At 49.1% G+C, this 72,089-nt stretch overlaps 1 protein-coding gene and 3 pseudogenes across 1 annotated transcript; 3 read left to right on the top strand and 1 right to left on the bottom strand.

Moving 5' to 3' along the window:
• The first annotated feature begins 8,793 nt into the window (after positions 1-8,793).
• LOC136469309 (glutathione S-transferase T3-like) lies at positions 8,794-11,860 on the top strand (annotated as a pseudogene).
• A 1,550-nt stretch (positions 11,861-13,410) lies between these two features.
• Positions 13,411-15,408, top strand: LOC136469308 (uncharacterized; annotated as a pseudogene).
• A 21,518-nt stretch (positions 15,409-36,926) lies between these two features.
• Positions 36,927-38,343, bottom strand: LOC136472446 (uncharacterized). The gene is made up of 2 exons (XM_066470153.1): positions 37,662-38,343; positions 36,927-37,022 (listed from the first exon to the last, which is right to left on the bottom strand). Exon 1 carries the CDS (start codon positions 38,305-38,307, stop codon positions 37,840-37,842), a length of 468 nt encoding a protein of 155 aa, XP_066326250.1. The 5' UTR covers positions 38,308-38,343; the 3' UTR covers positions 36,927-37,022; positions 37,662-37,839.
• A 24,943-nt stretch (positions 38,344-63,286) lies between these two features.
• Positions 63,287-69,806, top strand: LOC136469307 (F-box/LRR-repeat protein At3g03360-like; annotated as a pseudogene).
• Positions 69,807-72,089: the final 2,283 nt, after the last annotated feature.

Here is a 72,089-nt window from a genome sequence, read left to right as displayed (position 1 = left end):
CCTAAAACAAAATCTCAACCCGAGATTTCATGTGCCTAGTGTGAGAAGGAGATAGGAAGTAGATTTCGATGCAGCAACTAACTATCTAAACCAGAGAGGAGGTGGGGGTAATCCTTCAATAGGTAACCCTCTTGTTCCCATGTGGCCTCATCCTCTGAATGGTTCTACCATTGCACTTTGTAAAATTTTACCACACTGTTCCTGGTTACTCTTTCTTTCTCATCTAGGATTTTTACAGGGTGCTCAACATAAGTCAAATCTAGCTGGAGAGGAAGTCCTTCAATTTCCATAGCTTCATCAGGAACCCGCAAACATTTCTTCAGTTGTAATACATGGAACACATTGTGTACCGCAGATAGAATATCAGGAAGCTGTAGACGGTGAGCAACTGGGCTACACTACTTCAAGACTTTGTAAGGACCCACATATCGGGGAGCTAGCTTGCCATGGATACCAAACTGATGCACCCCTCTCATAGGAGACACCTTGAGGTACACATAATCCCCAACTTCTAACTCTAAAGGCCTTCTTTGCTTGTCTGCATAGGCTTTCTATCTGTTCTAAGTGGCCTTCAAATGACTCTGAATACGGACAACTTGCTCCTAAGCCTCCTTAATGAATTCTGGCCCAAAGTATCCATGATCTCCCACTTCAACCCAATTGAGGGGTGTCCTACACTTTCTTTCATATAGAGCTTTAAATGGTGCCATGTGGATGCTTTCTTGATAGCTATTATTGTAGGAAAATTTAGCTAACTTTAGGCTTCCATCCCACTTCTCAGGAAAAGAAATTGCACAAGCTCTCAATATGTCTTCGAGCAATTGGTTCACCCTTTCGGTTTGGCCATCAGTCGGGGGGTGATAGGCTGAAATATGGAGGAGACTAGTTTCAAGGCACTCCTAGAGTTGCTCCTAGAAGTGAGAGACAAAAACTGATCTCCTATCGGAGATGATAGTGAGGGGAACTCCGTGTAGGGTCATAATCCGGTCTAGGTACAACTCGACATACTGTCTGGCAGAATATTTAGAATTCACTAGGAGGAAATGAGCGGACTTGGTGAGGGGATCCACAATGACCCAGATAGAGTTATACCCCTTGATTGTGCGGGGTAAACCCACAATGAAATGCATAGAAATATCTTCCCACTTCCAAACAGGAATGGGCAAGGGCTGCAGATATCCTGAGGTACGCATATGATCTACCTTAACTCTACCACATGTGTCGCACTCGGCGACGTGCCAGGTGATATCTTGCTTCATGTTGGACCACCAATACAAGTGGCGCAGATCATGATACATCTTGTTGCTGCCAGGGTGAATAGACAACTTTGAATGATGGGCTTCATTCAAAATCTTCCTCTTTAGCTCTTCATTGGATAGAACCGCCAGTCTATCCTTGTATCTCACCACTCCATGCTCATCAACACTAAAGTGAGGGCCACGCCCTTCGGTAATCAATTTTCTGATGTGGGGAATTTCTTCAGGATCTTCCCTTTGCTTCCAAATAATCTACTCCAGCAATTTTGAGGTCAATGCAATGTGAGCCAATACCTCTGCATGGTTGAGAGACAAAGTTGTTTCCTCAACCTGATGTGACTTCTGGCTCAAAGCATCAGCCACTACATTGGCCTTTCCACGGTGATAATGAACCTCCAGGTTATAATCCTTTATCAATTCTAACCATCTCCTTTACCTCATCTTCAGTTCAGACTGAGTGAAAATATACTTGAGGCTCTTATGATCAGTGAAGATATGCACTTTGTTGCCCAACAGATAGTGCCTCCAAATCTTCAGAGCGTGGACCACAGCAGCCAGCTCTAAGTCATGAGTGGGGTAATTCACCTCGTGCTTTTTCAGTTGGCGCGAAGCATAAGCTATCACATGCCCATCTTGCATAAGCACACACCCCAGACCCATCTTCGAGGCATCACAATATACATCAAAGGATTTATCAATGTTCGGTTGGGCCAACACAGGAGCAGTGGTCAGAAATGTCTTCAGAGCTTGGAAGGCCTCTTCATAGGCTAGACTCCAATCAAACTTAACTTCTTTCTAGAGTAGCTTGGTCATTGGCTGGGCTATCTTGGAGAAATTCGGGATGAAACGCCAATAGTACCTAGCTAGACCAAGAAACTGATGAATCTGATGCACAGACTTGGGAGACTTCCAATCCAATACATCTTGCACCTTGCTGGGATCCACTAAAACACCGTTAGATGTCAACACATGCCCTAGAAACTGCACTCGATCTAACCAAAATTCACACTTACTGAATTTGGCATACAACTTGTGCTCCCTTAGTCGAGCCAGTGCTATCCAAAGGTGTTGGGCATGCTCTTCATCATTCCTAGAATATATCAGGATATCGTCGATGAACACTACCACAAACTTGTCCAGCTCCGGCATAAAAACTGAATTCATTAGGTACATGAAGAAGGCAGAAGCATTGGAGAGATCAAAAAACATCACTAGGTACTCATACAACCCATACCTAGTAGAAAAAGATGTCTTTGGTATATCATGTGGTCTGATCTTGATCTAGTGATAGCCTGATCAGAGGTCAATCTTCGAGAATACCTTGGCACCAGCTAATTGGTCGAACAAAGTATCTATGTGGGGCAAAGGATACTTGTTCTTAACTATTACCGCATAAAAGGGCGGTAATCCACACACATTTGCAGAGTACCATCCTTCTTTACAAAAATAGCTGGGCAACCCCACGGTGAAGAACTAGGACGGATGAAACCTTTTTCCATCAACTCTTTCAACTGCTTCTTCATTTCTGCCAATTCCCTTAGAGCCATGCGGTACGGGCGTCTAGAGATAGGAGCAGTACTAGGCTCTAGCTCAATGTTGAATTCTACCTCTCTATCCGGTGGCTACCCAGGAAGATCTTTGGGAAAACATCTGGGAACTCACACACTACAGGGATGGGGGTAAGATCAGGAGAGGCTTCAGTATGGGCAGCAACATGTAAGACTGGATCTGAGGGTACAAGCAGAGATATCATATCCTCAGAAGAAGGAAGCCGTAACTCGACACTTCTCTGCTTCATATCCAATACTACCCCATACACCTGCAACTAGTTCATTCTAAGAATAGCATCAATGCCTTTCCCCAGCATTACCATGAACTGTAGGCGGTAAGTGTGGGTGGCTAATACCAAGCTTACTGTGTCCGTTTGGGTATTGATGAACATTTGCGAACCCACAGTACGGATTCTATAGGCATATGGTATAGTCATAAGTGGTAAGTTGTGTCGATCCATAAATCCCATGCTCATAAAGAAATACGATGTACCAGAATCGAACAACACATAAGCTAGATGGGAATTGATGGTAAACATACCAGCCATCATAGCTAACTGTAATCTAACTGTACTAACAAGTAGATGGTAATTTTGTGAATCTAACAAAATTGGTTTCACTATTTTTGGACAACTACACAATTTACTACAATTTTTCAAAGTTCTGTTCGAAACTATATTGAATAAACCTTCAATAATTCACTGAAATAGGAAAACCACATCCCTTCTTGCGTGGCCCATTTCCAAACGGCTCAGCCCACCCCCGAACGCTCAGCACTCCGGTGCGGCCTAGCCCGCAATGCCCGCGCTCTCACCCGCGTAGCGCACCAGCACGGCCCAGTGCGGCACAACACACGCGCGCCAGCGGCCCACGGAAGGAAAACCTACGTGGGCGCTACATTAAGCAAAAGAGCCCTCGGGTTCCAAACAAATGGAACCGCAGTCCATGCTACTATTCCCATCTCTCACTGACTCAAGCATTTAACCCCCTGGTTTGCTTCAAATTTACAATGCGATGTCCTTGGCCGGACTTAATAGAGACCATGACCCTCCCGGCCTAACGCCGGCGAGCACGCACCTCCACGGCCCCGATTCATACCATCATGACACTCCTCAACCCAAGCGCATTCGATAGAGGTACTAAATAGCCTGGTTGGTGACACACAGAGGCATGGCCACACACCATGGCGGTGTTTGGCCGTGGTGGCGCCGATGCTAGTGAATAAACCTTGCCTAACGCCTCCACCGCTACTCCTTAACCATCTACAAACCGTGTTAAACAATGTAGAAGTCCTAATTGAGTCGCTACTACATTCAAGCGCGTCGGCCACGGAAATGCATCTACCCACGTCCGTCGGGGACGGCCACGCGCCCTGGCGAACCTTGGCCCTAATTGAGTCAACTAGCTACCCTAGGAGTAAGAGGGCCTCACCAGACACATGACGGACGGATTGGGCGAAGGCATGAGGCTCGACAAGATGGTCGGCCACGAAAACAGGGTGACTCTGGTTCCCATCGAGCACGGCGATGGCGTCTCCGGTGACCCACGGCTCCACCGGTGAAACCACTGCACGAGCGTGATCACCAAGTCAACCATTACGCAAGGCACAACCAAATTGAAACGGCAAAGCACTACACGACGGCCTAGACGTGCGCCCGCTCTGGCAGCCATGGCGGACCGCCGGGAGGGGAACGCCCCGCCTCACCTCACTGTAGGCCGAACGAACGCCGGGACAAATTCACTCGAAAGATAACTATCCGAGCTCGTTGTGTGCACAGTTAATTTGAAAATGGTGGAGTGTGTGAGGCCAATTGCAGGGGCGACACCTACGGACTTATGGCGGCCGGCGATGGCAAAATTTCAAATAGGTGCCCCTCGCTTGTTCCACCGCCATAGTGCCCGGTTAGGCACGACGCCATCCTTCCACTTGACCACCACACATGCACAATACAAAGAAAAGGCCCAGCACATCAGTTAGGCTTTGGCGCGGCTCAGCCAGCCGACGACCTCCAAGGCGATGTGACGGGCACTCCTGGCGTGGCCTCGCACGCAAGCGTGAGAACACGGCAAGCAGGACGAGCCCACACGCGCGCACAGCCGATGTCAATAGGAGCAGTAACTAGATGGCAGCACTGGACGGCACACAATGCGAGTGACGTGATGCGACGCGAGCAGCAGCCTCGGGCAGATGCACTGGAGGTGGGCAGAGCATCTAGGCATGGTCGGGCCCAGCGCGCACGCGTGCCAGGTGCCAGAGCAAGGTAGCAGGGGACCCTAGCTGGCAGCGTAGGGCCAACGCGCTATGTGTGCGCGCGCAGGCACGATGGCGACCGGTGCGGGAGCGTACGCGGCGTGCCAGGGTAGCAACACGGCGCGGCCAGTAGGGCGAGGACAATGGCAGGGACCGCCAGTGCGGCGGCCCGCACGTGGCGTGCTCGCACAAGCACGACATTGGCGATGCGGGCGGCACAACAGCGTGCTAGGTAGGCTAGCGCAGCAGTGCCAGGCCGAACAGGGCGGTGACCGCGCCCCAGGCGCTGGCATGACCCAATCCGTGGCATGCACGCTTTTTAAAGCCATTCAAAAACTCAAACCCAATGATTCAAGAGTCGAACCAGCTATTCTACACTCAAGAGGGTACCAAGGGCTAGCCAACCGTGCCAAAACATCTCACCACTTCCTAACCCGATCGCTCTACAAAAATTGTCGAACATGACTTCGTCGACCCATTTTCAAATTTACGCGAAATGACTAAACTTTGAACGGTTTCGCATCGAATCCTTTTTCCAAGCTACTTGATACGCTAGCTAGCGAACCTCGTCCTCGACCGCACATATTTCATCGTCGTCTATGAAGTTCGGGCTACCAATTTTACTATGCTCTGCGATGCATTTCGTAGTATTTCCGTCCAATAAAAATTCATTTAGAATATTAAACGATACAAAGCGACCTGAAGGGTAACATTGGTTTCTTGTTTTAGATGAACGTTTCAAGTGCCGTACATTGATTTATACTTTATGTTACACACATTTACACATAAGTATGATGCTCATGCAGTGTTTTAGCAAAAATTGTACAATGTAACACCGAGGGTGTTACAGTAACTATACGAAAGACCAGTCATAGTCAATTGGACCATATGTATTGATTGAAAATAGACGCCGAGTGCAAGGTAAAGAAAACTGTAATGATAGGAAATGGGCGCTCGTCTGTCCGGATGGATCGCTCCATGTGCTCGTATTTTTTAATTCATAGGCCACCTTGTTGATTTGTTTTAAGTGTCCGGACGCACTACTCCACGCGTCACGTCCCGCCCCGGTTGTGTTGTTGCTCCAGGCTGCATCGGCTGCTCGGTGGGTCCGGTTATATTTTAAGACAAATGTGCATAAAAATACCAGAACGTGAGACATGCATTTATACCAAAAGAGGACATAATCGACATGCATGCATAGCAATGCTGAATGACCAGCTAGAACAACGTATGGCCACCGTCTATACTTGCATGCATGTGCACAAAAATACCTATGGTCCAAAAATAATTATAGATCACACATATACGTGTGCTTCATTATATTACGAGTCAACTTTGCATGGTCAACATAAATATCAACCATTTTCAGATGAACCTTGATATGTTAGAGCCACATATAAAATATTTGTATGGCCAGCTTAATAATTTATTTTGCCTGATTAACCATAGTCAACATTGTGCCAAAATTTTATCATGCATTTGTTTTTAGCGGTAATGCTACGGAGCAGTCGTCCGTCCATTCGGACGGACCGCTCCGCGTGCCCTGCCCGCGTCGCTTGCTCCGCGTACCCCGCCAACCTGCACCGTTGCTCGCTCTGTCCCGTGCGGATTCACCTCGTCGTTGCACGTGCCTCACCTGTTGCGGCCTTCTCGCAGGGCCACCTCCACCGTGCAATTCGTCGTGCTCCCATCCATGTTGCACTAAAAGCGTATGTTGTAAACATATGTGCCAAGTGTTTCAGATGTATGTTGGAAGTGGTCCATATGGATGTTGCAAAAAAGTAGATCTAGATGTTGCCTATGTTGCAATGGCTATACACGTATGTTACAAGTATCAATTCAAAATATGTCAGCTACTTCAGACATATGTTGTAAGTATTTTATCTGAATGTTGCATATGTTGCAGTGGCTATACACATATGTTGCAAGCATATGTTCCAAATATTTCATCTACTTCAGACTTATGTTGCAAGAAGTGCTTCATGTTGAAGTGTTTAATGTGTAGCCGCAAGCGGTACTCGCAGGTGAAGGTAGTCCTTATGTGCACGATACGGATGTTGCAAAAGTAGATCTGGATGTTCATATGTTGCAATGGCTATACACATATGTTGCAAGTATCTATTCAGAATGTTTCATCTACTTCAGACGTATGTTGCAAGTGTTTTATTTGAATGTTGCATATGTTGCAGTGGCTATACACATATGTTGCAAGCGTATGTTTCAAATATTTCATCTGCTTTAAACGTATGTTGCAAGAAGTGCTTTCATGTTGAAAGTGTTTCATGAGTAGGCATAGGTGGTACCCGCAGGTGAAGGCGGTACCTATGTGCGCGATACGGATGTTGCAAAAGTAGATCTGTATGTTCATATGTTGCAATGATTATACACGTATGTTGCAAATATCTATTTAGAATGTTTCATCTACTTCAGGCACATTGCCCCTCTCCATTTATTTCATTGCATTTTCACTTTTAACGTTTATATCTTTTTTATTCATCACATTCCAATAAATAAATATAGAAAACAAAGAATAAAGAAAGACCTTTGAACCTTAATTTTTTCCTAAAAAATAAAAGTTTTCATCATCAAGTCATTGATTTTGTTTTGATTAAGAACAAAACCTATCTTATAAGAACTTGGTTGAACTGATGATCTAACTAATCCAATGTGAACTAATATCTTGAGGTGTTTGTGGTTATTTTGGTCTAAATAAATTTGTGTCTCGACTGTATGCATGCACCAGTACAACCCTTGACGAGTCCCATAACATGGAAATTAGAGAGAGGTCACTTGTTATAATTATCGATGGGCAGACCAGTACTTGATATAGCGACAACTAACTTCTTGTCGACTTGAACTAAAGATCCTCAACGAAAGTCACGAAACTTGATATTTAACGGTAAAACAAAGCATACATAGTATAAATATAAAATTGAAGTTATGATATATTTATAGATTCTAAATTTTAAAAGGATATACACACATAATTTATGTTCTTGTTTTCCATTTTAATTTGATAATTTATTTTCTTCCGTTGTAATACACGGACATATTTGCTAGTATATATACAAGTATGATATCTCCAACGAAAAGGGAAAAAAAAGAAGAATTTTGGGCCTAGTTCTTCCTCGTTTCTCCTTTTCATATCGGCCTCGTTCGCCTCATTCCTGGGCCGCGCGCTGTGCTGGGCATGGGCGGAGTTTATGGGCAGTGGGCTCACTCTTTTGGACTTCTCTCTTGCTTTGCGTTTGCGGGGAGCTTCCCAAATTTCCTCTCGTCTGTATCAGCATTCAGCAAGGTAGCTCCGCCTCCGCTCGGCGGCGCTGGCGCCAACGCGATTTCTTCCACATCTTGTAAGAGCAACTCCAGCCCACCTCCTAAACATGTCCCTATTCCAAATTTAGGGACTTGATCCAAAAAAATCCACTCCAATGCAGCTCCTACTTGGGCTCCCATTTTAGGAGAGCTGTCAAAATTTAGTTTCGGGTCCCCAGAAAACAGGCCCTCCTATTCCTCCCCCGAATCGTCTTCCCCGCCGCCGCTCGGGAGCCGCCGTGCTGCTCCTGCCGCGAGCCGCGAGCCTCCTCCCCTCCCGGACTCTACCTCGGCACGGCATCGCGAGCGCCCCCGTCCACCCCAGGAGCACCGCGCCGCGTGGAGCCTGTCGCGGGGCTGCAGCCACGCTCGCGCGTCGCGCGGGCATCGCGTGGGCTTGTGGCAGCGCGGGGAGCCGCAAATGGCGGCGCCGGGTTTCTTCGGAGGCGCGCTGCCTCCCCGTCCGGCTGCTGCCACGAAACGTCGTTCCTTCGTCGCTCCTCATCGCCAATCTGCCTCGATTCCCCTCACTGCCAACCTGCCTCGTCGACAAGAAGGCCCTTCTCCCGGCGGCGGCAGCGGCAGGATGCCTTCTCCCGGTAGTGGCGGCAGCGGCTTACCTCGCCGGTTCCCCAACGACCAGCCTCTACTCGGCCCTCGTGCGTTGACCTTCACGGAGCCTCACGCCGCCACCTGGGACGCCGGCAGCACCACAACATCACCAGCACACGTCTATGAGGTTGCCGGCGACGACTTCAGCCCCAACCATTGGACGCCTGACTACTCGGTGAGTTGTGCTAATTTCATTCCCAAGAGAGCCTTCTGAAGTTCTGATTCATTCCCAAGAGAGCTTGCGTCAATATTGATAGCCAATTTGTCTTGGGTATCTAATCTGAACACATAGTAGTTGACATATCAACAATCCAACAAGTCCTAGTTCAGCCTTTCTTTTCTAGGGTTAAACATAAACCCACCTGGTTTATAGCAGTAGCAGTTGTATATTCTTTTTGATTCAGATGCAAAGCTGTAGCTGCACTAGATTCAGATATGATAATCTTTACCTAAGAGCTGCCTCTACTGCATAATCTTGGATTTTCATTATGTCTGATCTTGGGGATCTGCACATTTGCAATGCTACAGAGGGTTCCAATTTAATACTCCACTGTCATAGGAGGAGTACTCTGGCACTAGAGTTCCATCATGGTGTTTAGGCATTTATTGTGAATTAAATAGTTGAGTTTACCTCTAGACACTAGATGTTGTGGCTTGTTGCTTGTATGCCATTGTGATGAGTTTCAGTATAAGTATCACAAGTTTGAACTTTGGGCTTCTGAAGTTTCTTTGCAATCTATTACATACTTGCCTTCATCATAGTCATGTGCAATTGTATGCCATTTTACTTGGTTCAGTTAAGGTAATTAGGGCATTCTTGTAAAACAGGTTGCTATACATAAAGGTAATTAGGGCATTCTTGTAAAACAGGTTGCTATACATAAAGGTAGTAGGGCTTGAACTGGTTAGCTAGTTCTCCCACAGACGCATCGTGGCGCACTGCAATACAGACGCGCTGCCCTGCCCTGCCCTGTGAATGATGCAAAGGCCAGCCGCAGACGCCGCAGCATGCACTTGGCCGGGGATCGATCGATCCATCCATCTCCTTTCTGCGGCGCGGCGAGCAAAAGCTTGAAGCCTTGGTTGATAAGGACATGGGAGCCCTTTCGCTCGCTGCTTTGCTTTGCCTTTGGTTCCGCTTGATCAGGACTCAGGAAGGCAAGGCCGGCCTGATCGCGTGTTCCTCTCTTCCTCCTTTCGATTCCTTCCGTCGCCTTTGTAGAGCCCAGCAGGATCGATCGATCCATCCATCTCCCTTTGACAATACTCGATCAGTATGAAATCTTAATCGATGAGCTGGTGTTACTTTAATTAATCTTTAATAATAGTATGACTTTGTTTATTTTATTATATAATCTGGCTCGCTTTCTACTCTTGTCTTTGACAACATGCATGTGCCTCGCTGTGACGATGTAATGTCAGGCACAAGTTTTATTGGTGCCGCTACACCGGGCCATCCTTGTGAGATCGCCTTTGTCATGTCTAAACAGGCTGCAGGGACACGCTGCAACTGCTTTAAGCAGGTCGGGCCACAGGCATAGCGGTGCACTGTAGTCGTAGCTTTCCAGCAGGTAGAGCGAACACGAACACACAGCACTAGTTCAGTTCTGTTCAGGCAGGCGTGTCGGCGGCGGACCATCGCCATGTCCCTGTGGTGGTCGATGGAGCTGAGCTGAACCTGAACCGTACCGCTGTGCTTTCACGGGCTAAACCAAACCTATCGCGTCTTTTCTTTTCTCCTAACGTAACAAGCCTTGCAGTTCTACGCTCTTAAGATTGTTCTAATAGCTGAATCTGAATCAACACTCATATTTCTGTATATTTCTTTGCAGCAACCAAGGGCTTCAAGTGCAGCAGGAAGTGGATATTTCACAAATATATTGACACAGGAAGTGGATGATGATTTGGAATTGTTGAGGCAGCAGGATGCCACTCCAAGTACTGGCGGCAAATCCAAGCGAGGCAGCAACTACACTAATCTTGAAGATATCCAACTTTGCAAATCTTGGATTCATATTAGCAATGACCCTATCATAGGGAATCAGCAGCCAGGAAAAACTTATTGGGAGAGGATCGCAAATGATTTCCACAGGAACAGGGACTTTGAGTCCGATAGGACTCCCAATTCACTCGAGCATCGCTTTGGGATCATACTAAAGGAGTGCATGAAATTCCAAGGCTACTACGAGGAGGTCGAGCGTCGTCATCCAAGCGGCATTCCATACCAAGAGCATGTAATTGATCTTGCACTTGGTTCATCCCATATCTTGTCATTGCTATATATCTAATCATGCACTTGATCTTTGCTGCAGCTGCTGGAAGCCCAAGCAAGGTATGCCAGAAAAGCGAATGGCAAAAATTGTCAATTCGAACATTGTTGGCTCACGTTGAGGCACACTCAGAAGTTCGAATCAACGCTTGAAGGCAACAAGAAGCCGGCCAAGTCCAGAGAGCTCAACTTCCCGGTAGGAAGTGAACAAGAGGACGATGAGTCAACCGCCCAAGGCCAAGAAAGCTCCTCAATCCCTTCTGCCAAGAAAGCCCGACCTTCGGGTAGAAAGCAATCCAAAGACAAGCTGAAAAAAAATGAAGGAGATGACGAGTACAAGGATATGATGCAAAATTTGTTGGTAATGAAGACCGAGGAACATATGATGAAGAAAGAAAGGTGGGAGAAGGATATGATGCTTGAGCAACGCAGGCTTCAGATGGAGGAGGAGCGGCTGCAGTAGGAGCAGGAACAAAAAATTATGTTTTGTGATTTGACCACCATGGACGATGATCAAAGGGCATACGTGAAGGCGAAGAGAGCGAAGATTGTGAAGGCGATGAGTGCTAGTGTAGGCGAGACAGCTAGTGGTGAGAGTGGAGTGTAGGTTTGGTGAGAGTGGAGTCACTTATATCTGGTAGTGGTAGTTTTCTTATGCTACTGTTATCATTATCAATGGCACTGCAATCAGTATTGTTCAGTATATGCTATGCTATATGTGTTATCACAGATGCTATATGCACTGCAATTAGGAAATGTTAGTTCCTTCAAAGATTTGGTTTCTGTTAGTGGGATTTGTTTCTGTTAGTGGGATTGAGCGAAGTCTGGTGTGTGCTGTTTTTACTTGGATGGTCAGTGTTGAATCAATGATTCTAGTTCACTTATAAATATTTCATGAATGTGTAATATGTTCAGCCATGCGCATGCATGTTAATTTCTCTATTTTCTATGTGAAATTCTGCTCTCGTGTTTTCTTTTTTAATTTCAAAGCAGGGTTTTTAGAATTACAGATGTTGGATTTTCTTTTCTGATATTTTCTTTCTTTGGTTATTTTTTTATTTTTCTGGACCTTTTTTATATTGATTTTTACTCACTCTTTTGTTAAGTATTTTATTTTTCTAGTAGTCTTTGAACTCAATAAGCTTAAGTTTGAATTTTTTTATTTCTCACATGCATACATAACATATTTGTAGTTCTGTACACATTTGATAATCCATCATGCATACCGTGACGATGCGCCAAGGCTCTGGAACATATGTTCTTTTTTTTTGCTTTCAGACGCTACTACTGTATCACTGATATATCCAAATATCTGATCAGAGCTTCAGGTAACTACTTTTTATGTACTTGAAATACTCATATTTGTGATATGTGGACATGTGCTACAGGCTGCCAAGTCAGTTTATAACTACCACTTCTTTAAGAAAATGAGCACGAGCACTGTTGTTTCATCCAGTGAAAGCAACAGACGTTAGATGTCCAGAAGCATAGCCATTTATTAGTTGCTACTTGCTACGGCAACAGAAATAACAGCTTCTCATCTCCACAGAATGCATTAGTCTTCGACACCAATTCCATCTCAGAAATAACAGCTTCTCATCAGTATGGCACTATCCAAGTGATACAGTCAGTATGGCACAAGACTTATGCAGCCACGTATGTGAATGAATGTACGTACATTACATTTACATGCAGGCACACAAGAACCAAAACTTGTACGGCCGCCAATGCGTACACAGGACGTATATATGTAGTACCACCCATATGGCCAGATATACACATACATACACAGTGGATGGCGATGGATCCTGTGTCCGTTCTCGGCTGCCCGGGCGCCCGGTACATCACATGGCAGGCAGGGGGCACGGCAGGGGCGTCTCATACGTGTAGCCGTGTCACTGTGCATATACACGTACACGTGCCCCGGCAACGCACGAGCGTATGTACGAGTACGTTTAGGGCGCAGGACGACGTACACTTCATATTTATTAGCAGCTCCATTGCATGAATTGCGGCGCACCGGTACGACACGTACAAACACCACACACACGGCAAGCAGCATGTGTGCAGGGTAGTGTAAAATATACGACGTATGGCATCAGGCCAGCAGAGGTGCAGCCGACGACGAGGGGCACGGCGCAGTAATCCATGCGTGGGATGGGGCAGCGTGTGCCTGAATGCGGTCAGATCACCTGGCTCTGCCTGCTGGTCCAGTGCACCCGGCCGTTTACTGCTACGGCGCTACCGGGCCAGCAGACACAGGGCATGCATGCAGTGAACCATTTAAGGTAAGGAGTTTTCTGTAAATGTACGTTGAATTTAAGGTTAAATATACGTTGAATTTAAGGTTAAATAAATGGGTATGGACCTACAGTGAACCATTTTAAAAGTTCATGAACCCAAAAACCCACTTTCAAAGTTGATAAACCTAAGTAAAATTAGAACGCAAGTTGATGGACCACCCATGTATTTAACTCGATATATAATTATTTAGCATATCCTTATGCTCATACTTTGTAGAATTGTAGTCCCGTGCATGTTTGTGCAGGACATCTGGCGCCATATACATTCCCTATTGCCACTGCGTGATGCTGCCCGTGGTGCTTGCTTGTCTCATGTGTCTCATGCTTTTCTAAATTCCTGGAGGCGTCAATCCCAATCTCACCTTAAATAGGCATATCCTGGGCTCAAATGCAAAAGCACCTCGAGAGAATTCCAGCTGCATAATTGACAACATCCTGAGGAACCACAAAGGCAGCCACATTAAGATACTCAAACTTCAGTTATATGGTATTTATGATTCCTACCAGTATTTGGACAGTTGGCTTCAGGTTGCTGTTACACCTGGGATTGAAGAACTCACCATTGAGCCATATCATAGTGGATATAGTATATTCAAATGAAGCAAAATATCCCATGCACAGTTTTATCTGATGGGGTCCGAAACTCAATCCGGTGTCTTCAACTTTCCTTCTGCGCCTTCCATCCCACAGCTGACCTTGGCCCGTTGAGAAACCTAAGTTCGTGCCTGGAGTCCGTGCATATTTTGGATGATGAGTTTGAGTGCTTTCTTTCGAACTCCCCTGCTTTAGGGCGGTTAGACATCTACAACTGCTTAGAGATAATGTGCATGATGATACCTTGCGTGCTGCTGCAGCTTAACTGCTTAACGGTTTCTGCTTGCTTCAATCTGCGAGTGCGAGCAAAGCTCGAAATCTATCCAGTTTTATTTTATATTCAGGATGGGACGTAAAAGTCTCACTCGGAGAAACATTGCAATTGAAGAACTTTCACATGCGCCGTCCAAACCTCATATGTTATGCCCGTGCCGAATTTCCATCCAATATGCCAAACCTCGAGTCTCTTTCCATCGGTTCGGATTCTGAGGTATACTTCTCCCAAAACTTAATTTGTAGATTAGGAATGTGTGCATATCACAGTAGTTATCATACCTTTGTATAATTAATCTGAGACATCTTTATGTTGCAGATGGTAGATACACCTATGCTGCCTAGCAAATTCCTCTTCCTCAAGCACCTGCTTATTTATCTGGGATGGGCCTCTTGCCCGGGTTATGATTATTTTTCTCTGGCTTCTTTCCTTGAAGCTTCTCCTTGTTTGGAGAATTTGTTGTTGAATGTAAGGCACCGTTCATTCCATCCTGAAAAGACATCTGATCACCCTTGGAGGACCATTCTTTAAGTGTATTTTCTGTCAAGGGGACCATTCTTTAAGTGTATTTTCTGTTGTCTCTTTCATCTTCAGGTATCCTAGGAAAAGATACAGCATGCATCGGTTTTTGACGGTTCATCGCAGTTGAGGCAGATTCCTGAACAGCACCATGGCAGCCTCAAGAGTGTGAAGTTCATAGGTTTCAATTCAGAGAAGAACTTGGTTGAGCTTACATGTTACATTCTCAAGAACGCCAAGTCACTTGGTTACCTTACACTGGATACCACTTATGGTGATCCGAAGTGTGATAACGCAATACTGACCGGTGGCAAGTGCGCTCCCATGAACAAAAGTTTTCTCATGGAAGCCCGTAGAGGGGTTGCGGCAATTAGAGCATATATTGAAGATAAAGTTCCATCTACTGTTAAGCTGACAGTGGTGGAGCACTGTACCCGGTGCTATGCTGATAACTTATCTGAATAGGTTAGATTTGGATGAACCATGTTTTTCTTTCTTGGATTGAAAGGCAGTTAGTGTATAGCAGATTCACAGTACCTGTTCCTATAGATGGATGAGCCATGCCCATATCCGGCTTGTTCGGCTTCTTTTTTCAGCCGGAACAGTGTTTTTCTCTCACAACATTTCAGCTGGAACAGTGTTTTTTAGCTAATTTCAGTTAAGATTCTTTGGTACATCTAGCACATACGTGTATTTTTTTTATTAATTAATTTGGAGATGAGCTGGGTTTTGTTTGTGGTGATAAGCTGGCATCCTACCTGGACTCAGACCGATGTTTGAATGTCCTGCTCCACTCTGCTCCTTCCGACCTGTGTATCGAGGATGGTGCGTGGGCCCAATGCATCAGAGTCCTCAACCCACGTCTATATATGTGTCTCCAAACCAAACAAAAAAAACTAAGACGATGGCAAACATGAGATAAGACGAATCTAACACTTGTCGGTTCAGTTTCAAAAGATGAAGCCAACCACAACAAACAGGATAGAACCAACCCATCCCATTTGTCTTCAAGGACGACACATGGCAAGTGTATTTTGTGCAGCAGCAACAGCCGTGAGTTTACTGCCACGTTTGCTGTACATCCGGCAGCTACGACCTACACACTACTAAAAAAAGCTCATAGTTTCATACTTTACTATAGAAAAACACGAGATCTGGATGCTACCTGTCCATGGAGTCAAATTTCTTAACGTCCATCTTGCCTTTGGCTCACTATGGGAAGGAAAATTCCACGGTTGCCTCCAATGCAAGACGGGTCCTGAATTGTCAATACTGATAGAGCAGTACACTCAACTACATATATCAAAATTTGGCATAGAGTAAGTGCAATCTCAAATCAAGTCGTATCTGTTGAGAAATCATTTTGCCGATTAGCACACACAACACACATAGAGCACAACAAATATACCAGAATTTAGGGGAATGGTGTACATCTACGATTACACGCTGGGCCTTCTCCCCATTCTCCTTATAGACGAGGAGGCTGCCCGATAAGAACTCATCTAGAGACTTTTGACTTCTCCCGTTGACTTTGACCATATGATTCGCCCACAAGAAACTTTTCACAACATTCAGGCTGTTCATTTCGACGTAAACGATCGTGGATTATTTACTGCTGGTTGGTTTGATGTGAGAAAAAAATAATATTTCAACTTATAATCCACGATCGTATATGAGCAAGCGAACTGATCGATTATCCACAATGATGTCAAGTACTGTGGCGGGCACGTCTATAACGTTGTCAGTTACGCGGCAGTTGCTTTTCTAAAGTAAAGCGGAGGAAACCTTTTACGCTAAAAAAAAGTTTTCCTATCTACGATCACGGGAGACCTCATATTTGGATAGACAAATGGTGTATCATTTATGTATTAATATAAGTCAAGATATGCACATAAACGGCATAAGCCTTTTATTAGAGGGAGTACAGTTGGCAAATATTTACACTAATTCCCTTATCTTAATATGCTAATAATAATATGGTTTGGTCACTTCGAAGGTGGTTGTCATGTTTAAAGAATAACAAGAATATTTTAGCAATAACAAGAAAATGTTGAGCACCAAATATTATTCTAAATTTGTTATTCGGTATGTCTAGCGTCCAGACGTCCGGACGGGGCTAGCGTCCGGACTCCAACACCTGATGCGCCTGCTTCACGTGGGGGCCCGTGCCGCTCCGTGCCCCGTGTCTCGCGCCCCGCACCACGGCCCTCGAGCGCTGTGTCCCGCGTCGCTCCGTGTCCCACGCCCTCACCGTGGTGCCCTGTCCACACCAGCGCGCATGCAGGCGGGCCCAGTAGCTGCTGCAGGTGCCTGCTATAAATGGCTCTCACTGCAACATGTGCAACACCAGATCTACTTTTACAACATTTAGATGAGACACTTGCAACATACATCTGAATCAATTGAAATACTTGCAGCATACGTGTCGGTTTTTGGACCGGTGGATCCTCAACCAACTAGTGAATTTGTACTGCGTGTTCCTAATCCCGGATGGTGATGCAAAGAGACACAAGGCTTATACTGGTTCAGACAATTGGTGCCCTACATCCAGTCTGAGAGATCGATCTTGTATTCCTTGCACCGAAGTGCTTGTAGTAGGGGGTTACAAGCTGGGTGAGAGAGGGACCTAGTCCCAGATCTCGCCATGGAGTGATGCGGGCTGCCTGAGACGTTGCTCTCAGGCGGCCGGGGAGTATGCGTGTTACAGGGTGTTGTTTTTATGAGTGCGTGTGTCCTCCTCTCCTAGAAATGGCCCAAGTCCTTTTCTTTTATAGTTGAAGGGAGGACCAGGGTAGTACGTGTGCTAACTATACGGCGTCGTGCGAACGGAGGCGGCATGTCCGAGCCCTGTAGCCTGTTCCTGTGGCGGCGTGGTCGTCGGAGTGATTCGTCCTTGAAGCGCTGGGGCGACGTGCTGGTCACATTCGATCCTGTGCGTCATGGGAGCTCCAGGGCTGCCTCGAAGCGGGCGCAGCGGTCAACGTGCGGTCGCTGTGGGTTGACCACGCGCGAGGCCGGGGCTCGGTTGGCGCCGAGGCCGAACCATGGTGGGGTCTCGGTAGACATGAATCTCGAGATGGCCGAGGCCCTAACGTAGGGTGCCGAGGCTCGGAGGGAGCGGTCGGTCTGGTACGCTGGTTCAGAGGCGATGATGACCCGGGCCAGACCTCCCATGCCGCGTTGTCTTCGGGGCGGGTGTTACGGGGCATAGTGTAATGCGGGCGCTGATCGTGGGTACAACGCCAGAATATAGTGGCCGGTAATCCCCGCCGCGCCCTGTCTCAGCCGATATGGCGCTGATGCGACTTCTTGTCCCGTCGGCCACTCCGTGGTGTCGAGCCGTCATCCGACTGAGATTGCGGGAGTGGTTGACGCATTAATAGGACGTGACATGCTGTCGGGAAGACTGGTCGAGGCGGGAGCGACGGGTTATTGACAAGCTAGCCTTGAGCGGTACGAAGAATAGCTGTCTCATTTGAGGCTGTACGCACGGGGCCTCGGGCGAGACGGAGATTGGGCTCCTTGCTGAGGCCTCCCACGAGAGGCCTCGCACGAGGCGGAGATTTCATCAGGGCGTCGAGACCTCCCGTGCGAGGCCTCGGGCGAGGCGGAGATTTCGCCAGGGCGTCGAGACCTCCCATGCGAGGCCTCGGGCGAGGCGGAGAGCCGATGGGCTCGGACGGGGCCGGTGATGAACCCATGGTTTACCTTCTGGCCTCGTTGTTGATTTTAAGTGACTCTTTTGGTGTACGCCCGGGGTACCCCATTTTATGGTACCCGACAGTAGCCCCCAAGCCTTAGGGGGAGTGCGTACACTCTCCCTGAGGGTTTGTCGAGACTTGGCTTGCAGCCGCTCCTGTAGGGATCGTGTTTTGCTTTTTGAGGTTTCGGTGGGTGCGCGCGAGCGCACCCGCCGGGTGTAGCCCCCGAGGCCCTAGAGGAGTGGATTTACTCCTCTAGGGGCTTTTTCGTGTTTGAGTGAGGAGTTTTTATCATATTTGCCGAGCCCACAAGTGCGAGTTCGGGTCGTGGGGTTTCGGCAAGGTCATAGGGAGAGCCCCCGAGCCTCTGCACGAAGCAAGAGGGCGATTAGGGGTGCCCCTGACTTTTTGTACGACCCTCACGCTTCCTTTTTGCTTGGAAGGAGGGGTGGAACGTGCCATGCTACCCTCGGTGGGCACGAGCGGTGGCACTTCCGGTGAGCTGTTATCGGGTAAGTCCGAGTGGAGGCTCGTGCCCCATTCACTAGGGGACGGCTAGTGGTCTAGAGACGCGCTCCATGAGTACCGAAGGGTTTCTCTAGTGGGTACCGAGGCCGTTCGCTGGGCCCCGGTGGCTCGGTGCCTCCCTACGATGGGATCCCATTCGGAGACCTCCCTGCCGGTCTCAGACATGACTTAGGATGCCCCGAGCAATCGTTTGCTCGGGCCTTGGCCATACGCGGGCTCGCCCATAGTCGTCCCTGACTCTATTGCCCTGGGGCAGCTGTCAAAGCCCTAGGAGGCCCAGCCTTCGAACCCCTAGACCGTAACGGGCTCGACGCCCTTTATTGTGTTTGTAACGAAATTTCTAGTGCGGGCTTAGATCGTTTGTCTTTGTTTTGGGTGCAGGAGGAGCCCCCAAGCCTCCGCCCGGAACGAGAGGTCAGTCAAGGGTCCCCCTGGCTTTTTTGTTCGACCCTCACATATCCTTTTCGTTCAGACGGAGGGGTTGTTTACCGAACCCATTCGGGTGTGAGCCTGGGCCGCTGGGTCTTGGTAAGGTTGCAGGAAGAGCCCACTAGCCTCTGCACGGAGCGAGAGGGCTGTCGGGGGTTCCCCTAGCTTTTTGTACGCCCCTCGCACGTGAGGGTTTGTTTGCTGAGGCCCCCTCGGGTGCGAGCCTAGGTCGTGGGGTCTCGGCATATCTGTAGGAAGGGCTCCCTAGCCTCTGCACGGAGTGAGAGGGCCGTCAGGAGCTCCCCTAGCTTTTTGTACGACCGTTGCGCTTCCTTTTCGCTTGGAAGGAGGGGTTGTTTTGCCGAGCCCCCTCGAGTGCGAGCCAGGGTCGCTAGGTCTCGGTAAGATTGCAGGAAGAGCCCCTTAACCTCTGTACGGAGCAAGAGGTCCGTCAGAGGTTCCCCTGGCTTTTTATATGACCCTCACGCTTCCTTTTTGATTGGAAGGAGGGGTGGAATGTGCCATGCTACCCTCGGTGGGCACGAGCGGTGGCACTTCCGGTGAGCTGTTATTGGGTAAGTCCGGGTGGAGGTCCGTGCCCCGTTCGCTAAGGGACGGCTAGCGGTCCAGAGATACACTCCAAGAGTACCGGAGGGTTTCTCTAGTGGGTGCCGAGGCCGTTCGTTGGGCCCCGGTGGCTCGGTGCCTCCCTACGGTGGGATCCCATTCAGAGACCTCCCCGCTGGTCTCAGATACGACTTAGGGCGTCCCAAGCGTTTCGCTTGCTTGGGCCTCGATCCCGTGTGGGCTCACCCGTGGTCGTCCCTAACTCTATTGCCCTAGGGCGGCTGTTGAAACCTTAGGGGCATAGCCTTCGAACCCCTGGACCATAATAGGCTCAGCACCCGATTCCTTCATCTGAAAGGAATAGGGCGGGGGGAATATCTTCCCCATTGGCTTAGCAACGGCTGGCGTGCCTTTTGAGGCGGTTTTCTGGGGAGACAGAACGATGCCTGCTGCCGTAGCGGTCAGGTGCAACGTGGTGTCAGCGGATGGGATGCAACTGTTCTTGCAATTAATGAGAAAAAGGTGGGCACGTGGGCGGTAAAATCGGATCGGGGTTAACCACGCCAGATCCGGGGGAAACTTCCCCGATTTCATCGCCCGTCCATTTCGCCTTTACCCTGTATAAATACGCAAAGAGCTTTGCCCCTCCTCACTTTACCTTGCCTGCGTTAGCTCTGCCCCCATCGAGCTGTCGCTAGAGCAGCGGATGCCGGGAAGAAGAAGGGAGAAGAGCGAGCCAGGGAGAGAGCGAGCGAGAGAGAGAGAAACTCACCGCCACATTCGATCCCTCCACCGCACTCATGGCCGGCGACATCGTTGTCATCGAGGCAGACCCTTGGGATCCATCTGACGTCACTGCGGAGATGCTTCAGTCGCTCGTCGACGGTGGACTCCTTCGTTCGGTGACGGACCCCAACAGGCCGAAGTGGATTGCTCCGTTGGGCGAGCCGGAGCCGAGGCCTCACGACGGTTATGTCGTGAGCTTTGTCTCCTTTCACGAGTGCAGCCTCAGCGTTCTGGCGGATCGGTTCATGCGGGCGCTCCCACACTACTATGGCGTGGAGCTCCACAACTTCAACCCCAACTCCATCGCACAGGCAGCCATCTTTGTCGCTGTCTGCGAGGGGTACTTGGGGATTGCTCCCCATTGGGAGTTGTGGCTCCATCTCTTCTGGGTGGGGCATACCACTAAGCCAACGGGCACGTCGGGCATGAGGAAAGCGGTGAGGGCCAGCGGCTGCACTCTCCAAGTGCGTCAGGACCGCCAGCACCTCTACATCCCGGCCCAGCTCGCGTCATCCAATCGTCGATGGTACACGAGCTAGTTCTATCTTCGCAACGACGATGGAGGACTTCCCCCCTACACTAGGCGGATTGTGGGGAGCTGCCCGGAGAGGTGGAAGTACGGCGTCCCGAGGGAGGATCAGCCCAAGCTGCAGCCGCTTCTGGAGGGGCTAGAGAGGCTGCGGGGCCATGGCCTTACCACGGCCGTGGTCGTGGCTGCCTTCCACCATTGGAGGGTGCTACCACTGATGGCTCGGCGGCGGTGCCTGTTCGAGATGAGGCCGGGTGAGCCAAATGAGGGCATCCGGATGTCCTCCTCCGCCCTTTCCAACGAGGAAATTCTTTGTCGGGTGGGGGAGACGGTGGAGGCGAAGCTGAGGGGCGGCAACCTGACCCCCATCACAATGCGCCCATCGCGGGGGTTCCTCTCGCTGGTAAGTTGTGCGCCGCTGCAGCCCCCGAGCCACCTCTGTTTCTCCTTACTTCTCGTCCCCTTATGCGCGTTCGTTATTCCTGCAGGGGATGAGGGATGTGCGCGCCTCTCTGTCGCCCATTCCCAAGGACGCGAGGCGGCGGGCGATCAACCGGGCACACGCCGAGGCGCAGAAAAAGCGGAAGGACACCGAGGTGGCGAAGCGCACGAAGAAGATCCTCACGTGCGAGGAACTGGATAAGCGCCGCCGGCAGCAAAGGAAGGATGGCCTCCTGTTGGAGGAATCCCCATCGCCGTCGCTATCGACGGAGGCCTCGGATGGGGATGACGAGGGCGAGATGGGGCAGGGTCCCCTGGACCATCTCCCTAACATAGGGGAGATGGTGCCCGGGGTGTCGGCCAGCAGCCCGGCGCTCCTAGAAGGAGGAGGGGGAGCAGACCCGGGGTCGGCAATTGCCCGCTCTAGGGCTGAGGCCGACACGCCCGAGGCGCGGGCATTGGGCAAATGCGCCGTCAGCCCGGTGGACTCAGCGGCAGCGGTGGAGCAGGTGGCGGCGGAGGCGACGCAATTGCCCCCGCAGAGGACCAAGGGGGCACCGGGGTCCGTTGAGGACCAACTGGCGCCGATGAACACGGAGGCCGTGCCTCTACCGCCGCCACTGCCTTTGTGGACAAGGGTCGCCATGCCAAAGAGGTTGCCGCCCCGCTCGAGGTAGGTGTATTTTTGGTGGGGTCATAGTGCTTTCCGTTCGTTCTTTTGTCTTGTGCTAACCCTATAAACGTTTTGTCCTTAGCCGGAAATGACATGCGGAGGTGCCTACCTTAGCGCCCCTTAAAGCGCTCAAGGTTAACCCCGGCTCCACCGCCCACTGGGTGGCGGAGGCGCAAGCCGCCCTACAACGTGGCGTGGCGTCGATGAGGGCTGACCCAAAGGAGCCGGCCACCCAAGGAGGGGCTGCCAAGGCGGCCCTGACACAGGAGGGGGAGGGAGCGCATCCGCCCCGCGATGGCGAGGCCCATGGGTCGGATGCGGCCGAGGTTCCTTTGGCCACCGGGATTGAGGTCCTCGAGGTTTCACATGCCAGGGCGACGGAGGCCACGGCGCCCAGGACCATCGAGGCCGCTGCGGCGGGCACCAAAGCCCTCACAACCACCGAGGCCACGATGGCGGAGGCCGAAGCCCCCGAGACCACCGAGGCCACGATGGCAGAGGCCGGAGCCCCCAAGACCACCAAGGCTGACATGATCGTGGCGAGGCTGCCGGCCTAGGAAGTGGAGATGAAGGCGGCGGAGGCCTCGATGGCACCCTTGGTTCAAGGCCTGCCGTTGTTGCGGGAAAGCGCCCGGGAGGTGGAGGTCCTTCCGATCTCCTCCGACAATACTTCCCAGGCATAGGAGATGGCCGGCGCCGAGGTGGCTGGTTTCGTGGAACAGCTGGCTCCAACCTCAGGCGAGGGAAGCTCTGCCCTCGCGCGAGTACGACCCGAGCCCCATGTGTGGGATCACCCGCGTGTCCTATGGCAGAGCCGGGATGACCCTAGGGCGGAGCCCCTGTTTGCCCTCGAGGATGCTGTTGAGGGCGGTCGCTGGGACACGTTCGAGCAGTACTGCCAGCTGGCGTAGCGGTCATTATGGACGGTGCTATCCATGGTGGCCAACGATCTGCCCGGAGTCGCCTAGGTTCGTGCTTTCTTTTCTCATGCGGTGGTCTTTTTTCGAGTTTTCTTTGTAGGGATTGACCCCTATTCTGTTTCCCCCAGGAGCTCGAGACCCGGTCTCTTGGGAAGTCGGTCTTTCTCTGGTGGGAGAGGGACGTCTGGGACCAGCTTCAGTGGTAGAAGGGCCTTCTTGCAGGCGCCAATGAGCTCCTGTCGGCATGGAGCGCAGAGGTGGAGGACCTCCGCCTTCGTTGCGCTGACATGAAGGTCGAGGCGGCCACGGCTCAGGAGCAGCTCGCCCCTTTGGCGGCGCGGGTCAAGGAGTTGGAGGAGGAGCTCACCCGCGTGGCCAATGATCGGGATGCCTTCAGGTCTCGAGCCGAAGAAGCTACGGCTTCGGGCAAGGCTCTTGCTAGGTAGCTAGGGGCGGAACAGAATGCGCACCAGCTAACAAAATGCGCTTTGGATGAGGCCTTGCAGTGGCTGAGGCCTCGCGAACTGAGGCTGTGGTTTGGAGGGGAAAGGCCGAGGGTGAGTCCTAGTTCCCTCGTTTTATTTTCTTTTCCTTATGTTCGCTCCCTAACTCCCTGGTGTGATGCAGAGCTAGGGAGTGAAGCTTCCAGGGTGGCCGAGGCTTCTCGAGTCGAGGCTCAGCGCCTGAAGGAGAAAGCCGAGGCCTTTTAGGTCAAGGCCTGACACTGGGAGCTTAAGGCCAAGGGTGAGTTCCGTAGGCTTCCATCCCTATTTAGCTTGTTTTTCCTCTCGTTCAACCCCATTCCATTTTCGGTGGTGCAGAGTCGGAAGCGGAGGTCACCCGGGCAGCCGAGGCTTCTGTCGCGGTGTAGACGGTGCTCGAGACTGAGATCAAGGAGCACGACACGCTAAAGGGTGCCGCCCGTGCCACCTGCGAGGCCCTGGTGGTCGAGGGGGTTCAGTCAAGGCATCTCCCTTGGGAGCCGTCTGATTGCACTGAGCGGTCAAGTGCGTGAGCGGCTCCGAGGAGCGCTGCATACGGGCGTCAAGCGCGCACTGGCCGTCATCGCCTCGCACTACGTCGGTGTTGACCTCCAAGCCATCAGCAATGGCTACGTCTTGCCCGATGATGATGATGAGGCCGACGAGGTGGTGACGAAGCTATTGGAGGAGGCGGAAGGCCCTGGCACAGCGCTGGCAACGTTGTTTGAAGAGGAGGTGGTCCCTCCCCCGCCGTCTGTCGATGCCGGAGGCCTAGAGCCGTCACCTGGGCCTGAGAGGCCATGCAAATAGAATAGGAATTAACTGTGTATCGTAACGTTTGTGGCCGTGGAGGCTTTTCTTTTTGAAGTACTCGTGTTTCTTTAATCGTTTGTCTTGTGTTTCTGTGCCTCTGTCCTCTTGTTGTCTCTGATCAGGTTTCTTCGCAAAAAACTTCCTTGGAGCCTAAGTCATCCCCTGGGCGAAAGGTGGTGAGGGAGCACCATAGCCCGGAGGCTTAGGCTGTCTCACGACTCTACCGGCCTTCTGGCCCTAAGACGGGCTTTCGGTCCTTGGGTTTTTCGCAACCGATTTGTCAGAGCATGCTAGAGGGTTTGGCGTAGGAATTTTTTCGAAAAATGACTAAAAAATAGTGTGTGGGACTTAGGGGGGAATCCCTCATCTAGCCCCCGAGGGAGATTCGGTTCTGCGAAGGCAGAGCCGAGTTTCCCTTACAGTGTCATCGTATTGCCGAGACCTATGATGGGCTCGGGAGGGTTCTCAAGAAATTAGAACAACTAAAGCACGCTTTTCAATTGTATTCCGAGAAACAATATATACAATGCTTGGATTTTTAAGGGTAAAAGCGACGTAGCAGTTCTATATTCCAAGCGTTGGTGAAGATTTCACCCTTTTTGTTGGCTAGCTTGTAGGTCCCAGGCTTTAGCACTTGGGCGATGATGTACGGTCCTTCCCATGGCGGGGTCAGCTTGTGGCGACCCTTGTTGCTCTACGCCAGCCTCAACACCAAGTCGCCTACCTTCAAGTCTCGGCTTCGGATGCGCCAGGCCTGATAGCGCCGTAGGGTTTGCTGGTATTTAGCCGAGTGCAGCAGCGTGACATCTCGAGCCTCCTCCAGTTGGTCGAGGGCATCCTCTCGGGTGGTGCGGTTGCTTCATTCGTTATAGGCCTGTAGCCTTGGGGAACCATATTCCAAGTCAGTGGGGAGGATGGCCTCGGCCCCATAGACTAGAAAGAAAGGCGTGAACCCCGTGGCTCAGCTTGGAGTGTTCCTCAGGCTCTAGATGACCGATGGGAGTTTGGTGAGCCATTTCTTGCCAAACTTCTTCAACCGGTTGTAAATTCTTGGCTTGAGGCCTTGTAGGATCATGCCGTTGGCACATTCTACTTGGCCATTGGTCCTTGGGTGTCCTACGGCCGACCAGGCCACACGGATGTGGTGGTCATCGCAGAACGTCAAGAATTTTTTGCTGGTGAACTATGTCGCGTTGTCGGTGATGATGGTGTTAGGGACCCCGAACCTATGGATAATGTTAGTGAAGAACAGCACTGCTTGCTCGGATTTGATTCAATTGATCGGACGAGCCTCGATCCTTTTGGAGAACTTATCGATTGCTACCAGTAGATGGGTGTAGCCCCCGGGGGCCTTTTGCAGAGGCCCGACCATGTTGAGCCCCCACACGGTGAACGGCCACGTAATGGGGATGGTTTGGAGGGCCAGGGCCGGGAGGTGCGTCTGCCGAGCATAGTACTAGCATCCTTCATAGGAGCGTACTAGCTTGATGGCGTTGGCAACCGTCGTCGGCCAGTAGAATCCTTGGCGGAAGCCGTTTCCGACGAGCGTCCGGGGCGCTGCATGGTGCCCGCAGGCCCCTGCGTGCAAGTCCCAAAGCAGGGCTCGGCCTACCTCGGTGGTGATGCATCGTTGGAGGACACCGGAGGGACTTCGTCTGTACAATTCACCATTGTAGAGGATGTAAGTCTTGGCTCGCCGCGCAAGCCGTCGGGCTTCGGTCCTATCACTAGGAAGCTCTCCCCGAGCAAGCCAATCAAGGAACGGGGTTCGCCAGTCCATGTCCTGGTCGGTCTGTGGAGGCTCGGTGTCGACTTCCATGACCTCGGGCTTGGTCGAGAGAGTCTCGGCAGTAGAGGGGGCGCTAAGCCCCGTGGTGGTTTTGGCCAGTGGGCCCTCTTTTGCTACCGAGGCATAGTCGATGGAAGGCTTGTGGAGGTCCCTGGCAAAGACGTTCGGGGGGACCAGAGCCCGTGCCGAGGCCATCTTTGCCAGTTCGTCCGCGGCCTCGTTGTATTTCCGCGCGATGTGGTTGAGCTCGAGACCGTTGAAGTTGTCCTCTAGGCGGCGTACCAGCTTGCAGTACACCTCCATTTTGGGGTTGAGGCAGTTTGACTCCATCATGACTTGATCGATGATGAGCTACGAGTCGCCCCGGATGTCGAGATGTCGTACTCCAAGTTCGATGGCGATCTGCAGGCTGTTGACGAGGGCCTCATATTTAGCTGCGTTGTTGGAGGCGGCAAAATGGAGCCGAACCATGTAGCGCATGTGTACTTCGAGGGGCGAGATGAAGAGCAGACCCGTGCCTGCCCCGGTCTTTGTCAGAGACCCATCGAAGTACATGGTCCAGCATTCTGTCTAGATTTGAGCAGGTGGCAATTGGGTGTCGGTCCACTCGGCCACAAAATTGGCCAAGACCTAAGACTTTATTGCTTTCCGAGGCGCAAAGGTCAGGGCTTCCCCCATGAGTTCGACGACCCACTTGGCTATCCTACCTGAAGCCTCCCGATTATGGATTATCTCTCCTAGGGGAAAAGATGACACCACGGTTACTGGGTGAGACTCGAAGTAGTGACGCAGCTTGCATCAAGCCAAGACTACGGCGTAGATCAACTTCTAGATGTGGGGGTATCGTGTTTTGGTCTCGGAGAGTACTTCGCTGATGGAGTAGACAAGTCGTTGGATGGGTAGAGCATGCCCCTGTTCCTACCTCTCTACTACTACGACAGCGCTGGCCACTTGGGTCATTGCGGCAACGTAGAGTAAGAGGGCCTCATCTCTGGCCAGCGGTACCAGGACGGGAGGATTGGTGAGTAGTGCTTTGAGCTTGGCGAGGGCTTCTTTGGCCTCGGGGGTCTAGGAAAAGCGTTCGGATTTTCTCAAGAGGCGGTATAGAGGCAAGCCTTTTTCGCCAAGGCGCGAGATGAAGCGGCTCAGGGCCGCAAGGCATCCCATGACCCTTTGCACTCCCTTGAGGTCTCTGATTGGTTCCATGCTGGTTACGGTCGAAACCTTCTCTGGGTTGGCTTCGATGTCGCGTTCCGAGACTATGAATCCCAAGAGCATGCCTCGAGGGACCCCGAACACACACTTCTCGGGATTGAGCTTGATGCCCTTCTCTCTAAGGCATTTGAAGGCTGTCTTTAAGTCATCGACGAGATCCTCGGCCTTTCTGGTCTTGACCATGATGTTGTCCACATAGTCCTCAATGGTTCACCCAATGTGGTCGCCAAAGACCTGGGTCATGCACCGCTGGTATGTGGCCCCTACGTTTCTGAGGCCGAAAGGCATAGTCACGTAGCAGTACATGCCGAATGGGGTGATGAAAGAAGTCGCAAGCTGGTCGGACTTTTTCATCTTGATTTGATGGTAACCAGAATACGCATCAAGGAAAGACAAGGTCTCGCACCCCGCAGTGGAGTCAACGATCTGATCGATTCACGATAATGGGAAGGGGACTTTTGGATAGGCTTTATTCAAACCGGTGTAGTCTACACACATCCTCCATTTCCCATTTTTCTTCTTAACTAACACGGGGTTAGCCAACCACTCTGGGTGGGACACTTCCTTGATGAACCTGGCCGCCAAGAGTTTCTGCACTTCCTCACCGATGGCCCTATGCTTTTCCTCGTCGAATCGGCATAGGCGTTGCTTCACCGGTCTAGAGCCGGCCCGGATGTCCAAGGCGTGCTCGGTGACCTCCCTCGGTATGCCCGGCATGTCCGAGGGACTCCATGCGAACATGTCACATTCGCATGGAGGAAGTCGACGAGCACGACCTCCTATTTGATGTCGAGGGTGGCGCTGATCCTCAGCGCCCGGTCGTCGGGGCAGGCGGGGTCGACTGGGACGAGCTTGATGGCCTCCGTGGGCTCGAACGCCCCTACGCGATGCTTGGAGTCAGGCGCCTTGCCACTGAGTTGGTCGAGGTTGGCGATGAGGGTCTCGGCCTCCGCGAGAGCCTCGGCGTACTCGATGCACTCGACGTCGCAGTCGTATGCATGTTCGTACGTGGACTTAATCGTGATGACACCACTAGGACCTGGCATCTTGAGCTTGAGGTAGGTATAGTTGGGGACTACCATGAACTTGGCGTAGCACGGCCGCCCTAGGATGGCGTGGTAGGTTCCCCTAAACCCGACCACCTCGAAGGTAAGGACCTCCTTGCGGTAGTTGGAGGGGGTGCCGAAGCAAACGGGAAGGTCGATGCGCCCGAGGGGTCGCGTGCATTTCCCTAGCACGATGTCGTGGAAAGGTGTGGCGTCGCCTCGGAGCCTTGATCGGTCGATCTCCAAGAGCTCCAGGGTGTTGGCGTAGAGGATATTGAGGCCGCTGCCACCGTCCATCAACACCTTGGTGAGTTGGGTGTTGCCGATGATCGGGTCGACAACAAGTGGGTACTGCCCGGGATTCAGAACATGGTTGGGGTGGTCATCTCGATCAAAGGTGATCGCCTCCCGAGACCAGTCGAGGTACCGGGGAGTGGCCACCTTGACCGAGAAGACCTCTCGGCATTCCCTCTTTCGCTGTCGTGTCATAAGGCACGCTGAGGGTCCGCCAAAGATCATGAAGGCGTTGTGCACCTCGGGAAACCCATCGTCCTTGTCATCGTCCCAGTCACCGGCGCCTTTCTGCTTGGCGTCGTCGTCAGGGAGTCCGAGCCTAGCTTAGTAACGCCGCAGCATGGAGCAATCCTCGAGGGCGTGCTTTACCGGGCCCTGGTGGTAAGGGCAGGGTTTCTTAAGCATGTCGTCGAAGGGCCTGGGGCCCCTGGGGCCTAGGGGATTCTTTTGTTCTGCGGCCGTGATCAGATCGGCCTCGAGGACGGCCTGCTTCCCCTGGCGACCCTTTTTCTTTCTTTTGGGGAGGTGGGGGACCGAGGCCTCGGGGGGCTCATCCCTCCGCTTCCCCTTGGCGTCGTTCTCGGGGAAGATGGCCCCTACAGCCTCTTCGCCTGAGGCGAAGTTGGTGGTGATGTCGAGGAGCGCGGCAGCCGAGCATGGCACATTTTGGCCTAACTCTCGGACCAAGTCTTGGCAGGTGGTGCCAGAGAGGAAAGCCTGGACGATCTCTGAATCGCCGACGCTGGGCAACTCGGTGCACTGTTTAGAGAAGCGCCGGATGAAGTCTCGGAGAGACTTGTCTGGTTTCTGGCGACAGATCTTAAGGTCCCAGGAGTTTCCAGGGCGCACGTATGTGCCCTGGAAATTCCTGACGAAGATCCTAACCAAGTCGCGCCAGTCGTGGATCTGAGAGGGAGGAAGGTGCTCGAGCCAGGCTCACACCGAGTCTGACAAGAGTAAGGGGAGGTTGCGGATGATGAGCAGGTCATCGTCCGCGCCGCCTAGCTAACAAGCCAGGCGGTAATCGGCAAGCCAGAGCTCGGGGTTGGTCTCGCCGCTATACTTTGTGAGGTTGGCTGGCTGGCGAAACTGGGCTAGAAACTGAGCCTTGCGGATGGCTCTACTAAAGACCCGATGGCTAGGTGGTTCAGGAGAAGGATTGCGGTCTTCCTCACTGTCATAACGGCCGCCCCGATGCGGATGGTAGCCTCGGGCAGGCCCCTCACTGTCGTGGCGCCGTCGTTGGCTGACCACCTCGTGGTCGCCCTGCGCCTCATGTCGGTTATCGAGGCGGCCGTGGACCCTCGGGCCCTATTGATTATCAGTGCCCGAGCGGGCTCAGGACGAACCGAGGCCTCCCTATCCTGCCGATGCGGTGCTGAGGGGAGGTCTGAGATGGCACCGCTCTGCCGGGAGGCAGAACTCTCGGCCTGCTGCACCGCGGCGGTCTCGAGGAGATCCCGGAGCTCGCCGCGAACTCGTCGCCCTTCTGTGGTGGAGGGCTCGGGCATCGTGCGCACTAGCATTGCCACAGCCGTGACATTCTGGTTAGCGCGATTGAAGATTGGGGGACAATCATCCCCTTCGTCGTCGTTGATGCGGTGGTGCATGTCGCAAGCCTGTCGTCGGGCTCCTCCGCTGTCACCGTGGCCCTGCTGCTCCTGCTCGAGAGTGTTTCGGAGCTATTGTAGAAGGAGTCGATCTTGCTCGACCTTGGCCTGAAGTTCGCGGAGCTGCTCCAGGTCTAGTCGTCGAAATTGTCCGAGGGCAAGGTTCTCGCTCCGTGCTGCCGGTGGGACAATGCGCGAGGGCGTGGCATCGCCCGTTCCCTGATGAAGCGGAGTACGGTTGCATGCCCCCTCATTCTCATCGCCCGTGCTTGGCATCCCAAGTCCGACGTGGAAGCACTCACGAGCGGGATCGTAAGTACCTTCGTCGTCAGAGTCGGAATAGCCAAAGCAATAGTCACTCGTGGCCAGGAAGCGACGCATGGCTTTGGGGTCACGAAGTCCAGAGAAATCTGCTCTGGCCCATGCCTCGTCCTCCTCTGAGGAGTCAGTGTGGGAGTGAGTCGAAGTCATGGTATCAAAGTCGAGGGCGAAGCATTGGTGGTGTCCTGAGGGCTCCGCGTGAATGGAAGCGTAGGCATAAGCGTAGGAGGCGGTGGCATTTCTCAACCCGAAGGGGTACGGAGATAGTGCTATCGCCGAATTCCACTTTGCCGGAGCCGGCGCCTTAGGGGGTGGCAGAGCAGGGCTCGGTGACGAGGTGCTGCCGCATGCCACCGGCGTCTCTCCCTTGTCTAGGCTCAGGCCAGACAGGTCCCCAACCAGAGGCCCTGTGCCGACAGCTGGGCACGGGATGTCGGCGGAGCACGACGTGTTGTCCTAGGTTCGCGTAGCATCGGGGTGACCCTGCTCGCGTCGTGCCCGGCGAGCGCGGCGAGAGCGGCCGCCCGGGCGCCGCCTGCGCCTGGGCTACCGGTGCGTGACGTTGTTGTCGGTAGGCGGGGCTCGGGGTGTGAGGAGTACCATGTCGTACTCGTGCCCTAGAGACATGAACTCTAGGCTCCCAAACTAGACCACCGTGCCGTGACGCAGTGGTCGTACGGGGTCTTCCATCCGGAACCTATTGGGATGACGAGGTTGACACGCAGAGGCCCCTACCTAGCGCGCCAACTGTCGGTGTTTTGGACCGGTGGATCCTCAACCAACTAGTGAATTTGTACTGCGTGTTCCCAATCCCGGATGATGATGCAAAGAGACATAAGGCTTATACTGGTTCAGGCAATCGATGCCCTACATCTAGTCTGAGAGATCAATCTTGTATTCCTTGCACCAAAGTGCTTGTAGTAGGGGGTTATAAGCTGGGTGAGAGAGGGAGCTAGTCCCAGATCTCGGCGTGGAGTGATGCGGGCTGCCTGAGACGTTGCTCTCAGGCGGCCGGGGAGTATGCATGTTATAGGGTGTTGTTTTTGTGAGTGCGTGTGTCCTCCTCTCCTAGAAATGGCCCAAGTCCTTTCTTTTTATAGTTGAAGGGAGGACCAGGGTAGTACGTGTGCTAACTATACGGCGTTGTGCGAACGGAGGCGGTGTGTCCGAGCCCTGTAGCCTATTCCTATGGCGGCATGGTCGTCGGAGTGGTTCGTCCTTGAAGCGCTAGGGCGACGTGCTGGTCACATTCGATCCTATACGTCATGGGAGCTCTAGGGCTGCCTCGAAGCGGGTGCGGCGGTCAGAGTGCGGTCGCTGTGGGTTGACCGCGCACGAGGCCGGGGCTCGGTTGGCGCCGAGGCCGAACCATGGTGGGGTCTCGGTAGACATGAATCTCGAGATGGCCGAGGCCCTAACATAGGGTGCCGAGGCTCAGAGGGAGCAGTTGGTCTGGTACGCTGGTTCGGAGGCGATGATGACCCGGGCCAGACCTCCCATGCCGTGTTGTCTTCGGGGCGGGTGTTATGGGGCATAGTGTAATGCGGGCGCTGATCGTGGGTACAGCGCTAGAATACAGTGGCCGGTAATCCCCGCCACGCCCTGTCTCAGCCGGTATGGCGCTGATGCGACTTCTTGTCCCATCGGCCACTCCGTGGTGTCGAGCCGTCGTCCGACTAAGATTGCGGGAGTGGTTGACGCATTAATAGGACGTGACATGCTGTCGGAAAGACTGGTCGAGGCGGGAGCGACGGGTTATTGACAAGTCAGCCTCGAGCGGTACGGAGAATAGCTGTCTCATTCGAGGCTGTACGCACGGGGCCTCGGGCGAGATGCAGATTGGGCTCCTTGCCGAGGCCTCCTGCGAGAGGCCTCGCGTGAGGCGGAGATTTCGTCAGGGCATCGAGACCTCCCATGCGAGGCCTCGGGCGAGGCAGAGATTTCGCCAGGGCGTCGAGACCTCCCATGCGAGGCCTCGGGTGAGGCGGAGAGCCGGTGGGCTCGGACGGGGCCGGTGATGAACCCATGGTTTACCTTCTGGCCTCGTTGTTGATTTTAAGTCACTCTTTTGGTGTACGCCCGGGGTACCCCGTTTTATGGTACCCGACAATACGTGTGAAAGACAAGGCAAAACACGTGTGTAGCCATTGCAAAACATATGCAACATGCCAATAAAAGACTTGCAACATGCAGATAAAACACTTGCAACATATCTATGAAACATATGCAATATCCGGATGAAACACTTCCAAACATATGCGTGAAACATATGCAACACCCAGATAAAAAACATGCAACATATGTCTGAAGCATCTGAAACATTTGGAACAATACACTTGCAACATACGTGTATATCCACTGCAACATATACAACATCCATATGAATTACTTACAACTTGCAACATAAAAACACTTGCTGCAACATAACACAAATGAAACATTTAGAACATACTCTTGCAACATGTGTAACATCCCGATCTACTTTTGCAACATCTGTATGAAGCACTTGCAACATACCTCTAAAACATCTGAAAACACCTGAAACATACGCTTACAACATGCGCTTTCAGCACAGCGCAACATCTGCTTGCTGCTCGGGAGAATGGAGTCTTGTCGGCGTGTGGAGTTCACCGGAGGCAGCGGCCCGATGGCGCTTAGAGGCAGCAGTTCAGCGACGACGGCCGCACGACATGGAAGGGAGACATCGGTCGCACGACATAGAAGGGAGGCATCGATCGTACAACGCAGAAGGGAGGCATCGGCCTCGCGACATGGCTAGGAGGCAGCGGCCGCATGACTAGGAGAGGGCAGCAGCATGTCATACCTATCAGGTCCGGTAGCCGAGCGCCGAGTGCGTGGTGCCAGGTAGGCCCAGTGGCCGAGCGTTGTGCCTCGGAAGTGACTCGCCTAGCTTTGTCGCGCACGAGCGGCTGTCGTCGGGGCTCGCCTGCCTCCGCGCCGCCGTGAGCTCGCCTCTACGTGGAGCACGTGCCGCGGAGCTCTCCTGCCTCCATGTCGTCGCTCGCGCGGCTCGCTGGCCTTGCGTCGTCGTGCACGAGCAGCGCAGGGGCTCGCCTGCCTCCGTGTCGACACGAGCTCGCCTCTATGTAGACCACATGCTGCTTGGGCTTTCTTGCCTCTGTGTCGCCACACTGCGGCTCACCGGCACACCACAGACCATCGGTGCTCGCTGCTCTGTGTTGGATGCGCACAAGGGAGCAGATTGTGGAGAGAGAAAAGATGGGCAAGGAAGTGAACGGATTGGATAGGAATGAGTGGATGGGCAGAGCGCTACGCTTGGAGGCAGCAGGTGAGCGGATATGAGCGATAGAAACGAGTGGATGGGAATCAGTGGATGAACAATTTTGAGAAATGAAGGAGCAGGAGGTTATTGGGCTGGCGATGCAGTCCATCAACGGAGCGTCCAGGTGGAAGGACGCTCCTAGCATTATCCTTTGTTATTGGGTAGGTATACTCACCGAGCAAAGATAATCACTATGAGAACTGTGCTATGGAGAATCATGCAATAGGCACAATTTATCAGTGCACTGCTGCTAATTAATCTGCAATGCGTCATGTTTAGGGCAACACAACGGTTAGAGCTAGTTAATAGGTCTAAGACAACTTCTCCAATAATACTAACTTTTAGTGCTTAGTTTTTAACATGAATAGCCCCACATGACATTCTCATATAATATTGAAATGTGTGCAAGAGCTTAGCTCTTGATTAAGAGCTAGCTTTTCTCTCTCTTTCTATTAAAGTGTGAAAACAAATGCTTAGAGTCAGCTTAAAAGTCAATTGTTGGAGTTGTGGTTAGGATAAAATCGATCTTCCCAAAAAAAAATCGCGGCTCTAATGAAGCCGCTCTGTCCCAAAGGGCAAAGACAGTAACTGCTGCCGTGAACCACGAGCTTGAAGTCTGACGTGTGAGTATGACTGTACGAGGGCATAACATCCGGCCCGTTCGTTTCGGCTGGATTGATTTATAAATTATGACTGAAAGTACGGTTGACTGGTTTAGTGTGAGAGGAAAACACTGTTGGCTAACTGATAAGACAAGCCACATACAAGCAGTTACATGCTACCGAACAGGCCGATCAAGCTGTTCGGCTGATAAGCCGGTTGAAGCTATTTTATTATGAGAGAAAAACATGGATCAGTTAAGCGAAGAAACTGTTTTGTTATGAGAGAAAAATACGGATAAATTCAAACGAGCAAGGCGATCATGTATCAGCGACAGCACGAGGACGAGGAGTTTTTTCTTTCCTTTCGGAAATCCATATTATTATCGCCGGCGTACAGTGTTTGCGTGCAATGCAACGCGGTGTGAAATGGTGAAGGAAGTTTTTTTTAAGTAAAACTGGAGGGGCTTGCGCCCCTACAACACAATAGAATATAATAAAAAAGGAGTTTACACGGTACAAACAGAAGGAGGAAAACAGAAAACAAGAAGAGAGAGCTAAGAGCAGTGAACAACAACAGAGAGCTTAAGTCAGGGAACGAAGAAGGAAAAAAAGGAAGAGCAGTACAAGCACTGGTGAAGGAAGTTGCTTTCAGCTTTCACGCTACCAGTAACCTTCGGTATAGCAGGCAGTAGCTATTAATTAGAGCGCCCAAACATACCAGGTTAATTATGTACACGTAACAAAAAAAAATCAAAATTTCATAACTATCACTAAAAGCTTATTGACATGTCATCAGTATCCAAACCAAGGGCCTATTCGTTTAAACTTATCAGCCGACTTATCAGTTAAAATTTACAACAACACAACAGCTTCAGATGACTTATCAGCTAACTTTAATACCAGCTCAACAAGCCCTTTACTCGTGACATCTTTGCCACTGCTGCTGTCAGATTCAGAGCGAACGGCAACTAGGCACAAAGTGAAAAGACGTTTTGTCATTGGTCAAAGGTGGTCAAGCCCTTTCGCTTGAGCTACTTTTCAGTTATAGAATAATATTTTTCTCGCAACATTTCAGTATAAATATCAGCATAAATTAAATTTCAGCATAAGCCTGCCACGTCCACTTCATCTCTGATCTCTCCCTCATCCTCTTCTGACTACTCTACCCTCCTCGTTGTGTGGCGCATGGCGAGCGCGGGCGTGTGATGAGGCGTGGGCGGCGCAACGCGCGCTGGCGCGAGGGACGGGGCGGCGCAGCGTGGGCTGGCTCCGATGTCATGTGGATGTGGGCGTGCATGTCACGTTAACAAAGACGCAGTAGTGGTACAGAACAGAGTTTTAATAGCATGGCAGGCACACGGTAGTGTTCAGGTCACACCTCACACAAAAGATATGCTAGTACTCAGAACACAAGCCATAACATAGCCCTCGGCCAAAACAAGTTGGTGTAGCTAAACCTCACCACAAATCAGAAGGTAGCAACACGCGAAGCACCAAAGGTAGGAGGAATATTTGATCACAAAAAAAGGCAGGAGGAATACGCAGGTACAGTGCTTTGTCCGCTGTGCCAACTCAAAATTACCCCAGATAAAATGACGCTTCGTGTCACGGTAAAACAAAAGGAAAGGTTCCGTGGCATGCTAAAAAAAATACAGAGCACGTAATAAGGTAAAAGAAAAAAAAAAGTTACGTGGCGTGGTAAAAAAAAAACAGAACGCGCAATGATTATAGCAGCCACACGCAAACTCCAGAATCAGGATGGTAGATGCATGAGTCACCGGTTACAGATCACAACTTCATAAAGAGAAAGGATGGTAGATGCAACAGTACACAAGAACACAACGACAAGAAGCTCATATAATAGATGTTGATCATTAACTGCAGATGCCATTACACCACTTGAAGTTCATCACGAGATCATTAACTGCAGATGCCATTACACCACTTGCAAAGTTTAGTTTCCAGGATGGCGATTGCACGAGACGACAACACCACCAAAAGGTCCTCTCGTTCGCAGCGATCTGCTGCTCTGCATCAGAAACGACTACTCCAGTAAAACTACTACTACCTCGCTGCTCTGCATCAGAAACGACGACAACGGGAGCGGCTACACGTTGTATAGAATGTTCGGAAATAAATTACATAATTCGTCAGTATTTTACGAGACGATTTTTTAAGCCTAATCAATCCGCCATTAGCACATGTTTATTGTAGCGAACATTGTCAAATCATAGATTAATTAGACTTAAAAGATTCGTTTCGTAAATTAGTCGTAAACTATATAATTAATTTCGTAATTAGTCTATATTTAATACTTCATGCATATGTCAAACATTCGATAGGAGAACGACTAAAATTTAACGGGAATCATTCACGGAACCTGACGGACTATGCAGTCGAACAGGGATTCATTGGACTCTACAGAACTCAACAGGAATCATTCACAGATCTAATGCCTCGTTTAGTTCTAAAAAGTTTTTCTAAAAAGTGCTACAATAGTTATCACATCAAATCCTACGATACATGCATAGAATATTAAATGTAGACGAAAAAAACTAATTACATAATTTAGTTAGAAATCACGAGACGAACGTTTTGAGCCTAATTACCTATGCAAGGCCTAAACGCAGATTCATTGGGAAGACTACTCTGCGTTGGGGAAGGGTACCTTGAGGGACTATGCAGGCGTGCTCAAGCCTCGAAGAAGGCAGTGCTGACCTTGAGTGCCCTGAGGTCGGCGAGAGCACTGTTCAGCTTCTCCACCAGCCACTCCTCCGTCTCCGTGCGAGCATGACGCACGCTGAGCGCACCAGCGATCACCTTACGAAGCCCTTGACAGATGCTCTTCACCGACTTGCACTTGCTGAAGGTTCCCTTGCTGTCGCGGCCGTCTGCAGCTCCCAGGTCCAATCCCGGCATGCCTCCAGGTACTCCACCTTGTAGAGGTTGGCGAAGAGGATTGGGAGGCGTGCGTCGATGCCGAGTGTCAGAAGCAGATCGACGCGGGAGAGGGCGGTGAGGTTGTCGAGCGCAGGAATCACCCACGCCTTGGCAGGGGCCTGCTGCTGCTGGACGAAGATGGACTCCAGAGGGGCGGCGTTGTTGACGGCCACCGCACGAAGACGGAATGTAGCAGCAGCGATGTTCACGGAGAAGACCTGGCCAGCGCGGAGCGACCACACGTCGACGGGTGGTGGCGGCGGCGCCATCTCCTCCTCGCTCTCGTGCTCCGGCTCCGCGTCCTCGATCTCCGCATCCGCGAGCGCCTTCTCCTCCTCGAGGATAGCCTCGCGCTCCTTCTCGGCCTCCGCCATCGCCTCCCACTGCTCCTCCGTCAAATCCTCCCACTGTTCTGCGCTCATCGACTCCCAGTCCATGATTCCCCCCCTCCCCTCCCCTCCCGCAAAGCCCGCTCTCTCGGTTAGTGGAACCCCTCTCTCTCGGCACGAACTGGATTTTGAATCTGTTGCTGCGTGGCCGGATACGAGACACGGCTGTGTTTTTATAGACCAGCGACCCTCGCCGGCGCGGAGGCAACTGCAATCCGGCGGCCTCACCCCTCACCCGGCCACGCTTCGGCGCGCTCCGAGCGGGGACGGGCCCACTCGGGCGTCCGTGCGACGCACGGCGAGCGGGGGTGGGTCCACTGCACGCCACGCCGAGCGGGGGGCAGGCTTCGCCGTTCACGGCGAGCGGAGGAGGTGGGCCCATCGCGATTTGAGGCCCCCGCTCGAAGCACCGAGCACGGCGTTGTTGGGTGGAAACTACAAAGGCTGCGCTGCGCCGGTGGGGCACCGGCGGCCGGGCGGGTGAAAAGCCGGCGGCGCGGCGGCGGTCGGTGTGCACGCATGCGTGCGGGTGAAGAGCCGGCGGCGAGGCGGCGTACTACATGTCTACTCCTAAACGCATCAGGCCGAACATGAAGAATGCATGCAAATCAACGTTAACAGCTGAGCAAAACATACAGAGGCCGCTATATCATATACACATGCACGGAATGTTGGCAAGAACGGCCATACAAATTTCAGCAAAATGTTTACATGCCATTCATCAATCTACATATATCATGCCTTTCCAAGCGCTTGGACAGAGAGCACAACAGTTACAGGTCGCAGGTAAAGTAGACGGAGGCACTGATTCGCTGAATCTAAAGAAACCCTTGCAGTTGATGGGAGGTGAGTGTAGTGAAACATGCAGCTGATCAATGGCTGAGCTGGCAAAATATGAAGAAATTGCCCATATTTGACGATCCTCTGATGTCTTGTGTCCTCTTTGCAGCCTTACTAATCAGTTGTTTTCACAAACAACTGATGTGCATATCTGCAACCAAACCTCATTAGGAAAACACAATGCCACCACAATCACAAGGTAAAAACGATGAATAGCAATCAGGGGAAAAGTACATTACCCAACAGCATGACAGATATTAGCTCTCAAATGATTTAATAAATATATATACACATATATGTAGCCTCAACAGGTATTGGCACCATAGGTTATGCTAAAATATGCAGGTCTGAGCACAAAGAAAGCATATGGGGACAGTTTTGTAAATTTTCTCTTAGTTTCACTGGTTTTTAGTGCAAACAACATCTGAATAATGTCAGCTGTAAGTAGCCATGAATACAAAGCACCAAACAGTTGCGATTGGAAAATGAGAAACTAAACAGCGCAATCTGCTTTTTACAGAGAAGGAGAACTATACGCAGTAACAAAACATTTGAAGTCATCAGTCATAAGCTGACAACATTATAGTCCAAAAGTCTGATGGTTATACCTATATTATGTAAAGTAGAAAGGTGCAGGATGATAACAGAGCTATTGTTATGAGGCAGAATATGCGAGCACATGCATTCTGAAAAATTCATATGGTTAGTTTAGTTTCTATACGGGCACAGGGTTATTTATAAGCTGAGATAAGAGAAAACACCAGTTCTATAACACTCTGTGATATTTCTTATACTATGGAAAAATAAAGTCAGATTAGGGTTGAGAACATAACTCCGCCTATGGTGGGGCGCTTTTGGTGTCCCAGCATAGCAGGTCTCAAGCCCTGGTAAAGGAGGAGGGTTGTGTTAGGCGTGGCGAGCCAATGTAAAAACTTAGCCACTTTAATGGAGATGAAACCCGAAAGAAAATCGTTGGGGCGTAACCCTCTTAGCGACGCGCCATATCGGAACCCGGGTATGGTGTTAAATGGGCAAGGGCCGGGTCGTCACCCCCGTGACGCGCCATGTCGTGATCTGGGCATGGTGTCAAGTGAGCAAGGATCGGGTCATCGCTTCCTTAGTGGCGCGCTACATCGGCGCCCCGATGTAGTGAAAAATGAGCAAGGGTCTTCGCATCTGAGTCGACGGGTGCGAAGGGTAAGGAAGCTAGTCGAACCAACTAGAATCCGTTTAGGTAGTTGGAATGTAGGGTCACTTACAGGTAAGTTAAGAGAATTAGTTGATACCACGACTAGGAGACGTGTAAATATATTATGCGTTCAAGAGACTAAATGGAAGGGTCAGAAGGCGAAGGAGGTGGACAATACAGGTTTTAAGCTTTGGTACACAGGGACAGTCACGAATAGAAATGGAGTAGGAGTTTTGATTGATAAGAGCCTCAAGAATGGTGTGGTGGGAGTGAGAAGGCAAGGAGATATGATTATCTTAGTCAAGCTTGTCATTGGTGATATGGTCTTGAACGTAATTAGTGCGTATGCCCCCCAAGTAGGCCTCGATGAGAGTGCTAAGAGATAGTTCTGGGAAGACTTAGATGGCTTGGTTAGAGCTATACCTAGTAGTGAGAAGCTTTTTATAGGAGGAGATCTTAATGGGCATGTAGGTACTACAAGCGCAGGTTTCGAGGCAGTTTATGAAGGTTTTGGGTATGGTAGTAGGAATCAGGAGGGGAGGAAGTTCTAGACTTCGCGGTAGCTTTTGACCTGATGATAGCCCACACTTTCTTTAGAAAGAGAGAATCTCATCTAGTGACCTTCAGTAGCGGACAACACAGTAGCCAGATTGACTTTGTCCTCGCAAGAAGAAAGGACAAACGAGCATGCTTGGATTGTAAGGTGATACCAGGGGAGTGGGTTGTTTCTCAACATAAGCTTTTAGTGGCAGATTTTCGTTTTCAGGTGCTTGCCCGTAGGAATAAACAAGCTAAGATTGAAAAAACAAAGTGGTGGAAACTGAAAAGAGAGGCGTCAGAGGTATTCAGGGAAAGAGTTATCAAAGAGGGCTCTTGGAAGGAAGAAGACGACATAAACAACATGTGGGAGAAGATGACAACCAACATTCAGAAGGTGGCCTCAGAGGTGTGTGGAGTAACCAAAGGAAGTGGAGGCGAGGCTAAAGATACTTGGTGGTGGAACAAGGAAGTCCAAAGGGCTATTAAGGAGAAGAAAGAATGCTATAGACGCTTGTACCATGATAGGAGTGTGGACAACATAGAGAAGTACAAGGTGGCAAAGAAGACTGTAAAGCGAGCTGTAAGTGTGGCAAATGGTAGAGCGTACGAGGATCTTTACCAACATTTGAGTATGAAAGAAGGAGAGAATGACATTTATAGGATGACTAGGGTTCGTGAGAGAAAGACACGGAACTTCAACCAAGTTAAGTGCATTAAGGATGAAAGGGAGCATCTCTTGGTGAAGGAGGATGAGATCCGACATCGATGGCAAGAGTATTTTGACAAATTGTTCAATGGTGAGAATATGGACATAACCTTTCAGTTGATGACTCTTTTGATGACACCAATAGGCGCTTTGTGCGGAGAATCCAAGAATCTGAGGTCAGAGAGGCGTTGAAAAGGATGAAAGGAGGTAAGGCGATGGGACCGGATGGTATCCCAATCGAGGTGTGGAGATGCCTCGGGGACATAGCTATAGTATGGCTAACCAAGCTGTTCAACCATATTTTTCGATCGAACAAGATGCCTGATGAGTGGAGGAGAAGTATATTGGTACCGATCTACAAAAATAAAGGGGATATTCAAAGTTGTACTAATTACCGGGGAATTAAGTTGATGAGCCATACTATGAAGCTATGGGAGAGAGTTATCGAGCATCGCTTGAGAGTAATAATGCGGGTCTCTATGAACCAATTTGGTTTCATGCCCGGAAGGTCAACCATGGAAGCTATTTTCTTAATAAGACAAGTTATGGAGCGGTATAGGGAGAAGAAGAAGGACCTACACATGGTTTTTATTGACTTGGAGAAGGCTTATGATAAAATACCAAGGAATGTTATGTGGTGGGCTTTGGACAAACATAAAGTCCCAACGAAGTACGTCGGGCTCATTTAGGACATGTACAACAATGTTGTGACTAGAGTTCGAACAAGTAATGGAGACACAGATGACTTTCCGATTAGGATAGGACTACATTAAGGGTTAGCTTTGAGCCCTTATTTGTTTGCTTTAGTGATGGATGAGGTCACAAGGGACATACAAGGGGACATCCCTTGGTGTATGCTTTTCGCAGATGATGTAGTGCTAGTTGATGAAAACCAGACATGAGTGAATCAGAAACTAGAGTTATGGTGGGAGACTTTGGAGTCCAAAGGTTTTAGACTCAGTAGAACTAAAACTGAGTATATGAGATATGACTTCGGCACTACTACTCGGGAGGAGGAAGATGTTAGTTTGGAAGGTCAAGTAGTGCCTAGGAAGGATACCTTTCGATATTTAGGATCAATGCTACAGAGGGACGGGGATATTGATGAAGATGTTAGCCATAGAATCAAAGCAGGGTGGATGAAGTGGCGGCAAGCGTCTGGTGTCCTATGTGACAAAAGGGCACCACAGAAGCTAAAAGGCAAGTTTTATAGGACGGCGATTAGACCTGCTATGTTGTATGGTGCAGAATATTGGCCTACGAAAAGACGACATGTTCAACAGCTAAGTGTTGCGGAAATGCGTATGTTGCGTTGGATTTGCGGTCATACAAGAAGGGATCGAGTTTGGAACGATGATATATGTGATAGATTAGGGGTAGCGCCAATTGAAGAAAAGCTTGTCCAACACCGGTTGAGATAGTTTGGACATGTGCAACGAAGACCTCCAGAGGCACCGGTGCGTAATGGAATCCTAAGCCAGGATAGTAACGTGAAGAGAGGCAGAGGAAGACCAAAGTTGACTTGGGTAGAGGCAATAAAAGGAGACTTGAAAGGATAGAATATACCCAAAGACTTAGCCTTAGATAGGAGTGCTTGAAAGACAACTATTCATGTGCCTGAACATTGATTGCTTCTGATGGGTTTCAACTATAGCCTACCCCAACTTGTGTGGGACTTAAAGGTTTTGTTGTTGTTGTTGTTGTTGTTGTTGTTGTTGTTGTATTAGGGTTGAGAACATCTATTTGTGTAGACAAAGGCTAAACACCTCACTTCTATTGTAGGTACAACTATATCTGACTTAAGTTCTGCTAACTACATATGAATATAAAGGCAATAATCAGCCATTTGAAGCTCAAAGAGAAATTGCAATACTATAAAACAAATAGACAGACAATCAAACTCTATGGTCCTTATCATAAACTAGGTAAGTAGGCGCGCTTCGCTGCGCCCTATCTTATTTGTTCATATGGTGATTGTGTTCTGTTTGTGATCCCACACAGTAAGCACACATATTAGCAATCTTTAGGCACTAAGCTGCATAGTATGAGCATAAGACAACAATGAACAAGTTCAATTTGCATCTTTTGTAAGCAACTAAGCATAAACTTGGCAGTCCTTTCTCATATATGGCAGGTACGATTATATACTTGTGAAAATTCAAATACAGATGGCCTAAAGGGGAAAAATATACTGCAAATGGTTGTTTCCTCATACATTAGTTCCATTTCAAGTAAAAACAGATCTGCTACAAACTATCTCGACGCAGAAACTTGACGTGTTATTAGCAACCAACGAACTGATGAGTAAAATCTGCAAGGAATGTGAGACTTTTTGTCATATATCCTAAATAGTTCGGTAGGTATAAAGCAGCAGCTGTGGCTGCAGCTTTTGCTCCTTTTCATCTCAGCAATGCACTGTGCTAACAAACGCTGTGGATTAAATATATATGCTAGTATGAAAGATAGGCCACATTAACAAAATTGTCCATAGTGTGCCTCATTAGTTATATTATCACAATCTGTCATACAGATTTGCAACAAAAAAAAGATAGGCCACACATAAGCAAAAAGGAAAATTAAGTCCACAAATCAAAAGGTTTAGGAGAGCACCTGAAGTCTGGAAGATCAAGTAACATTGTTGGAGGAACCTTGTTAAATAATCTATGGAAAGCCTGCTGCGATTTTCATGGTGATACCTTAACTGCCAATGCGTGAAAGAGTATGTCAGTAGCATTTTGCTGCTTAACTCCAAAAAAAATGGATATGCATGTGATGTACCCGGTCTACCAAGCATACAAATGCATTCAGAAACCTCAATGTGCATCTGATGTAAATGCATGTATTTGTTTGCACATTAACCACATCACAATTCCAAGTAGTCCTAAAATAGAAGATGGAAACAAATAGTTTATGATCATCATTTTTCTCTTGACATAAAACAATTAAGCAGTTACTGGTAAGACATGGACAAGAACTACAGGGACAGAAAAATTTACATCTCTTAGCAATCTAGAATGCTTACCATGTGTTAGTAGGAACATTAACACTCTTAGGCACCTAGGATTCATACCATCTCAATGAGCAACAATTTAAATTGTGCAACAGCGTTAATTGCAGTGATGAAACTATGAGCCCTACTTTAACAATTGGAAGTAGATGATTTAGCAATGGCCGGAGGGTTAGCTCACCAGCAGATCTAATACCCATGGGTGTGGACAATAGTAGGAGCACATGGAAGCAGACCACGTGAACTGCAACGGCGAACACTACCACAAACTGATATGCTAGGGCTATTTGATGGCGGATGGACAGCACGCACAGAGGCACATCAACACATGGCTCTCCTGGGATGCATCGGCACAAGGACAAAGACACACAACACTACACCACAAAAGAAACAGCAAAATGGCACAACAGGAAAGCACTGAGAAGAGAGAACAAACGACCAATCCACTGACTGAAACCATGGAGATTAGGAAGTGAGCCTTCTCAACTGGTTGGGTGAGAGGTGTGGCAATGCACCCAACCACCCAAGTTCAAGTTCCGTTTTGGCCTCCACATCAACATGATCATCGTAGTTTGATTAGTACCTCAACTAAATGCAAGTACCCCTTCTTCACCCTAGCTAGGTTCTTTGGCTGTCAAGTCGTCGTTTGCCCTTCACCCTTGTTTAGTACCTCTAAGTCTTTCCTTGCTATCTTCACCATCTCAAGCCATCAAGTCACATCTTGTGTTGAATCAACCATTCATTTGTATTGTTATCTTTTTCATTTCAATTTAGCAAACTTGGGGAGCCCTGAAGGAGAAGGACCGGACCCTATGTGAACACTGTTCATAGAGTCCAGTCAGAATGACTTAGCACGCGTGGGCAAGAACTGTGAGGACCAGACCCTGTCCTGCATTCGGTCATCAGGACTAGACTGGATCCGGTCATGTTTTAGTGCTTGGGGAGCTCTCTGGAGTCGAGCGGACTCTGGCTACGGTTGTAACCGGACCTAGGGACGGTGAGTCCGGTCTGAAGGTAACGTTTGCGAGCAGTTTAAGTAACCGTTGAAGATGGACGGCTGCGGTTTAAAAGGGGAACACTTAGACGGCTGTGGCCAACCAGACCCTGAGGTCTGAACCTTGATCAGAGTTCGGTCACAGATCGAGTCCGGTCGTGTCTGCGAGCTCCCAACGGCTCTTTGAGCCAAGGGGGTCTATAAATAGACTTGGGCTGGCTCTAGCTCACTCTCTTGCACATCTTCATCAGTGATACATCCTTATGAGCTAAAGCAAACACCTCATACTCATCTCCTCCATTGATTCATCATCAAAGTGAGATTGGGAGTGATTCCTAGTGCATTTGCTCAAGTGATTGCATCTAGTGGCACTTGGGGATCGTTGTGGCTGCGGATTTCTTGTTACTCTTGGTGTTTACCGACACCTAGACAGCTTGGTGTAGCAGAGGAGCATTGGCACGAGTTGGTGATTGTTTGTGGCCATCTCCCGGTGATTGTGAGGGGTCTTGTACCTTCCCCAGCGAAGAGCTGAAAGGTAACTCTAGTAAATTGCTCGTGTCATTGAGTTACCTCACTTGTGGGAAGGTTCTTGCGGCGTGTTGAGCTAGGTGTGTGATACCTATCAGCTGTCGAACCACTAAGTGTTGGTTGACACAACAGAGACTAGCGTGCCGGCAAGCACGTGAACCTCGGGAGAAAAATTATATGTCTCATTGTATCCATTGTCATTCTCCCAGCGTTTAGTGATATTCATATTGATTGATTGATCACTTACCATGGACGGTATAATCATCCTACCTCTCACCCTTGTATTACTTTGTTTCATACTTGTTGTAGATTGAGTAGAGGTAGTTAGTTGAGTATCTTGTTTAGCCTCTTGTTAGTTGTTAGCTAGCTCAACTAGAGTAAGTGACATAGCCTTTGTGTGTGCCTAGAGATTTTAAAGAACTAGAATTATGGTACAGGTGGCTTGCAACCTTTGTAGAGCTAGAGCAAAATTGCAATACACCAATTAGTGTACTAACCATTTGCCCTAGTGAATTTATAGAGAATTTTTATAGGCTATTGTCGATATGGGACCCACAGGATACCCCACAAAGGAAAGAGAAGATATAGTCTAACTAGGATTCTTCCCTTGTAATCCTAGTAGTAGTACTATTCAGTAATCCTACTAGTAACTCTCATTATAAACCGACTAGGACTCTGACCTCCTGACTATATAAAGGAGGGTAGGGCTCCTGGACGGGAGGACGACAATTGTACAACACAACACTTTACAATCAATCCAACGCAAAGGCTAACGCCGACTGGACGTAAGGTTATTACTCGATCAACGATCGAGGGCCTGAACCAGGATAAATCAACTGTCTCTTGCGTTAACCATCGAGTTCAGCATACGCCGAAGCCCGAACATACTGCCTCGGGTACCCCCGTGGCAGGCTATCGGTGGTAAAACATCGACAGCTGGCGCGCCAGGTAGGGGCTTTCGGCGACTTTGCATCCGAAAGCTCGATGGACCTCGATAACATGATCTTCCCGACGGGATCAACTTTCATCTTCAGCTCATGGATCTGCGAGGCGGACAACTACGGTAGGCTCCAAAGTCGTCTCCTCAAAGATCCGGATCAGCATGAAGAATTTCCTATTCCGACAACTATGACGGATCAGCTCAAGAGAAGATTCGCATAGCTCATAATATCCGATTCGAATAAGATTTCACGGCTATGCGCATCCGGCTCGATTTCAAGCTCCGTGTCCAAGATGAAGTCTTATTCGAGTGCTTTCAAGAAACCGAGTTCTTTTTTGGCAGGATTCCAGAGCACAACCCAAAACAACTCGGATTACCCTCAGAGTTCTTTCAAAAAGTTGAGTTCTTTTCCATTTGGGCTCGACAACATGGCAAAATCCTATCAGGGATAGATCGAAAGGTCTTTCAATCCAATGCTTGGGATACCACTGACAGGAGCCTAGGAGGGTCTCGTGCTAACGATAACATCGCAAGACTATATCATCCACTGGCCAGGTTCCGTTCCTGAAGATAGCGGAACCCAACTAGTCGGCACAACAACAACAGCTATTCTACCTTACCAAGAAGGAGACTCGATCTGCGACATCGAGGCGTCTACTGAAGTCATCAGCAACTCTGACAGTAAGAAAACTAACACCAATAACAGAATGGCTCACGCACGGGAAGTGCTCATGGTTCGACGTCCTCGGTCACCATTAAACCCCCCAGAAGCACCCGATGTCAGGTCATCAGATGAATCAGAATCCAACATATCACCCTTTGCCTAGGGCTATGATGGAGAAACCGAGAGTCAGAGATAGGCTAGAGAAAGGAAAAACAAGTTGAAGCAAGGGCACCAACACTGCGCTAGGCAGCGCAGAGAAGCCTGGATCAGATACAAGTCAGATTTGGCTGAATACGATAAAAGAAAATCACAACAAGAAGCCGAAGAAAGACGCACGGTGAATACGCCTTACGATAAGATTCGAGAAGCATTAGAAGAACTCAGGGCAACTTCACATCACGGAGAGAAGTACGAATAGCTCTAGGACTTGCTCCGGTCGATGATCCCAAGAACGCATGAAGAGAGAGCCCGATCGAGACTACCCGCCAGATCAACAACCCACAGGCAAGAAGATCAAAATCAAAGAAAGTCTGCTTTCGAAAGACTTGGGCCAGGTGAAAGCCATAACGGAGAAAGTAGGAAGTAACATAATCAGGGCCACCAATTTGAACAACCAAGGAAGACCAAGAGTAGGGTGCCTACCCAGACGGCCTCGCAGACTTATTCCCATCAAAACAACGCTTGGCCAGAAGAAGGAGCCGAATCCGAATTCAAAGAAGCCGGAACACACGACAGATTCCCCTATTTCGCGAACAGGTTGGCATCAGTACGATTACCTCACAAATTCAAATCGTCTAACCACTCCAAGTATGATGGCAAAACCGAACCAAGGCAATGGCTTAGAATATATTCACAATCAATTGAACTAGCCGGAGGAGACGACGATATCAAAACCTTGTTCTTTCCCATGGCACTAGAAACTATGCCCCTCCAATGGTTCGACAAGTTAAATCCAGGATCTATCAGAAATTGGGAGGACTTGCAAAGAGCTTTTTGTGAAAATTTTGTAGGAATCATTACACACCCAATCACTCATGCAGAACTGAAAGGACTCAAGCAAAAGGGAGGCGAAAGTCTCAGAAATTACTATCGACGATTCGGCGAACTACGGGCTCAAGTGCATGACATCACCGAACGAGAAGTAATTGAAGCTTTCTCTCACGGAATCATGGCTAGGTGGCAATTTCAAGATTTCTGCAAAGAAAATTCGAGAAACAATGAAGAATTCAGGCGAACAGTGGAAAAGATGATTACTGCAGAAGAAAAAACATGAGAGAGGTTTCTGGATAGAAGCAACCAGGACAACCCGGACAAGCAAAATCATCGAAATAGCAGACATCAAGAAAGGAAACGTAGACTAGACAATACCGTGGCAATGGCCAACAAATCAAAGAAGTTTTCCAAACCCAGAAGATATGATGACATTGAAAACATACGTTGCCCATTGCACCCTAATGGGAGGCACACCATCAGAAATTGTTACACTTTCAATGATCGATACGCGAGAAAAGATAGTAAGGAGAACACCAAAGAGGTCAATCAGAAAAAAGACGAAGACAACCACGAGGACAAAGGATTCCAAAAACCCAGGGGAACGGTAGCAGTGATCTTCTCAGGGGCTCCAGATTGCAGAAGCAAACATCAAGAAAAACTAGCACTACGGACTATCATGACAGCAGAACCAACTACACCAAGATATCTCAATTGGTCACAGTATCCTATCCAATTTACCAGAGAAGACCAATGGACTAGCGTGGGAAACGCAGGCCATTATCCACTGGTGCTAGATCCAACTATTGCTGGTATGACTGTCACCAAAGTATTAATCGACGGGGGAGCCGGACTCAACATCATCTTTTCGGAAACACTAAGGAAGATGGGACTACAACTCGTCGGGATGATCACACCAACAAGCACACCTTTTTACGGAATAGTACCCGGCAAAGCAGCCATGCCGCTCGGACAAATTACTCTACCAGTCACTTTTGGAACACCCTCAAACTACCGTACGGAATTCATCAAATTTGAGGTGGCGGACTTTGAGTCATCATACCACGCGATTCTCGGACGGCCAGCACTAGCGAAATTCATGGCGATACCGCATTACCCGTATTTGCTACTCAAGATGCTAGGACCTAATGGAGTACTTTCCCTTCGAAGTGACTTGAAACGCGCCTTTGACTGTGATGTTCAAGCAATCCAGATTGCAGCCAGAGCACAAGATGACCAAAAGTAGAAAAGAAATAGCCACAATTGTTGCAGAGATAAGCCAAGAAGAATTAGAAATACCGGCTAAAAAGCCCAGCATCATCACGCCACCAAAAGAAGCCAACGTCAAGCAGATCGACCTAGGTACTGGCGATACCTCCAAGACGGCCACTATCAGTGCTCACCTCTCGGCAAAATAGGAACGCGCGCTCACCAACTTTCTTCGAGACAACAAAGATATCTTCGCTTGGAAGCCGGCCGACATGCCAGGTGTCCCAAGAGAGTTGGCTAAGCACAGAATTGATGTTAATGAAAGCTCCAAGCCTATAAAGCAACGGCTACGACGATTCTCACCCGACAAAAAGGCAGCGATTAAAAAGAAAATCACAAAACTGATGGCAGCTGGATTCATCAGAGAAATCCTTCATCCAGACTGGCTAGCAAACCCGGTCCTGGTGCAGAAGAAGAACACAAACGAGTGGCGTATGTGCATCGACTACACAGATCTCAACAAACATTGTCCAAAAGATCCGTTCGGGCTACCACGCATTGACCAGATAGTCGACTCAACAGCAGGGTCTGCACTATTATCCTTTCTCGATTGCTATTCAGGGTATCACCAGATCACATTAAAAGAACAAGACCAGAGCAAGACATCTTTTATTACTCCGTTCGGTGCTTACTATTACAAGACCATGTCGTTTGGACTAAAGAACGCCGGTGCCACATACCAAAGAGCTATCCAAACTTGCCTTGGGGATCAAATCGGTGAAAATGTGGAGGCATACGTGGATGATGTAGTGGTGAAAATGAAGAACCTAGACACTATGATTGAAGATTTAGAGCAAACATTCGAAAACCTGAAGAGATGGAGATGGAAGTTGAACCCAAATAAATGTGTATTCGGAGTTCCTTCAGGACAACTTCTCGGATTTTTGGTCAGTCAGCGCGGGATTGAAGCCAGCACCAAGCAAATTCGAGCTATAACAGAAATGGGCCCACCTAGAAGTATCAAAGATGTGCAGAAACTAACAGGATGCATGGCGGCCCTCAACCATTTCATATCAAGACTCGGTGAAAAGGGGTTACCTTTCTTTAAACTACTAAAGAAGATAGACAAGTTTGAATGGACAAAGGAGGTCGACGAAGCCTTGAAGAAACTTAAGGCATACCTCACATCCTCACCAATTCTCACACCCCCAAGGAAAGACGAAGATATGATGTTATACATTGCGGTGACTACCGCTGTGGTCAGCACGGCAGTAGTCGTAGAAAGAGAAGAAGAAGAACGCATGTATAAAGTGCAACGACCCGTATACTACATCAGCGAAGTATTATCTGAATCAAAAATACGGTACCCGCATGTACAAAAACTACTCTACGCCCTATTGATCACTTCACGCAAGCTTCGCCACTATTTTGAAAGCCACCAGATCACAGTAGTGACAGACCTCCCGCTCGGGGACATCTTACACAACAGAGATGCAACGGGACGCATATCAAAGTGGGCAGTCGAACTCGGAGCTCTTAACATCAATTTCACCCTGCGGAAGGCAATCAAATCTCAAGCCCTTGCCGATTTTGTGGCCGAGTGGACAGAGATTAAACAGCCTTTATCAGATACAATCCTTGACCACTGGAAGATGTACTTTGATGGGTCACTCAAACTAGGCGGAGCCGGTGCAGGCGTCCTCCTCATTTCTCTAGAAGGAAAACAACTCAAGTACGTCCTTCAGATATTATGGCAAGCAACAAATAACGAAGCAGAATATGAAGCCCTCATCCACGGGCTACGAGTGGCAATTACCCTCAGAATAAAAGATTACTCGTATACGGCGATTCAGCAGTAGTCATCAACCAAGTCAACAAAGATTGGGATTGCACCAAAGAAAACATGGGTGCTTACTGTGCTGAAATACGGAAACTTGAAAAACATTTCCAAGGATTAGAAATTTTACACGTCCTACGCGATTCCAATATTGCAGCAGATGTCCTTGCTAAGCTCGGATCAGACAGAGCGAAGGTTCCACCCGGCGTATTCATAGAAGAGATATCAGTTCCCTCTATCAAACAACCCGGTGAAACAACACATGAAATTCAGGCTAAAAGCGTTCAGATCTTGGTAATCAACACTTCATGGAGCCAAGTTTTCATCGACTATATCAAAGAAAATAAATTGCCAGCAGATAAAGCAGAAGCCACCCAAGTTGTTCGCAGAAGCAAAAACTACATTCTAGTAGGAGATAGGCTTTACAGAAGAGCAACATCATCATGAGTACTCTTAAAATGTGTCTCATTTGAAGAAGGCAAAGAGATCCTAGACGAAATACACTCAGGTTGCTGTGGAAATCATGCCGCCTCAAGGACACTGGTTGGCAAGGCATTTCGCACCAGATTCTACTGGCCAACTGCTTTGAAAGACGTAGAAGAACTTGTCAGAAAATGCAAAGGTTGCCAAATGTTTGCAAGACAAGCCCATGTACCAGCTCATAATCTTATCTGCATCCCACCCGCTTGGCCTTTTTCCTGCTGGGGGCTGGATCAAGTAGGACCCCTGAAGAAAGCAAAAGGCGGCTTCGAGTACATCTTTGTAGCAATCGACAAGTTCACCAAGTGGATTGAATACAAACCACTCGTGAAATACAGCGTAACCAAAGCAGTCGAGTTCATCCAAGACATTACGCACCGCTTCAGCATGCCCAATCGAATCATCACAGATGTAGGCTCCCCCTTCACAGCTACAGAATTCAAGAGCTGAGCACAAGACTGTGGTTTTAGTATAGACTATGCATCTGTTGCACATCCGAAAGCCAACAGACAAGTAGAAAGGGCTAATGGACTCATACTAGCCGGATTAAAACCAAGGTTATATGAAGAACTAGTGGACTATGGGTCCAAATGGATTGAAGAATTACCGAAAGTAGTATAGGGGCTACGAACTCAAATAAGCAGAGCAACAGGCTACTCACCCTTCTTCCTAGTTTACGGGTCAGAGGCCGTACTGCCTGCCGACTTGATCTGGACATCACCAAAGATAGAACAATACGATGAAGGAGAAGCAGAACACACAAGAAGATTAGAACTCGACAGCTCAGAAGAAGTTAGAGTAAACGCTACCCTCCAATCAGCCAGATACCTACAAGGTTTAAGACGACACTACAACAAGAGTACCCATCCTCGATCACTACAAGTCGGAGACTTAGTGCTAAGAAGGATACAAAAGACTGACGGACGACATAAGCTACTCAGTCCATGGGAAGGTCCGTTCATTGTCACAAAAGTCACCGGACCAGGCACATACAAGTTAATAACCGAAGATGGAAAAGAAGTCAGCAATACATGGCACATCAGCCAGCTAAGAAGATTCTACGCGTAAAAACAACTCAAGAAAAAACAGATATGCAAGCCACAAGGGACCAACGTCCACAATCGACGAAGGACAATATTCTTCGACAACATATGTATTAGTTTATATTCATGATCAATAAAGATGATATTCATCCACAGCATGTCTTGTCATGACTTCCAACGAGTTGTTTTCATGAAACAAAAAGCAAAATGGCTGAAAACATGCCTGAGCATCCCGGCCGAGAGCAAAATAGCTGAAAACACGCTTGAGCCCGCCGATGAGGGTAGCTAAAAGCTAACACCCGAAACAAAAAGCAAAATGGCTGAAAACATGCCTGAGCATCCCGGCCGAGAGCAAAATAGCTGAAAACACGCTTGAGCCCGCCGATGAGGGTAGCTAAAAGCTAACACCCGAAACAAAAAGCAAAATGGCTGAAAACATGCCTGAGCATCCCGGCCGAGAGCAAAATAGCTGAAAACACGCTTGAGCCCGCCGATGAGGGTAGCTAAAAGCTAACACCCGAAACAAAAAGCAAAATGGCTGAAAACATGCCTGAGCATCCCGGCCGAGAGTAAAATAGCTGAAAACACGCTTGAGCCCGCCGATGAGGGTAGCTAAAAGCTAACACCTGAAACAAAGAGCAAACATCCAGATAGGAATACTTTTTCCTCAGAAAAGCACAAGCGCCACCCAAAAAAGCATTCAGATGCCGAAGTTTGTCAAGGCAACATTCTATGCCGAGTCGTTTTTACATAGCACGGATGAAAGGTTGTCAACACAAAGATTTACATCTAACAAGTCATAGCGTGGACAAAGCACTCGACGGATCACAAAAGAGGAAGAAAAGAAAAGTACTCGACAAATCAAGGGGTCTCGTCAGGATAACGCACAGAGTTGTTTGCGGAGCAGAGACAAAAACAGGACAAAGTACTCAGCGAGTCAAGTAACTTCGACCACACCCAGGCAAAGAATACATCAACGAAAATAAAGAATCTTCATTTAAAGAGGAGTGTAATATTACAAGGGGCTAGTCAATCGGATCAGGCATTGTCATCAGGAAGGGAAATGTCAATATTTAGACTGTCTACAACCCTACTGGCTAAACCTTTGACCTCAGGCTCCATCCTCTCAATGGCGTCAAGGTATTCTTGGCTTTCAGCTTCCTCTGCTATCTTGGACAGAGGCGCCTCTGGAGCAAGGACCCGGACCTGGGCCAGCACATTCTTGGTACATACTTGAGCACACTTCTTCGCGAACTCTTGGAAACAAGTTGGAATCCGGGGAATGAACTGCGCCCAAGATTGCCCGTCATCCGCTGGAGTCCGGAGAACATCGGCTACTGAACGAAAAGATTTCCACAAAACGTTCCAATTTTCAGTAGCCGTCGCCAGCTTCCCGGACAAGCCTTCAATAGTTTTTTGGGCCTGCACAAGATCTCTGTCAGCTCCGCGCCTAATTAGCTTAGCAAGGGCGAGTTCTTCCTCAGCATGAGTAATTACCTCCTCAGCCTTATTATGACTAGAGCGGACAAGAGCCTTCATTTCATCGATACTCTCCGAGAGCTTCTGCTCTCAACTCGGAGAACTAGACAAGACACCCAAGAACAAGTCAGCAAAAAAAGAAGTCAAAATACAAGAAGAAACAGGCAGAACCTGCGGCACCTTTGCATTCATTCTTTGCAGACTCCACCGCGGCATCTCTCTGCTTCTCTGTCTCCACTACCCGGGCACAAAGGGTCTTCTCCTCCTTTTGGTGCATTTGACGCTCTATCTCCAACTTTGCCTGGAGAAGGTCGAGATCGGCTTTTAGAGCGTCCACCTCAGAAGACAACTTTCTCTCATTTTCAGATGAGAAAAAGAAGCCAGAATGATCACGAGAGAAAGACTGAGCAAAAAGAGGCAAAGAGAAACAAGGCGTAAGGACAGAAGAAAAACAAGCACGCAAAAAAGGAGTGGCAGTAAAACCTACCTGGAGCTTTTCACCAAAAGAAGTCACGAGGGTCGACAAGCTCCCCCAAGCTGTGGTCAGCTCCGACAACCGATGGGTGGCATCGAACTATTGCACCACATCACCGGAAAAAGAGGGGCCGCTGGAAGCAAGAGAAGGGGAAGGAGAGGCCGGCTGGGGCGAAGAAGGAGCGACCAGCGCAACCTCCAGGGAAGCCGGAGCCAAACCCTCAGAAGAACCCGGCACGACGGCCACAGTCACCTCCGGAGCGGCCAAGTCCGCAACTTCGCCAGGCAGCTCCGAAGCCCCCGCAGCAACTTCGTCAACAGAATGTTGTGAGTCCTAAGGCTCGGAACTCGTTGGCATGGCGGGAGGCAGAGAAGAAGTCGATGAAGAAACGAGAGAAGACGAAACACTAAAAAGTGATAAAAGGAAGCACCGATAAGAACCAGAAGAAGGAAGATAGAAGCCAAAAAGATAAAAGCCAGAATTTACTCACCCGACCACTTTCTTCTTCGCGAAGCCAAAAGAAGGCCTCGCAGGGGGAACCACGACGGCGAAAACGTCCCCGCCACCCGGCGACGGGAGCGGGATAGCCGACAACGGAGCCGCGGAAGAAGCCAGGGCTGGAGCCGTGGAAGAACTCCACACTGGAGGAGCGGTAGAGCTCAGGACCGAGGCTACCAAAGAACTCGACACCGGAGCTTCAGGAGAAGTCGGCGCGGGAGCCTCGGAAGAACTCACACCCGACCTCCGATTACTTCAAAAAGTTCAAAACTAAAAGTCAAGACAAAGAAGAGAAATTCAATGCAACAGGAATATGAAAAACAACTCACCGCCGCATGATGAGGGGTACTTCATCATCCTCTTCTCCCTTAGCCAAGGAAACCAGAGCACCTGCTGAAAAAAGGATAAAAAGTACTCGGTTCAAGAGGGAAACAGGAAAATGAAGGAACAAAGAGTATTAAATGTGCTCACCTAAGAGCATGCTAGCAACAACTGGAGTACCTGAGGGAGTACTTGGTTTGCGAGGCTTCTTGGAGACAGGCAGGCCAGATGAAGACCCATCCGTTCGCCCCCTCTTCGGGACACTGCGAGGACCGTGAGGGACTAGACGAGGAACATATTCTTCATATACATCAACAAATCTGGAAGAAACCCCAGGAAGGGCGGTAGAGGTTTGGGACTTACTAATTGCAGAAGCTCCAGCAAGTTTATCCCCAGTCTCCGCCACGGCGGGGAGAACATCAAGAGGGATCGGGTCGACAAAGTTCCGCCCAAGCTCCTGCGAAAAAGGATAAAACACCGAGACAAAAAAAAGCTAAGCAAAAACGGATGCAGCAAGAGTACATAAAGTACTCAAACAAAAAGATAGACAACTCACAGCTGGGGGCGGGTTGTTGGCTGAGAACTCGGAGACAGCAGGAGGAATGACGCTCACTCCTTTCAACATCTTCTTGAGACGCTCGAGTACCTCCTCACCGGTCAGCTCAAGAGCTGGGACCATGCGTGAAGGATCCTCGGCCCCAGAATACTCGAAGCCAAGGTGCTCCTGCTCTTTCAAAGGTTGAACCCAGCGACGAAGAAAGCTCGAAACAATACCAAAGCCGGTCAAACCCTGCTGTTTTAGCATACTAATCCTATCAAGGAGTGGCTGGATCACTTGAATCTCAGCAGGTGACTCAAGTTTCTTGTCCCATCGGTCATTCACCACAAGACCAGATCCAGAGTGGACGACAAGGGAAGGGATCAAATTGGCAGCGTAAAACCACTCGGCACGCCAATCTTTTACAGAATCGACCAGGTCATAGTCAAAAAACTTAATCTTGAGACCCTGATGAAACTGAATCCCGCAACCGCCAAGAACGCTGGTTTCTTCACGGCGGGGTTGAGGTTTCAGACGAAAGAAAAAGCGAAAAAGAGATAGAGAAGGAGGGATTCCAAGGAAAGCTTCACAAAGATGAACGAAAACAGAAAGATGGAGAACGGCATTGGGGGTTAGATGGTTCAGACTAACCCCAAAATAACCAAGAAACTGATGAAGGAAGGTGGAAGCAGGAAGGCAAAGTCCGGCGCGGACAAAGGAAACAAAGAGGACAATCTCACCAGGACCCGGAGCTGGAACGCGATGCTCACCCAGAACTCTCCATTCAGCGATGACTTTGCTTTGGATCAAGCCGTCGCTAACGAGCTCGCGCAGCTGGTCTTCGCTTGTTGTTGGAGCCGACCAGACCTTCTGAGCAGCCCTCATGGCCACAAACTCCTGGTTTTCGATCAAAGAAAGGGATGACTCCTCGTCCATGAAGGTCGCCTAGGACTTGCTTGCGGTTTTCTTCTTTCCCATGAACTGGCGGAAGCAAAAAAGGCACTAAGGAAGATGAAGCTAGGATGATGGTGCTCGGGTGACGGCGACGATGACGGTGGCGGATTTCTGAAAGCTAGGGTTTAAAGGCAAGAGCTGGGCAGCAAGGGAAAGGAAGATAAAAGGTCTTTAAATAGATTTTTCAGTGACACAAATGGCCCACAAGGCCCGTTAAAACACAGTGTGAGAACGCAACGGTCCATTTACCGATGTAGCTAAAACGACGGAGGGCACAAATCCACACAACGGTACAAACCAACGGGCAGATTTCAGACTTATCCGTCCAACACCATGGCAGGGCTATCAGATCGCTACAAGAACAACTCGTCGAACCAAGAAGAAAGAAAGGGCTACCTCACAAGGAACAAAGGAACCCGGTTATTTAAGAAAGAACTCGGTAATCTTATGAACGAACAAGGATCACAGCAGAAAAGTAAAAGACAACTCAGAAGACAAGATTCGTTCCATTACAAGTGGCTTCAAAAATAGAAGATTACAAATCTTACAAGACCCAATGAACTCGGTACCACGAAAAGCAAAGTAGCAAAGAGGAACACGGACACGGCTAGGCTCTGGAACGACTACGTGTCCCAAATTGCTACTCGGAAGGACAAACCGCCATCAGCTACACTGTTTTCTTCAAAGGACGGACGCAGTGCATCCAAGGCGGAAATCGGCAGCACGGCAGGGCAACATGGAGCAGAGAAGGCCGGCGGGCATCTGTCTACCCAAGACCGATGTGATGCTGGATATGGTGTTGATCTACACCGGACAGTCTCAAGACAGGCGACGAGGATCAACCCAGAACTGCCAGATGAAGGAACGAAGCCCACATCACAAGACTTCCTCCAACTACCGCCACGTACATCCTGGCACAATGCTGTCGCAGGATTAGCCTACCTTTAATCCCTATCACAAGACTTCCTCCAACTACGACAAGACGCAAAGGAACTACAAAATATGCCCGGGGGCTGCTCTACTTCACAAACTACCATGTTCATGACCACGAAGGTTTAAACAGAATGTCCGATGGATGAAAACAAGCACTCCAGGACAGTATTTATAGACCAAAGGAGCGGCGCACATGGACTAGGAGTACCAACGAAATAAGCCTAACAAAGGGCATAGTAAAAAAAAACAGGACTCAATAATGGATGACTCAGGCGAGAGGGAACAGTACTCGAAGACAGGCATATTCGGAAGAATATACCAGCACAGTATAACCCGTGAACAAAAGGCATTTACACTCAACCACCACCATACAACTACCTCTGACAACAGCAGACTATCAAAGAATACGCCAAGACCTCGCATCCGAGTTCTTCCGGAACAAAACAGCAAGGAAATAAGCTCGGAGGCTGCATGCTGCGAAACTACTCGGATGATGGTTTAATCCAAGACTAAAGGGCTGCTTCGAAAAGATGCCACAAAACTACTCAAATGATGACATAACCCAACTCTCAGGAACTACTTCAGAACATAAATTTTCAAACAACATAAAGATTCAAGACCCTCCAACTTTTTGTTCCAAATAGCAAGAGGCTCGGGGGCTACACTCAGTGAGTGCACTTTTTCTTCGAAAAAGCGCACGTCACCAAAAGACTTCTTCAACGCGGACCACTTCAAGACATTACGACAAAAAGAACCCGGAACGAGCCATATTCGAGTTCTTTTTTATAAAACTTCAACGAACAAACAGAGCAACTTCAAGATAAGATCCTCTAGCTACTTGTTCCAAATAGCAAGAGGCTCGGGGGCTACAACCAGATGGACATACTTTTTCTTCAAAAAAGCACTCACCACTCGAAGGTCCCAAGAAGCGCTACAAGGTTTCACTCCAGAAAGCACTCGGATGACGTTTGTTACTACTCATCAAGACCTGAAAAAGCAAAACGAGACTTTCAGAGCTCAACCATGAAGTGCTCGGGGGCTTGTCGATACGGGACCCACAGGATACCCCACAAAGGAAAGAGAAGATCTAGTCTAACTAGGATTCTTCCCTTGTAATCCTAGTAGTAGTACTATTCAGTAATCCTACTAGTAACTCTCATTATAAACCGACTAGGACTCTGACCTCCTGACTATATAAAGGAGGGTAGGGCTCCTGGATGGGAGGACGACAATTGTACAACACAACACTTTACAATCAATCCAACGCAAAGGCTAACGCCGACTGGACGTAAGGTTATTACTCGATCAACGATCGAGGGCCTGAACCAGGATAAATCGACTGTCTCTTGCGTTAACCATCGAGTTCAGCATATGCCGAAGCCCGAACATACTGCCCCGGGTACCCCCGTGGCAGGCTATCGGTGGTAAAACATCGACAGCTATTCATCCCCCTAGCCATTTAGGACCTTTCACAGGTGTGGAGCACAGAGATGGTTGACGGACACGGAGAAGGTCAAGTAGAGACGTGCCGTACCGATGGACTGTGAGTGGTGAAGGATGGACGTGACACTTGGACCGAGGGACCAAGATGGCCAAAATATTGACCACGGGTGGCTGACACTTGGGGACATCGACGAGCAAGAGTACGTACGGAGGAGTAGACTGTGTTGACCAAGTCAAGACGATGGTTGACCAAGTCAAGTGGAGGCGTAAGAGGACTTAATGATCGGTCGATCAAGGACGACAGTGACACATGTCGAGATTATAGAGGAGTTGTAGCGGATATGCTTCTCTAGGCAGTTTGGTGGTTTGGCCCTTGAAACCACCTGCCGATGGTTTTTTGAGTTTGTGCCTCAAAGCCCGGTTGGAGTTCTAGCGGGAATGGGAGGAGGCACATGGCATCATCATGAACCTTACGTCGAGGCAAAGCAAAGTCGTGAAGAGCTCGTGGCCATCAGATGCTTGGATCTCAAGTTAGACCATTTTGCCCCTGAGTTAAGTGGTTCAGCCGAAATATCTAAGGGCATGTTAGAGGTTGTGTAATAATTCTATAAATAAGAGGATGACTCCTCCTAACCAGCCTATCTCATCTAGTGCTTTCATTTCAGTCTCTAGGTTTTTAGTCTTTAGTTTTCCAACGTCTGTATTGAGAGAGATCTCGCAGATGAGAGACTGATACCTCTTTCTGTGTGTAAGACAAGACCTAGTTGATCTTGGCAATAAAGCAATCATGTCCTCTGAATATCTTGTCCATGATCTTTCTTGAATCTCGTTTGTTTTGATTGGATTTGTTTTTTCTCCTCCCGGCTCCCCCTCTTTTGAGTGTTTGATGGATTTCGATTTCTTGTGGGTTTGAAGATGATTTGAGTGAATGGATTCGTGCTAGGACCTCTGAGAAACATTTTTACCAAGTGGTTTGGGTAGATTCCTCACGAGCACTTGGATCCATCACTTTTACGAAATATTGAGAAAACCCCAACTCTTTTGATGGATTTTCTATCTGCGTTGATTCCTTGACTTCTGGGTGATGATCTTTGAGAGAAAGCTTCTAAGAACCCAAGGGAACCTCTTTGCAAAATTTCAGATTTTATAGAGCTCGTTTGAATTTATTTTGAATTTTTCTTGGAGAGATTTCAGCTAAAATATGCAAAAACTAGCCCAGGCCGGGTTTTTTTAACATGCTCCGATTGAGCTCATTTTTTTTGTAGAGATCTTCTCCTTGGTGTTTTAAGGTCTTCCACCAAGTTTCAATCTATTCGAATTCGTTTGATTGGTTTTTGACGTTTCCTCCTCCGTGAGCTGAAATCTAAAAATCAGCTTGTGCCCGTTTTGGAAACTGGCCAAGGCCAGTTTTTCAACCTTCTCCAATTGAGCTGATTTTTGGTGAAGATGTTTGTTGCAGTGTTTTAAGCCTCTCCACAAAATTTCATATCTTTTGGTGCTCGTTTGGTCAGTGTTTTGTGTTTTGAGCACTTGGTTGGGCGGTGTTGGGACAACGGCCGAAATCGAAAGAAAATTGGATTAGGCTTCCATTCACCCTCTCTAGTCGTCTTGCTCGGTCCTTCGTATATACAAAATATAGTCAATATATGTCGTATACAAAATATGGTCAAGATAAATCGTATACAAAATATGGTCAAGATAAGTCGTATTGATTGAGAATCGTTCTGTCGATCAGCGTACACAACACATACACAGCACAAGGGGAATGGGAGCTCTTTCTTTATTTTTCTTGTGTAGTATATAGTGTACATCTATGATTACATGCCGGGGCCTCTCCCCATTCCTCTAATAGCCGAAGAGGCTGCCCGATAGGAGCTCCCTTTAACTTCTCCCATTGACTTTCCTCTTCACCCTCTTGTACGTGGCCACGTGGGTGAGAAAAAAATTCGTTGCATGCAGTGTACCCCGTGCCTCCCTGCATATATGTCATGAATGGTTGCCACATGTTCAGTCAATACGATCCAACGCTCGTAGTCTCCCACTGTCCAACTGCATTGATTTATGATTGATTTGACCCATATAGGCCTGTAAATTATAGTCTGATACGTGTTGTTAGATTATGAGGCGAGGACACGTGGCAACCATCTACGCCATGTTTGGAGGGAGGCATGATGCATTCTGTATGCACCGATTTTTTTTCCCGAGCAGACGGTCATTTTTTTTACCACATCATTCGTCCACAAGTAATTTTTCACAACAGTACTCTGTATTCATAATGATATCAAGTAATGTGACGGGCACGCCGCGTGCCTATAATACGTCGTGTTGTACCGAATTGAACTGATTTGCTTCTCTAAAATAAAACGGAGGAAACCTTTTACTCTAAAGAAATTCCTATCCAGTCACTGGAGACCTCATATTGGATAGACAAATGGGGTGGTTGCCATGTTTAAAGAATATATGTCGTGGTCCTCAAATTATGAAACCATTTATTTTGAAATGCAATAACAAGACAATGTTGAGGACCATATATTATTCTAAATTTGTTATTGGGTAGGTATGCTGACTTGCTGAGCGAGGATATTCACTATGGGAAACTGGGCTATGGAGAATCATGGAATGCGTCATATTCAGGGCAAAATCGATCCTCCCAAAAATCGCAAGTCTGAGTCTTGTCCCAAAGGGCAAAGGCAGTAACTGCTGCCGTGAACCACGAGCTGGAAGTCTGGCGTGCGAGTCTGAGGGGATCCGACATCGTGATTTGGGTGGCGTGGTAGGCGGCTACCGGCGGCCTTAGCAAGACACAATCTACCTGAGGTGTTGTGTGCCAGCCGCCGTACCTCCCTCTCCTCCGTGCCTTCCCTCTCGTACTTCGCCCGGCGCCGCCGGTGCGAGCTAGGATTTGAATCCAAACTGAGATCGAAGAGGAACCAAGAGTCTTGCCGGTGCGGCGCCGAACAGGGCCCGAGTGGTAGGAAGGGGCTTACTCAAGGCTCGGGTTCGCCGTTGGAGCCTCTGCCGGTTGTGCTGTAGGGACATGATGAGCCGCTGCAGCGCCAGCAGCCCCATGCTGGTTCGACAAGACGACGATATCTACCTCGCCGAGGGATCTCTATAGTTCCGTCAGATTTTAGGACTCCTCTTTCTCTATGTGCTAGCCGGCTGATCCACTTGTGGATGATTTCGGCTGATTTCGGATGAATCAATAGTGTGAGAGAGAATAAGCTGAAATAAGCTGAACGAAGCTAGAAGCAGTTCAGCCGAACGAAGCTAAAGTGGGCGAGGCTAGCACGTAGAGGAAGAGGAGTCCTAAAATCTGACGGAACTATAGAGATCCCTCAGCAAGGTAGATATCGTCGTCTTGTCGAACCAGCATGGGGCTGCTGGCGCTGCAGCGGCTCATCATGTCCCTACAGCACAACCGGCAGCGGCTCCAACGGTGAACCCGAGCCTTGACTAAGCCTCTTCCTACCACTCGGGCCTGTTCGGCTTGCTGAAATTTGACTGAAACTAGCTGAAAAATACTGTTCTGGGCTAAATTGTCTGAGATAAAAACACTGTTTCAGCTGAAAAAACAAGCCGAATAAACCGGTTTGTGGCATGTTAATATGTTATATCTCCTCTACCTTGTGTAGCTGTTTCTTTCAGTTCACAGCCAAAAAAAAAAAAAACTTTTCCCCCTGTTGTGCTCGCTAATTGATTCATTTTAAAAATATGTTTCTTACCTGTGGTATCCACTAATTGATTCATCTTCTTAAAAACACATGAGCCGGCGACCAAAACTTGGACTAGTCTGAGAGAATGATACGTGCCTTCGATTTTCTTTTAAGAGCGTCCGCAGTGTATAGATGCGGGGTTGGCTCTTCGGGTGGGTCCCACAGTGATGTGATGGCTTCTAGTATTTAGTTTCCAATGTGTAGAACCAGGTCTGAGTTTATAATTGGGCCCACTATTTATTACTGTCTGCCGATCCCCTCTCTTTTCTCAATCTAACTTCCGACGTGCGGGAGAGAGAAGAGAATAGGAGCGGGTTCGTTGGATAGGAGCGGCATCTTCATAGAATCAAGTACGTAGTGTATAGGACTTGGTCCTATGGTCGCATTTATTAGATCCAACCGGCTACAGAACGCCCACTGCGGACGCCCTAAGAAACAAAGGCGTGTGCTCACAGTTCGCTAGTGCTCTGCCTCCTTAGACGCCTGTGTTTGCACCGATTTTTTTTATTCATATTCAATTCTGGCATAGGCTAACCATCCTTGATGGTCTGCAGATGGATCGGTTGCTTCATCAACGAATAAAAGAAAGGGCTCACCCTGTCAACAAGCTTCCTGTTCACAAGATCGTAAACGATCGTGGATTATAAGCTAGAATAGTATTTTTCTCTTACATCAAACTAGCCAGCAGTAATAATTCATGATCGTTTCAGCCGAAACGAACATACTGATGCTCATGGTGATTCTCACGCCGCCAAAGAATGACGTGTTCAATCCCAACCCTTCCCGAGGTACTCTTGACATTTTTTTAGTGTTTGATTAGTTGCCGCTGCAGTTTGCCACGACGCGTTTTTGGCGCACCGCAGGTCTATTTGGTTGCCACCGCGGATCTAATGTGTGGCACTGTTTTTCTCCACCACAAGTTAGGTGCGCCGAGTGTGGTGCTATGTGGTGGGGACCATAATATCCCAATGCCAGCTCTAGACACACAGATTCTTTGCAGTATGTTATCTTAAGAGTTAAATGCATCAGAGGTCCATTAACTTATGAGGATGTTTCGGTTAGGTCCATCAACTTTTAAAATGGTTTTTTGGGTCCATAAACTTTGTATGTCGTATCACTTAGATACATATCCTGCAACGCGGGCTTCTCATGCTGACGTGGCCTGCTCACGTGTACTTCTGAAGCGTCTCTTTCCAATGCATTTTTTCAAACAGCTGTCCGCGCTCGTCTACGCACCCGGCGCCTTCTTCCGGTACCGCGTCACGCACCCGGCGCGCGGCGCGCCCTGGCTCTGGCTGGCCGCGCTCGTCTACGAGCTATGGCTCGCCCTCGCGTGGCTCGTCGCGCAGCTTCCGAAGCTGTCCCCGACCAACCGCGAGACGCACCTCGACAGGCTGGCATCAAGGTACGACGATGACAGGGACGGCGAGCCGTCGTCGCGGCTGGGCAGCGTGGACGTGCTCGTGACAGCGGCGGGCGCGGGTATGTCGTCGGAGCCTCCGCTGGCGACGGCGAACACGGTCCTGTCGGTGCTCGTGGCGGACTACCCGGCGCGGAGGCTGACCTGCTACGTCTCCGACGACGGCGCGGACATGATGCTGTTCGAGGCCGCCGGGTTCGCGCGGCGGTGGGTGCCGTTCTGCCGGCGTCACGCCGTGGAGCCGAGGGCGCCTGAGCTCTACTTTGCTCGCGGCGTCGACTACCTCAGGGACAGGGCCGCGCCGTCGTTCGTCAAGGAACGCCGCGCCATGAAGGTCATCGATCACTCATCACTCATAGGTCAGCAGAAGAGATTGACCCCAGGTGATCGTGAGTAATTGGCTGTGTTGCAGAGGGCGTACGAGGAGCTGAAGGTCAGGATGAACTACCTCGCCGCGAAGGCGAGGAAGGTGCCGGAGGACGGATGGGTCATGTCGGACGGCACGCCGTGGCCCGGGAACAACACGAGAGACCATCCTGCCATGATACAGGTCAAGGTCAGGATTAACTCTTATCTTAATATATTATCTATAAACAGAGAGCAGAGCTCCTAGTTCTGCAATTGTTCAGTCCAGCACTCTGCCCAACCCTCCTTAACTAGTACCTTGGCTTTGTTCAGCTCTGATGGTCTGTTCTATTTCTTAGGTATACTCACACACGGACATAAATATTGGGCTCTAAGCAAGCCCATGAGCTAATTACAATTTACAACATTAGGCAGCCCAACACTCCGCCATGTGTGAGCTCTCCACTCTGCAGATTCTTGGCATATGTGCAATGTGTACTGCAATATACCATGTGCACTCATGTGGAGGATTACCTAGGGTAGAATATTACCTCCACGTTCTGCTGTTTTCCTTTCTCTTATAACTTTATAAGTAACCATTTGGGTTTACAATCCCAATGTTTGACTTTTATCCCATGTGTGTGCATGCAGGACATTTTGCACCATATATATTCCGTGTTGCCACTGCGTGATGCTGCCCGTGCTGCTCAGCTCATCTCATGCCTTTCTACGTTTCTGGAGATGTCATCCCAATCTAACCTTTAACTGGCATATCCTTGGCTCAAATGCAAATGCATCTCAAGAGAATTTCAGCTGCATAATTGACAACATCCTGAGGAACTACTCAGGCATCAACATTAAGATACTCAAGCTTCGGTTATATGGCATTTATGGTGCCTACCAGTATCTGGACAGTTGGCTTCAGGTTGCTGTTAAACCTGGGATTGAAGAACTCACCGTTGAGCAATGTTATAGAGTTGACATGAAGCATAATGTCCCATGCACACTTTTAACTGATGGTGTCCAAAACTCAATCCGGTATCTTCAACTTTCCTGCTGCGCCTTCCATCCCACACCTGAAGTTGGCCCCTTCAGAAACCTAAAAAGTCTGCTCCTGCGTTCTGTGCATATTTTGGATAATGAGTTAGAGTGCTTTCTTTCCAACTCCCATGCTTTGGAGAAGTTAGACCTCAATGATTGCGAGAAGATAACGTGCCTGAAGATACCTTGCATCCTGCTGCAGCTCCATAGCCTGAAGGTTTCTTGTTGCCTGAAGCTGCGAGTGATAGAGAGCAAAGCTCCAAATCTCTCCTGTTTTATACTTGCGAACACAAGGTTGGTATGTGCCCTCGTGGTTCGGATTCGTGATTGTCAATGTGATTCGTGTCTTGGGTTGAGTTTGCGAACAAACCATGGCGTGAAGTTGAGTTGTACGACATGTCTCTTCTTGTGGTACGCAGATGTGGAGCTCAGAGGCGGTGGTCGATGGCGAGGTAAAGGTCAAGTAGGGACGTGTTGTGCCGATGGACCGGGAGCGGTGAAGGACGGACGTGAGGCTTGGACTGAGAGACCAGGAGGCCGGGTGACCACCCGCAGTGGCTGACATCTGGAGACATCGACAAGCGCAAGTGTATATGGATGAGTGACTGTGTTGACCGAGTCAAGATGCGGACGTGCAAGTCGAGCGGAGGCTCTGGATGACTTGGCGTCTGGGCGATCGAGGACGGAGGTGACACGCGTTGAGTGGCGGGGGTCGTGTATGGAGTACGCTACTTGCGGCGGTTTAGTGGGTTGAGCCTCATAACCACCAGGTGACGGTTTCGCGGGTTTGGCATTAAAACCCGGGTGGAGGTTCCGAGCAGGAACGGGGCGGCACGTGGCGGAATCACAGAGGTTGCGTCGAGGCGAAGCAAATCTGTGCAGGAAGCGTGACCGTCCGATCGACAAAAATCGGGTTGGATCATAATGCCCTCAGGCTAGGTGGTTCGCCCTAAAATATTTAGAGGCATTAGTGAAATTATGTAATAGACCTATAATAAGATAGGGTTACCTCCACTCAGTCTTACCTCTTGATTGCTTCTGATTTCCCCCTTCTAGGGTTTATTCTTGAGGTCCGCAGAAACAAATTCATCTGTGTAAACTAAGATCTTGTGTTGTGAATGGAGGCCTGAATCCTCCAGTTATCCTCTGGGATTCATAAACTGAAACTGTGATTTTCGTTCACTGTGTTCCTATTTTTCTCCTTTTTCGTCCTTGGCTACGACCTCTGAATTTCGTAGAGTTTGGGTTACTCCCAGACAATGATTTCTTGGGAATAGGTTCGTGCCTTGTTGAATTTCATTTGTGTAAATTTTGGGAACTTTTCGTGGCGTTTTGGATCGGATTTTGTTTCTTTCTGAGAACGCCTTTTTTCTGTTCGTGCTAGATGTCGAGCTCTGTTCTTCGTTGATCGGCTTTCTGCTTAACCGGTGATCACCTGCTGCTGCACTAGTTGTCAGGATGGTGGTCCCCTGTGGCTTTGCGTGTGATGTGCAGCACCATCACCTGCATGTTTCTCTGTTTGCCTGATCGATCTCTCCATCTCTCTGTTCATTCGTTTTCTGCTGCGTTCGTTCTTGAGGGCCAAATTTTTCAAGATTTCCCGTCACATCGAATCTTTAGACGCATGCATAAAATATTAAATATAAATAAAAAATAAAACTAATTACACAGTTTAGACGAAATCTACGAGATAAATCTTTTAAGCCTAATTAGACTATGATTAGACACTAATTATTAAATAACAACGAAAATGCTACAGTAGCGTTTTGCCAAAAATTTTGACATCCAAACTGGCCCTGAGTCGCAGAGCTCTGGATGGAGAAACGGTCAGGCCTCCTGCTCCCGTTTCAGGAACGCAGCGCAGCGACAAGCCGCACCGAGCAGGTACAGGTCCCGTGCGCCTCCAGGCTCCAGCGCTGAGCGCTCTTGCTCACGGTGAGCAGCCCCACCGCCGGCGTTCTCTTTTTCTCACGTTTCTGTTTCGGTTGGGCACCGGAGGGTGCGGTGTACACCGTCGGGTCTCCGGGCGGTGCACCGTCCGCTGGAGGCGGTGGCGTGTCCGGTGCCAGCTTCCGTATCTCTATTTTCTGTGAGAATTGCCGGTTCCAGCTGCTCGATTTTCCGGCCTGAGTTTCCAGCCCTAGTGTTTTGCCTGCGGTTTGCGCGTTTGGTCTCCAAATCGAGTTCCGATTTTTGCGTTAGCTTTCTACCGTTCCGAGGCATCTGTCTAATTACTATTGTTCCCGTTGGCTTGGGTATTTTAGATTTGGAAACCCATTTTTTCTCAATAGGAGTTGGGCATCCTATTTTCCGTTCCTCAATTCGGTGTGTACTCGCTCGGATTGCTTTGTGATGTCCTGCTGTGTTCCTAAAAAAATATCCACTTGCTCTTTTGGGTCGTGGACATCGCGATATTTGCTTCGCGTGTTTGGCGGCGATTTTGGGACAACAGCCTAAAATTTCACGAGAAAATTTACGGCTCCCATTCAACCCCCTCTAATCGTCATTTTCGGTCCTTCAATACTTAAAGGACGGAGTGTAAAAGTCTCACTTGGAGAAACACTGCAAGTGCATGGGCCGTTCCAACCTCGTCTGTTACGCCCGTGTTAAATTGTCATCCGGTATGCCAAACCTCAAGACTCTTTCCATCAGCTCACATTATGAGGTGGCCCCGTTTGGCTGGCAGAATTTTTGCTGAAACTGGCTGAAAACACTGTTCTGGCTGAATTGTTGTGAGAGAGAAACTGGCTGAAAAACACTGTTCTGACTGAATTGTTGTGAGAGAAAAACACTGTTCCGCTGAAAAAAGAAGCCGAACAAACCAAATATGGGGTAAGCCGAACAGGGCAACGGATTTCCTAAAACATTAGTTTTTGGAGACTAGGGGATGTATATAATATTACTATAGTCATACATTTTTTTTTTGTATATCTAATCTGAAACATCTTTTCCTCGCAGAGGGTTAATACACCAATGCTTCGTACCAAATTCCTATTCCTCAAGCGGCTGTCTATTTATCTGAGATTGACCTCTTGCCCATCCTATGACTATTTTTCTCTGGTTTCTTTCCTTGACGCTTCTCCCTCCTTGGAGACTTGGTTGTTGGATGTAAGACGTTGTTCATTCCATCCTTCAAAATATTTAGTAACTGCTGGATCCATTTTCACTCTATTTTATTTATGATGTCTTTTCCACCCCACACAGCTAGCTGAGGAAATTATGCAGCATGAATCAATTTTTGGAAGAGGCTTCTCGCAGTTGAGGCAGATGCCTGAACAGCACCATGGCCGCCTTAAGACTGTGAGGTTCAAAGGCTTCAACTCAGCCAAGAGCTTGGTTGAGCTAACATGTTAGGCCTTGTTTAGTTGGATGAAGTTTGAGATTTTGGCTACTGTAGCACTTTCGTTTTTATTTGGCAATTAGTATTCAATCATGGACTAATTAGGCTCAAAACGTTCGTCTCGCGATTTCCAACCAAACTGTGTAATTAGTTTTTTTTCGTCTACATTTAATGCTCCATGCACGTATCACAAGATTCGATGTAATGGCTACTGTAGCACTTTTTGAAAAAACTTTTTAGAACTAAACAAGGCCTTATATTGTCAGGAAAGCGAAGTCACTTGGCCGGCTCACACCGGATACCACTTATGGTGATCCTAAGTGTGATATAGCACAATGTCGAGTGGCAGGTGCACTCCCATGAGTACAGATTTTCTCATCGAAGCGCGTAGAGGGGTTGCGGCAATTAGAACATACATTGAAGATAAAGTCCCGTCTACTGATAGGCTGACGGTGGTTGAGCACTGTACTCGGTGCCATGCTGACAACTTATCTGAATAGGTCAGATTAGATTTGGCTGAAGCTTGCTTTTTTTTTTCTTGGATTGGGTTGCAAGGACTGTTCAATGTTTATCACAGAATCAGAGCAGGTGTGTAATATTTGTAGGCATGGATAGACCATGCTTTGTATCTTGTCTTACTGGACCCGCACCCCTTCAATTCAGATCAGTGTCGCTTTTCTTTGGTATATCTATCACATACGTGGATTTTTGGTTGTGGATGGAAATGAGCTGGATTCGTTTGTGGTGATGTACGTTCTCAATCTCTCTTTTTCTTTTTGAAAACGGCAGCTAGCCCGGGCGTCCGCATGTCTGCGTCCGTCCAGACACCCGCGGCTGCTCCGTCCTGTCCGCTTTAGATTCGCTGCCCACGCTGTTCGGTTGACTCGCCCCCATCTCTTCCCCACCGGCGCGGCGCCCGTCTTTCTAGTCCGCCCGGAAGACTCGCCCCGCCTCTTCCACAACAGCACCGTGCGGCCTGTGCCTCCTCCCCACACTGCCGCTGACGACCTGCGCCTCTTCCACGCGTCGGTGGCCGCGGCTTGGCCCTGCCCGCCCTCATGGGCACCAACACCGGCGGTCTGCGCTTGCAACATGAAACACTCGAATGCAACATACATTTAAAACAGATAAAACATTTGGGACATACGCTTTGCAACATGTGTGTGAAACATATGCAACATCTAGATAAAACAATTGCAACATGAAAAAACATTTACTGCAACATAAGACTGAAACAACTGAAATATTTGAAACATGCTGTTGCAACATATGTGTGAAAACATATGCATCATCTAGATAAAAAACGATTGCAACATACGTATGGAAACAGATGAAATATTTTGAACAAACGCTTGCAACATGCTTCTGAAATACTTGCAACATATGCAACATTCCCTAATCTACTTTTGCAACATCCATAAGAAACAATTGCAACATACCTTTGAAACCACTGAAACACCAAAAACATACATTTACAACATAGGGGAGGGGAAGCCTGGGCTGATCGATTCCAACCATTGGGGTCGGAGCCGGCGGCGAGCAGCGGCGCACGAGCACCCGCCACTAGCGCCACCAGTACCGGGCTTGCCTCTGCGACGTAGGGTATGGGGGCGAGGAGCTGAGCGCCATGGCTGCCGGGGTAGGGGGAGCTCTGTCACCGGGGTGAGAGAGGGCGCCGCCGGGGGTGGGGAGGGCGCCGCGCCGGGGAAGAGGAGAGTCGCCTACTCCCTTGCAACACGGTCGCGCCACCTCCATGGATCTTGCCGGAGGCAAGTGCATCTCGCTCCTGCTCCATGGATCTCGCCAGGGGCAGGGGAGAGGGCCGCGATCTACGGGCGTTGGGGGGGGGGTTCCTGGTGGGAAAGGACGCCTGGCGTTGTTGCGCTGCGGCAGGGGATGAGGAGCGCGGAAGGGGTAAGGGCGGGAGCGGAGCGACGCGTGCGGGGGTTGATTTTGTTTTTTTAGGCGAGCAGCGCATGCGGTAGTGAGTGGAGCAAGGCGTCCGGCCTTCCGGACGTCTTAATGGTAGCATTACCGTAAGCGAGAAAAGAACTAGAAATACTCTTATACATGTTTCTCTATTATCTACACATGCCATTATTAAACAGCTATCCTCCACAGCCCGTTAGGTAAAAGCTAATAAAAATACACATATACCGTATTTCTCTACTCATGCATGCCATTATTAGAGTAAGTCAAGCCAGCCATCTCATGCACTTAAGTATTTAAAGTTGACTTAGAAAATATTCATAGTTGCAATTTATTTATTTATTTTGTGTCAAACATAGTCGAAAATG

The sequence above is a fragment of the Miscanthus floridulus genome, chromosome 8 (assembly GCF_019320115.1).
Source record: "Miscanthus floridulus cultivar M001 chromosome 8, ASM1932011v1, whole genome shotgun sequence".
Lineage (NCBI taxonomy): Eukaryota > Viridiplantae > Streptophyta > Magnoliopsida > Poales > Poaceae > Miscanthus > Miscanthus floridulus.
Note: the sequence above shows the minus strand (reverse complement) of the source record. Positions and strands in the feature narration are given on the sequence as shown.

Bases quoted from the DNA above. Each gene is read 5' to 3' on its own strand.
- LOC136472446 (XM_066470153.1), bottom strand. From the start codon at position 38,307: ATGGCGGAGGCCGAGAAGGAGCGCGAGGCTATCCTCGAGGAGGAGAAG.